The sequence below is a fragment of the Pelophylax lessonae genome (genome assembly GCF_965119305.1).
Source record: "Pelophylax lessonae genome assembly, chromosome: 2".
Taxonomy (NCBI): domain Eukaryota; kingdom Metazoa; phylum Chordata; class Amphibia; order Anura; family Ranidae; genus Pelophylax; species Pelophylax lessonae.
In genome coordinates this window covers 716,032,854-716,104,942 of record NC_138769.1, presented here as the reverse complement: position 1 = coordinate 716,104,942, position 72,089 = coordinate 716,032,854, and the positions used below count along the sequence as shown (strand labels likewise).

At 44.0% G+C, this 72,089-nt stretch overlaps 1 protein-coding gene across 2 annotated transcripts; it reads left to right on the top strand.

Annotated features, from left to right (window-relative positions):
- Positions 1 to 27,080: 27,080 nt before the first annotated feature.
- Positions 27,081 to 63,982, top strand: ALG8 (ALG8 alpha-1,3-glucosyltransferase; the record flags this gene model as incomplete). Of its 2 annotated transcripts, XM_082245290.1 has the most annotated exons (13): positions 27,081 to 27,234; positions 29,762 to 29,840; positions 34,331 to 34,524; positions 36,694 to 36,803; positions 37,320 to 37,387; positions 41,723 to 41,849; positions 47,343 to 47,446; positions 51,609 to 51,729; positions 55,072 to 55,211; positions 57,153 to 57,292; positions 59,115 to 59,212; positions 60,441 to 60,513; positions 63,613 to 63,982. In XM_082245290.1, exons 1-13 carry the CDS (start codon positions 27,116 to 27,118, stop codon positions 63,842 to 63,844), a joined length of 1,605 nt encoding a protein of 534 aa, XP_082101416.1. In that variant the 5' UTR covers positions 27,081 to 27,115. The 2 variants fall into 2 exon arrangements, with proteins under 2 accessions (XP_082101416.1, XP_082101417.1); XM_082245291.1 differs by lacking the exon at positions 63,613 to 63,982 and having other exon boundaries at positions 60,441 to 60,517.
- Positions 63,983 to 72,089: the final 8,107 nt, after the last annotated feature.

Below are 72,089 nucleotides of genomic sequence, written 5' to 3'. Positions count from 1 at the left end.
ATTGGTGGCGATAGCAGTGAATGAATATGTACACTATATTGTCAAAAGTATTGGGACGCCTGCCTTTACACACACATTAACTTTAATGACATCCCAGTCTTAGTCCGTAGGGTTCAATATTGAGTACGCCCACCCTTTGCAGATATAACAGCTTCAACTCTTCTGGGAAGGCTGTCCACAAGGTTTAGGAGTGTGTCTATGGGAATGTTTCACCATTCTTCCAGAAGCGCATTTGTGAGGTCAGGCACTGATGTTAGAGAGAAGAGTTGAGGTCAGGACTCTGTGCAGGCCAGTCAAGTTCCTTCACTCCAAATTCGCTCATCCATGTCTTTATAGACCTTGCTTTGTGTGCTGGTCCAAATCATTTAGTGGAGGCAGGAATATGGTATGGGGTTGTTTCTCAGGGGTTGGGCTTGGCCCCTTAGTTTCAGTGAAGGGAACTCTTAAGGTGTCAGCATACCAAGACATTTTGGACAATTTCATCCTCCCAAATTTGGGGGAACAGTTTGGGGACGGCCCCTTCCTGTTCCAACATGACTGCGAACCAGTGCACAAAGCAAGCATGAAAATATCCGCAAACCTGCATGAAAATGCACCCCAATGCACCCTTAATATGTGTGTAATGATGCATAACAACAATGTAAATGTTGACTTTGCAAACAGAATGTTTACTTAGTTTAGTAGTCATTGTGAGCATACATGCCAACCGTCCTGGACTTGCTGGGGCAGTCCCACATCTTGGCCCTCTATCCTACCAATGATCTGACCCAGGTCATGTCCCAGGATCGCAGCATCAACCTTATTTGCACATGCACAGTTACTCAAAATGGCATAAACTGTGGGGGTAGTTCCCAAATATGTAGAGGTTTGGTCTTGGCAGGACCAGCCAGTAAAGTGGTCATGGTGGGAGATTGTTGCAAATTTAGAGGTGTGGTCTTGGCAGGACCAGTCAGTAAAGTGGTCATGGTGAGAGATCATTGAATATGTAGAGGTGTGGTCTTGGCAGAACTAGCCAGTAAAGTGGTCACGGTGGGAGATTGTTGCATATTTAGAGGTGTGGTCTTGGTGGAACCAGCCAGTAAAGTGGTCATGGTGAGAGATCATTGCATATTTAGAGGTGTGGTCTTGGCTGGACCAACCAATAAAGTGGACACGGTGGGCAATCCCTGAATATGTAGAGGTGTGGTCTTGGCAGGAACCAGCCAGTAAAGTGGTCACGGTGGGAGATTGTTGCATATTTAGAGGTGTGGTCTTGGCGGAACCAGCCAGTAAAGTGGTCATGGTGGGAGATCATTGCATATTTAGAGGTGTGGTCTTGGCTGGACCAACCAATAAAGTGGACACGGTGGGCAATCCCTGAATATGTAGAGGTGTGGTCTTGGCAGGAACCAGCCAGTAAAGTGGTCACGGTGGGAGATTGTTGCATATTTAGAGGTGTGGTCTTGGCGGAACCAGCCAGTAAAGTGGTCATGGTGGGAGATCATTGCATATTTAGAGGTGTGGTCTTGGCTGGACCAACCAATAAAGTGGACACGGTGGGCAATCCCTGAATATGTAGAGGTGTGGTCTTGGCAGAACCAGCCAGTAACATGGTCATGGTGGGAGATTGTTGCATATTTAGAGGTGTGGTCTTGGCGGAACCAGCCAGTAAAGTGGTCATGGTGAGAGATCATTGCATATTTAGAGGTGTGGTCTTGGCTTGACTAACCAATAAAGTGGATGCGGTGGGCAATCCCTGAATATGTAGAGGTGTGGTCTTGGCAGAACCAGCCAGTAAAGTGGCCACAGTGGGAGATTCCTGAATATTTAGAGGTGTGGTCACGGCTGGACCCACCAATAAAGTGGACACAGTGGGCAATTTCCGCATATTTAGAGGCAGGGTCTAGGTGGAACTGACCCACGAAGTGGGCATGATTCGGCTGTACCCACCTGCGGGGCTAACAGTGTCACGGAATCCAGGGCCATAATGCTGGTAATTATACTGTACAGTACCAGCCATGTGCGAAAACAAAAAAAGTATGTTTTCTTGCACATGATTGGATTGCTGAAAGAGAAAAGCTAAATGGATCTAAGTGATGATTCCCTACCCCAATATACTTTGAAGTGTAGATATGCGTTGCTGTGAAATGCACAGCAAATCACTAACATGGGTTACGCTGCACTACTGAAAATGCTGCATGCATTATGTCCTATAACACCATGGTGACACATGAGGTCATAACTGTCCTATAACACCATGGTGACACATTAGGTCATACCCGTCCTATAACACCATGGTGACACATGAGGTCATACCCGTCCTATAACACCATGGTGACACATGAGGTCATAACTGTCCTATAACACCATGGTGACACATGAGGTCATACCCGTCCTATAACACCATGGTGACACATGAGGTCATACCCGTCCTATAACACCATGGTGACACATGAGGTCATACCTGTCCTATAATAACATGGTGACACATGAGGTCATACCTGTTCTATAATACCATGGTGACACATGAGGCCATACCCGTCCTATAACACTATGGTGACACATGAGGTCATACCTGTCCTATAATAACTTGGTGACACATTAAGTCATACCCGTTCTATAATACCATGGTGACAAATGAGGTCATAACTGTCCTATAATACCATGGTGACACATGAGGTCATATCTGTCCTATAACACCGTGGTGACACATGAAGCCATACCCATCCTATACCACCGTGGTGACATATGAGGTCATAACTGTCCTATAATACCATGGTGACACATGAGGTCATACCTGTTCTATCCCACCATGGTGACACATGAGGTCATACCTGTCCTATAATACCATGGTGACATATGAGGTCATACCTGTCCTATAATACCATGGTGACACATGAAGCCATACCCATCCTATACCACCGTGGTGACATATGAGGTCATAACTGTCCTATAATACCATGGTGACACATGAGGTCATACCTGTTCTATATCACCATGGTGACAGATGAGGTCATACCTGTCCTATAACACCATGGTGACAGATGAGGTCATACCTGTTCTATATCACCATGGTGACACATGAGGTCATACCTGTCCTATAACACCATGGTGACAGATGAGGTCATACCTGTTCTATATCACCATGGTGACAGATGAGGTCATACCTGTTCTATAACACCATGGTGACACATGAGGTCATACCTGTCCTATAATATCATGGTAACATATGAGGTCATAACTGTCCTATAATACCATGGTGACACGTGAGGTCATACCTGTTCTATAATACCATGGTGACACATGAGGTCATAACCAGGGCCGGGACAAGGGGTGGGCAGGGGGAGCGGCTGCCCTGGCTGCAATGGTTTATTGCAGGGATGGGGGCACCTTGATCCTAAAACTAAGGGAAGGGGGGGCATCTTAGCCCTTGGCACTGGATGACCTTGTCCCAGCACTGGTCATAACTGTTCTATAACACCATGGTGACACATGAGGTCATACCTGTCTTATAATACCATGGTGACACATGAGGTCATACCTGTCCTATAATACCATGGTGACACATGAGGTCATACCCGTCCTATAACACCATGGTGACACATGAGGTCATACCTGTCCTATAACACCATGGTGACACATGAGGTCATACCTGTCCTATAACACCATGGTGACACATGAGGTCAGACCTGTCCTATAACACCATGGTGACACATCAGGTCATACCTGTCCTATAACACCATGGTGACACATGAGGTCATACCTGTCCTATAATACCATGGTGACACATGAGGTCATACCTGTCCTATAACACCATGGTGACACATGAGGTCATACCTGTCCTATAATACCATGGTGACCAGAGATGTATAGTAACGAAGTAGAACTACTTAAGTACTGTACTTAAGTACCGAAATGCGGTATCTGTACTTTCCTAGAGTATAATTTTTTTCTCCTACTTCTACTTTTACTTCACTACATTTTTTTGATGATTTCGATACTTCTACTCAAGTATTTTTTTTTTGTGCTGCATAGTTACTCGTTACTTTTAAAAAAATTACCACTGCCAGAACAGTAGATGGCAGGTTACATAAAGCTGAAAAAAATGTGTATAATATCATTTGTAAATCAGCGCATACGAAAATAAAGGCTATAAATAAAAGCTGCTATACCAAATCTTTCCAATAAAAAGAAAATATGAAACAAACAAATAAATTGTGCTACAGCGCTTAAAGTGCATCAAGAAACTACTAACAAACACAACTTGGCTGTGCGAATAAAGTGCCTGTGCAATCGATATATCATCGTTGCCCCCAGTGCCCTGCCCACACTCCACACAGTATCAAAAATAAAGTGACATGAATGTGCTAAAGCCTAAATGCAGTGAAAATAATTATTCCCACAATTTAACAGTAAATTCAATTCATATAAAATATGACAATAAATCACAATAAAATAAGTTATGAAATAAGTTAGGTCAGGTGCGTGCAACAAGTTGAAGTGTGTAAACCTATCTATAACGAAAAGTCCATAAATGAATTCCAGTGTGCAAATCTAAAGTGTCACTTCACTTGTCAGATGCTTCCACCTCCTTCAGTGCTCGAGTGACCGACCAACACACTTAATGGTGGTGGCACTGGTGGATAGCGTCTGGGGGGCACTGGCGCTGACTGCACTGGTTAAAAAAGCCATATATATTTAATTATTTCAATTCTCAATCTCATAGGTCCTCTCCTCATTAGATATTAATAACTTAAGATTAGGTGATGAACTTCTTGGCGGCCCTGGCAGGATGACGGGGACACCCGCCACTTCTGGAGCCGAGCCGATGTGATTCCCCAACATGTGACAAAGTGACAGCTAGGAGATCTAGTGGCTAGTAGTGCTCAACAATACCGCTTTTATATATAAAAATGAAATAAAATATACTGACTCACAATTTAGTAGTAGGTAGCATGTAGCAGTAGGCAGCACAACTCAATTCAATCAATCCCACAGCCTCGCTCGCGCCGCGGCCCGCGGAATCACTGTCATGATCATCAAGTTAAGAGACCGCACTGGAGGAGCCATGCTGCCGTCTTCCCGCTCGAGGTCTCCGCCTCTAAACGTGTTGTGTGTCACTCAGACTCCACCCCTTAGCACCCTTACTGAGAGGAGTTGTGACACGGGCGGCGGGACTCGGAGCATTTTCTTTGTTATCTCATCTTCTTCTCTATGAGGTGAGTGAGGTGGACCGTGGAGAGGGCCTAATCCTTGCCATGGCAAATGTGCCATTTGAGAATCAAATAATCAATATAAAATATTAATATATTATATACACACGGGTCATGGGTGGCTTTTTTGAACCAAGAAGAGTGAGACTGACGACTATGATGATTATCCATGGACCATAAGTGTTGTGTTGTGGTGCCTGTGCTTCCTGCGGCCTGCCTCTGCCTGTGCGGCTGTGCCTGCACTGTAGTGGCCACTGGCAGTGGCACTTGACTTGAGCAAAGCAAATGAGCACTACTAGTGTGAAGGACAGGTGGTGGAAGCATGTTCTGACAAGTTCTTATAATGAAAATAATATAGACAGCTTTTTGAAGCAGTGCAGTGCCAGTGCTACTAAGGTGAGAGGCAGAGAGAGAGGCTATCCAGTCCACCACTTTACTTGAGCAGATCACAGAAGAAAGGTGGAAGCATCTGACAGCAAGTGACAAGTACTTCTTAGATTGCACACTGGAATTCAGTTATGGACTTTTCCTTATAAAGTTTAGTTTACACACTTAAACTTGCACCTAACTTATTCACAATCACAACTTATTTTATTGTGGTATTGTCATATATATTTTATATGAATTAAATTTACATTGTGGGAATAATTTGCACTGCATTTAGCACAGACATGTCACTTTATTTTTGATACTGTTGGCGATGATTTTGAATACAAGAAGAATATATATAATTGCAGGCACTTTATTAGCATTTTTAGCACAGCCACTTTGTTAGTAGTTTTTGATGCATTTTTCACTTTAAGGGTTGTAGGTTTGATGAAGCTGGCCTGGCACATCATCATCAATTGAGCAAATCAAATCAAACCGCGATTGAGAAGACTGCGCATGCTCCTGTTCTGCCTTTTGATCAGCTGAAAAGATGGACAAACCAAAAACACCACCTTCCACCCCTGGCCCTTCAACTTCAAGTGATCTGCCTGGCTGTGAGAGTGAGGAAGCTCAGGAAGGAGACCACCCCTGGCTTTAAAAGGTGGATGCTTTAAAAGGGGAAGGGAGGGACATACTTTATCTATTTTTTGTTTACAAAAAGTTACAGCCTAAGGAATTGTGATTGTCCTTTAGGTTAATCATTTGAATAAATCATTTGAAATAATAAAAAACTTTTGACTTCTTTCTTTAATAACTACATAACACAGTACTTGTACTTCTACTTTCAGTACTTGAGTAGAATTTTTTTTTCAAAACTACTGGTACTTTTTACTTTTAGTACTTTAGCAAATTTTTTGAAAAAACTACTTGCAATACTTAAGTAAATAAAATGTTGAATACTTTAGTACTTCCACTTAAGTAACTTTTTCTGCGAGCACTTCCACTTCTACTCAAGTCACTTTTTGATCGAGCACTTGTACTTTTACTCAAGTAGAAATTTTGAATACTTTATACAAGTCTGATGGTGACACATGAGGTCATACCTGTCCTATAATACCATGGTGACACATGAGAGCATACCTGTCCTATAACACCATGGTGACACATGAGAGCATACCTGTCCTATAACACCATGGTGACACATGAGGTCATACCCGTCCTATAACACCATGGTGACACATGAGGTCATACCTGTCCTATAATACCATGGTGACACATGAGAGCATACCTGTCCTATAACACTATGGTGACACATGAGGTCATACCTGTCCTATAACACCATGGTAAAACATGAGGTCATACCTGTCCTATAACACCATGGTGACACATGAGGTCATACCTGTTCTATAACACCATGGTGACACATGAGGTCATACCTGTCCTATAATATCATGGTAATCCTTATCCTGGAATCTAAGCTTTGTAATCTGAGCCTATGAAATGTTGTCTACATTTAAAGTATATCTAAACCCAGAAATAAAAACGTAATATATTGCAGTTCACCAGTCCTTAGATCTGGTGACTGCATTAGTGTTCAATTTTCAGACTTGTATCCTTTATTTTTACCTGGTGATCCTGCCAGTAACATACGTCCTGTCCTAAAATGACAACGCTCACCATCTCTACTGTATCTATGGGTGAGCAACGTTGTCATCCTAGGACAGGACTAGAAAACGTCTCCCCCTCTACACAAACTAGGTGGTGGGGGACCCCTTTTCTTTGTTCATAGCTTACCTGGGTGGACTACTAGAGGTATTCTACTAGAACCAGGTAGGAGAGAGGTATGCGAGGAAGCTTTGGGGAGGGTTGGGTTGCACTTTGTACATTCTTCACTCCTGAACCCTGCCCGTAGCACACTCCTGAACCCTCCCATAGCACGCTCCTGAACCCTCCCATAGCACACTCCTGAACCCTGCCTGTAGCACACTCCTGAACCCTACCCGTAGCACACTCCTGAACCCTCCCATAGCACACTCCTGAACCCTCCCATAGCACACTCCTGAACCCTGCCTGTAGCACACTCCTGAACCCTACCCGTAGCACACTCCTGAACTCTATACGTAGCACACTCCTGAACCCTGCCTGTAGCACACTCCTGAACCCTACCCGTAGCACACTCCTGAACTCTATACATAGCACACTCCTGAACCCTGCCTGTAGCACACTCCTGAACCCTGCCCGTAGCACACTTCTGAACCCTGCCCGTAGCACACTTCTGAACTCTGCCCGTAGCACACTCCTGAACCCTACCCGTAGCACACTCCTGAACTCTATACGTAGCACACTCCTGAACCCTGCCTGTAGCACACTCCTGAACCCTGCCCGTAGCACACTTCTGAACCCTGCCCGTACTCTGCCCGTAGCACACTCCTGAACCCTACCCGTAGCACACTCCTGAACTCTATACGTAGCACACTTCTAAACTCTGCCCGTAGCACACTCTTGAACCCTCCCATAGCACACTCCTGAACCCTGCCTGTAGCACACTCCTGAACCCTACCCGTAGCACACTCCTGAACTCTATACATAGCACACTCCTGAACCCTACCCGTAGTACACTCCTGAACTCTATACGTAGCAGACTTCTGAACCCTACCCGTAGCACACTCCTGAACTCTATACGTAGCACACTTCTGAACTCTGCCCGTAGCACACTTTTGAACCCTCCCATAGCACACTCCTGAACCCTGCCTGTAGCACACTCCTGAACGCTACCCGTAGCACACTCCTGAACTCTATACATAGCACACTCCTGAACCCTACCCGTAGCACACTCCTGAACTCTATATGTAGCAGACTTCTGAACCCTGCCCGTAGCACACTCCTGAATTCTGCCTGTAGCACACTCTTGAACCCTCCCATAGCACACTCCTGAACCCTGCCTGTAGCACACTCCTGAACCCACCTGTAGCACACTCCTGAACCCTGCCTGTAGCACACTCCTGAACCCTACCTGTAGCACACTCCTGAACTCTGCCCGTAGCACACTCCTGAACCCTCCCATAGCACACTCCTGAACCCTGCCTGTAACATACTCTTGAACCCTCCCATAGCACACTCCTGAACCCTGCTTGTAGCACACTCCTGACCCTACCCGTAGCACACTCCTGAACCCTGCCCATAGCACACTCCTGAACCCTGCACGTAGCACACTCCTGAACCCTGCCCGTAGCACACACAGTGTTATATTTGCTTAAGTGTTTTGAGCAGATATAACAAAACACTTTTAATGGTATACTTAGAAGACCGATAGGGAACAAATAAGAGGAGTACATTTTTGGGGTGTACATAACCTTTAAGCATTCTGCATACAGCAACAAAAAAAACTGTAGGGTGTCATAGACACGCCCCTTCTTCCCACCAGTAGAAGTGAAAGATTTCTCACTTCATCTATACTAGAAAAGCTTGCCTAGCTTTAACAGAACGGGACCAGTCATAGAAAACTGACGACAAAGTTGATGCTGAAACCACTCTACCTAACAGAACCCGATTCTTTAGGAAAGTGGACATGCCCTTTAATCGATGCATACAGTTGTATTGGATTTTATGACATCCTATATTTTACTCACCTGGCTGTGATTGCACCCAGACAGACACACAGGTCACCATCCAAGGGGATTTTCCGAGAGGATAATGCAGCCTTTTCTAGAAATAGACAGAACTGGCTGCGTGCGTTGATGGTAGCGAGCAGATGAGAAAAAAAAAAGACGGGAGCGTCGCTCATGAATTATCCACTCTGTGTAATCCGGTCCCAGGCAAAGGATGAGACACTGCGTCTGCTCCCTCTGCAGGATCTACACCAGGATCCTTCTCTGCCCAAAGTTCAATATCGCCTCTGCTGTCTGGCACGCTCCCCGGTGTGCTCACCACGCCCACTGCTATAGCGTTTCACCACACACGCCAAGGCAAGGGCATCATCCACTCACCATCTCTCCAGTCAGGAAAAGCAAAGGGTAACTCCAATTTCGTGGGAAAAAAAATTGCAATAATGAAAAAAAATAATAATATAGCATATATAATTGCGACACAAGTCATATTGTAATTGAATGTTATTACAAATGGCCTTTCCTTTTCAGTGTGCAGTGCTGTCATTTTCTGTAAAATGCAATATGGCCACCTGGAGGTATTCTGTACACATACGCCGCCCCCCCCCCCCCAATCAGTGATTGGCTCACTGATTTTCCCAAAATTATGCACTAAGACACAAATCAGATTTTTGGCATCCTCTGCAACAGAAATTTTATTTTCAGTGAGATACTCCCAAAGGGAAATCACCAGTGGCGGCTGGTGCTCCATCAGTCGGGGGGGTGCAGATGGACCTGCCCCCCATATCACTCCAGCCTGCATCACCATATCTGCACCAAAGGGAAATCACCAGTGGTGGCTGGTGCTCCATCAGTCGGGGGGGGGGGGGGGGGGGCGCAGATGGACCTGTTCCCCCCCATATCACTCCAGCCTGCACCACCACATCTGCACCAAAGGGAAATCACCAGTGGTGGCTGGTGCTCCATCAGTCGGGGGGGGGCGCAGATGGACCTGCCCTCCCCCCATATCACTCCAGCCTGCACCACGACATCTGCACCAAAGGGAAATCACCAGTGGCGGCTGGTGCTCCATCAGTCGGGGGGGGGGCGCAGATGGACCTGCCCCCCCATATCACTCCAGCCTGCACCACCACATCTGCACCAAAGAGAAATCACCAGTGGCGGCTGGTGCTCCATCAGTCGGGGGGGGGGCGCAGATGGACCTGCCCCCCCCCCCATATCACTCCAGCCTGCACCACCACATCTGCACCAAAGGGAAATCACCAGTGGCGGCTGGTGCTCCATCAGATGGGGGGGGGGGGGCGCAGATGGACCTGCCCCCTCATATCACTCCAGCCTGCACCGCCACATCTGCACCAAAGGGAAATCACCAGTGGCAGCTGGTGCTCCATCAGTCGGGGGGGCCACAGATGGACCTGCCCCCTCCCCATATCACTCCAGCCTGCACCACCACATCTGCACCAAAAGGAAATCCCCAGTGGCGGCTGGTGCTCCATCAGATGGGGGGGCGCAGATGGACCTGCCCCCCCCCCCCATATCACTCCAGCCTGCACCACCACATCTGCACCAAAAGGAAATCACCAGTGGCGGCTGGTGCTCCATCAGTCGGGGGGGCACAGATGGACCTGCCCCCCCCCCCTATATCACTCCAGCCTGCACCACCACATCTCTCATCCGTCAGTCAGTTTACCTTGTTCCTCTGGAATGACAGGCGGCGGCGGCTTCCCCCTTAGGCTCCTTCGTGTCCCTTCTTGGCGGTCGTCTCCTCCCCCCCTTCTTATAGCATGCCTTCTCCTTTCGGCCAATCAGGAAACAGGTCTCAGGACCGCTTCCTGGTTGGCCGGGAAGAGAATCAGTGTGGCAATAGCGAATATTCATTCGCTATTGTCACACAACTGGGTGGGCTCGGGGTGCAGTGCTCTGCACCCCAAGCCCACCCTTTTTGAAGCCTATTAGAGCTTCTGACTCTAATCACATGCTTAAAACAAAAAAAAAACCTCATTGGAATCCATGCGTCCGGCGCCCTGCATGTAGATTGGGGGCCGGATGCATGGATGGGTGGGGCGGCGCCCCTGCACCCCTGATGGACGGGCCGCCACTTGAAATCACATCTAAAGGGATGCAGACTTTCCTTATTAGAGCCCTGCAAGTGCAGCAGCTGATTGATAATAACAAAACCACTCCCATTAGATTTAGTCACTAGGACACCGACAAACACACAATGATTTCTTCAGAATAACAAAAGATAGGAATCTGCAACAATGTTTGTTACAATCCCTGCAATGTACAGAGATCACCCAGAGGGGAATGTTTTTTTCTCAACAAAGGTGGAGTTACTCTTTAAGTGCCGGTTCACACATATGCGATGTCAGACATTGCATGCAATTTGCAGCGCACTGCTCTGCAAATCACATGCGATGTCTGTGCGATGTGAATTCAGCCATACAAATTGTATGGCTGAATTGGCATCGCATTGGGGCCAAAGTCGCACAGGACCTTTTTTTGGTCCTCACTAGAATCGGATCGCATTGGGTATTCACACCTATGCGATCCGATTCATGTCCGAACTGACAGTTCGCACTGCGATATGCGAACTGATCTGGGGGTGTCGTTAACTTTGTATTGACACCCTCAGTGATTCGCATATGGCGGTGTGAACTGCCTGCAAGTCGGGTGCAATGAACCCGCAGTGGATTTGCAGTGTTCCCGCATTGCGCCAATGTGAACCGACATTTAACCGCTTGCCGACCGCCACAAGTACATATACTGCGGCGGTCAGCCCCTCACAGGCAGAGTGACGTATCGGTACGTCACTAGCCTGTGAGGCTCTGGGGAGCGCACGCACCACCGGCGGCGCGCTTCCGCGCGGTCACGGACCCCCGCGCGTGTGACCGGCAGACCCGATGTCCGCCGGTCACTCTGCGATCGTCGGGGGAGAGGGAGAAAGGCAGGCGGCTGATGTAAACAAGACGCCTGTCATTCTCCCCTGTGTAGAAACACTGATCATACGGTTCTACTATGTAGGACCGTTGATCAGTGTTCCTACAGCTCAAGCCACAGCCAATCACAGTTAGAATCACGCCCCTAGGGACACACACAGCCCATCCCTCTCAAATAAAGTTAACCCCTTCACTGCCAGTGTAATTTTACAGTAACAGTGCATACAGTGGGTACGGAAAGTATTCAGACCCCCTTAAATTTGTCACTCTTTTTATATTGCAGCCATTTGCTAAAATCATTTAAGTTCATTCTTCTTCCTCATGAATGTACACATAGCACCCCATACTGACAGAAAAACACAGAATTGTTGACATTGTTGCAGATTTATTAAAAAAGAAAAACTGAAATATCACATGGTCCTAAGTATTCAGACCCTTTGCTCAGTATTTAGTAGAAGCCCCCTTTTGATCTAATACAGCCAGGAGTCTTTTTGGGAAAGATGCAACAAGTCTTTCACACCTGGATTTGGGGATCCTCTGCCATTCCTCCTTGCAGATCCTCTCCAGTTCTGTCAGGTTGGATGGTAAACGTTGGTGGACAGCCATTTTTAGGTCTCTCCAGAGATGCTCAATTGGGTTTAAGTCAGGGCTCTGGCTGGGCCATTCAAGAACAGTCACGGAGTTGTTGTGAAGCCACTCCTTCGTTATTTTAGCTGTGTGCTTAGGGTCATTGTCTTGTTGGAAGGTAAACCTTCGGCCCAGTCTGAGGTCCAGAGCACTCTGGAGAAGGTTTTTGTCCAGGATATCCCTGTACTTGGCCGCATTCATCTTTCCCTCGATTGCAACCAGTCGTCCTGTCCCTGCAGCTGAAAAACACCCCCACAGCATGATGCTGCCACCACCATGCTTCACTGTTGGGACTGTATTGGACAGGTGATGAGCAGTGCCTGGTTTTCTCCACACATACCGCTTAGAATTAAGGCCAAAAAGTTCTATTTTGGTCTCATCAGACCAGAGAATCTTATTTCTCACCATCTTGGAGTCCTTCAGGTGTTTTTTTAGCAAACTCCATGCGGGCTTTCATGTGTCTTACACTGAGGAGAGGCTTCCGTCGGGCCACTCTGCCATAAAGCCCCGACTGGTGGAGGGCTGCAGTGATGGTTGACTTTCTACAACTTTCTCCCATCTCCTGACTGCATCTCTGGAGCTCAGCCACAGTGATCTTTGGGTTCTTCTTTACCTCTCTCACCAAGGCTCTTCTCCCCCGATAGCTCAGTTTGGCCGGACGGCCAGCTCTAGGAAGGGTTCTGGTCATCCCAAACGTCTTCCATTTGAGGATTATGGAGGCCATTGTGCTCTTAGGAACCTTAAGTGCAGCAGAAATCTTTTTGTAACCTTGGCCAGATCTGTGCCTTGCCACAATTCTGTCTCTGAGCTCTTCAGGCAGTTCCTTTGACCTCATGATTCTCATTTGCTCTGACATGCATTGTGATCAGGAAGGTCTTATATAGACAGGTGTGTGGCTTTCCTAATCAAGTCCAATCAGAATAATCAAACACAGCTGGACTCAAATGAAGGTGTAGAACCATCTCAAGGATGATCAGAAGAAATGGAAAGCAACTGAGTTAAATATATGAGTGTCACAGCAAAGGGTCTGAATACTTAGGACCATGTGATATTTCAGTTTTTCTTTTTTAATAAATCTGCAACAATGTCAACAATTCTGTGTTTTTCTGTCAGTATGGGGTGCTATGTGTACATTCATGAGGAAGAAGAATGAACTTAAATGATTTTATCAAATGGCTGCAATATAACAAAGAGTGAAAAATTTAAGGGGGTCTGAATACTTTCCGTACCCACTGTATGTATAGCACTGATTACTGTAGAAATGTCACTGGTAACCCCAAAAGTGTCAGAAATGTCAGTCAAGGGTCCAATCTGTCCGCCGCAATGTCGCAGTCCCGCAAAAAAAAAAACACAGATAGCCGCCATTACGCGTTAAAAAAAAAACAACAAAAATGACAAAAATCTTTCCCTTTGTTAGTGAACGCGATAACTTTTGCGCAAACCAAATACGCTTTTTGCAATTTTTTTTACCAACACATATATAGCATAAAACAAATTGGCCGAAAATGTTAAAAAATTTAGATTTTTACTTTTTTTTTTGTGGGGAATTTCATATAAAAAAATGTGAAAAATATTGTTATTTTTGCAAAATTAACGCTCTTTTTTTGTTTATAGCGCATGATCAAAAAATCGCACAGGTGATCAAATACCACCAAAAGAAAGCTCTGTTTGTGGGAAAAAAAGGACGTCAAATTTGTTTAGGTACAGCGTCGCACGTCCGCGCAATTGTCCGTTAAAGTCACGCAGTGCCGAATCGCAAAATACCCCCTGGTCTTTTAGCAGCCAAATCCTCAGGGGCTTAAGTGGTTAAAGCGTAACTCCACTTTCGTTGTGAAATCATTCCCCTCTGGGTGATCTCTGTACATTAGAAGGATTGTAACAAACTTTGTTGCAGATTCCTCCCTTTTGGTATTCTGAAGAAATCGTTGTTTGTTCCTCTGTGCTGAGTGGGTCTAATGGGAGTGGTTTCATAATTATCTATCAGCTGTGGCAGCTGCAGGGCTCTAATGAGGAAAGATGCTGGGCCGGCATCCCTTTAGATGTGTTCCTATTGGGAGTATCTCATCAACAATAACATTTTTGTTGCAGGGGATGCCAGAAATCTGACTTGTATCTTAAGCAAACTTCTGGGAAAATTGGTGAGCCAATCACACAAGCAGGAAATGATGTTTCTGGGGGTGTGGTCAGTATACATTCTGTCTACAGAACACCACTAGGTAGCCATATTGTATTTTCAGAAAATGACAACAGCTGCAGATTGAAAAGGAAAGGTAATTTTTACTAACATTCAATTACAATATGATTTGTGTCACAATTGTATACGCTATATTGTTTTTTCTTTATTCGCTATTTTTTTACCCCTGCGAAGTTGGAGTTACCCTTTAACCACTTTCTGACCGGAGGATTTGGCTGCTCAATGACCAGGCCATATTTTGCGATTCGGCACTGCGTGACTTTAATGGACAATTGCACGGTCGTGTGACGCTGTACTCAAATAAAATTGACGTCCTTTTTTTCCCCCACAAATAGAGCTTTCTTTTGGTGGTATTTGATCACCTCTGCGTTTTTTTTTATTTTCTATAAACAAAAAAAGAGCGACAATTTTGAAAAAAAAAAAAAAAAACAATATTTTTCACATTCTTTTATATGAAATTCTCAAAAAAAAAAAGTAAAAATCTAAATTTTTTAACATTTTAGGTGAATTTGTTGAAGTGTCATCTGCTTATATATTTTTTTGTTAACAAACTTTTTTTATATCTGCTTATATTTTTGCCTTTTCAACGTGCTAATGAGATTTCCAAATAAAACCTTTTCCTTTTTCTTCCCTAACATTGTAAAGCACTGCGCAAACTGTTGGCGCTATATAAATCCTGTATAATAATAATTTAGACCCCCGCTTGGTCTCTGTGCTTCTCTATGCAGTGCGGGCAGATCGTGGCTGGTAGGAGGGGCTGGTAAATATATCGCCGCCCCCCTTTCCAGTGCTCCTCTCAAGAGCCCTCAGCCCTGATCTAATAAGCAGTGGGTTGGCTATTGGGAGGAGTTATGCAAATATCAAATCTCATTGATGAAAACAATACCCCATAATGACAATGTGAACAAAGTTTGTTTGAAATCTTTGCAAATTTAATAAAAATAAAAAAACTAATAAATCCCATGTACATATGTACATATTTATTCACAGCGTTTGCCATGACACTCAAAATTAAGCGCAGGTTCATCCTGATTCCACTGATCATCTTTGATCATCATGTTTCTACAACTTGATTGGAGTCCCCCTGTGCTAATCTCAGTTGACTGGACATGATTTGGAAAGGCACACACCTGTCTATATAAGGTCCCACAGTCAAGCCGTGAAGTCCAAGGAATTGTCTGTAGACCTTCGAGACAGGATTGTATGGAGGCACAGATCTGGGGAAGGGTACAGAACAATTTTGCAGCATTTAAGGTCCCAATGAGCACAGTGGCCTCCATCAGAGCTCCAGCATTTCTCTATGGAGAGATGAGAACCTTCCAGAAGAACAACCATCTCTGCAGTACTCCACCAATCAGGCCTGTATGGCAGAGTGGCCAGATGGAAGCCGCTCCTCAGTAAAAGACACATGGCAGCCTGCCTGGAGTTTGCCAAAAGGCACCTGAAGGACTCTTATGGCTCGTTTCCACTGAGCTTTCTGGTACGGTTCGGTACGCTATTTATGCCGTTTCCATTGTGAATGGTACTTTAATTCCGAACCGTACCGTACCACTTTTTTGGGACCCTTTCATTGGGGTACCAAGCACATTAGTACCGTACCAACAGGGTGGAGCTACACTCTGCAGAACTTTGATTGGTTGACAAAGAATCGTCTATCACAGCTTTCCTGCTACACCACGCCTATCATGAAAGGGTACTATTGGCAGTGGAAACGCAAGGTGTACCTTTCCGAACCGTACCGTACTGAACCGAACCGTACCGTACAACTCAGTGGAAACTAGGCATTAGACCATGAGAAACAAAATTCTCTGGTCTGATGAAACAAAGATTGAACTTTTTGGCGGGAATGGCAAGCGTCATATTTGGAGGAAACCAGGCACTGCTCATCGCCTGGCCAATACCATCCCTACAGTGAAGCATGGCATTGGCAGTTGTGGGGATGTTTTTCAGTGGCGGGAACTGGGAGACTAGTCAGGATTGAGGGAAAGATGAAAGCAGCAATGTACAGAGACATCCTTGATGAAAACCTTCTCCAGAGTGCTCTGGACCTCAGAATGGGGCGAAAGTTAATCTTACAACAGGACAACGACCCTAAGCACACAGCCAAGATAACAAAGGAGTAGATACGAGACAACTCTGTGACTTTCCTTGAGTGTCCCAGTCAGAGCCCAGAATTGGCTGTGCACCGACGCTCCCCATCCAACCTGATGGAGCTTGAGAGGTCCTGCAAAGAGGAATGGGAGAAACTGCCCAAAAATAGGTGTGCCAAGCTACTAGCATCATACTCAACAAGACTTGAGGCTGTAATTGGTGCCAAAGGAGCTTCAACAAAGTATTGAGCAAAGGGTGTGATACTTATGTACATGGGATTTATTTGTTTTTTATTTTTAATAAATTTGCAAAGATTTCAAACAAACTTCTTTCCCGTTGTCATTATGGGGGATTGTTTGTAGAATTTTGAGGAAAATAATGAATTTAATCCATTTTGGAATAAGGCTGTAAAGTGCTGTGAATACTCTCCGGATTGACTGTATGTTCTCAAGGACCGGGGTGGCCTGGGGGTCCCAGATTTCCCAAAATTTTACATTGCAGCCCAACTTACACAACTATGTCAATTACACTACAATCATTCTAGACCATATTGGGTGTCTATAGAGGCCCAAGCCTGTTCCTCACTACTGACAGATTTGGTGCTCTGGATCCCTTCAAAATATAGAAAGACTATTTTATGCCCTACGCTTTCCCATTCTGTTAGCCTACGGGAATCGATTTGCAGACGATTGCCCCCCTATGCTCTCCTCACTCCACTGTGGCGCCTCTTTTTAACAATCCCCAATTTCCACCAGGTATGACGCTAGGGTGACCACATTTCCAAACTGCCATTCAGGGACAATAGGGATGGGCCGAACACCCCCCATATTCTGTTTGCTGCAGAACTCCTGAACAGGAGAAATGTTCAATCCAAATGGCGATCCCCATTAAAATCTATGGGAGCCGAACATGAAAAACCAAAAGTGCCCATTCTGAAGGCTTATAGGCAAGAAATTGGCCATAAAAGGGGTATGGGGGTCTGGGTACTGTCCTGGGGGACATGTATTAATAATACAAAAAAAAGAAAGCCATTGCAGTGATTTTAATTATAACAACAAATATAATTGAAAAATTATTTTAGTGCCGGTTCACGCTGGTGCGATGTGGGAACCCTGCGAATCCACTGCACATCGCATCCAACTCACAGGCAGTTCACACTGCGATATGCGAACCGCTGGGAGTGTCAATACAAAGTTAATGACACCCCAGATAAGTTTTCACATCGCAGTGCGAACTGTCAAATTGGACAGGAATCTGATCGCATAGGTGTTATTTTTTTTTTTTTTTGGTAAAAAAAAAATAGCCTATTTTGATTGGTTTTGCGCAAAATTGATCGCGCCTACAAACTAGGGGAAAGATTGATGTCATTTTTATTTATTTATTTATTTATTTTTACTAGTAATTGTTTTTACTAGTAATGGCGGCGATCTGCGATTTTTAGCGAGACTGCGACATTGCGGCAGACCGATCAGACCCTTAACTGACATTTTTGACACTTTTGGGGGGACCAGTGACATTACTACAGTAATCAGTGCTAAAAATATGCACTGTTACTGTAATAATGACAATGACAGGGAAGGGGTTAACCTAGGAGTGATCAAAGGGTTAATTGTGAGCCTAGGGAGTGTTTTCTAACTGTATGGGGGAGGGACTTGTGAAATGACCATAGAGACATGTGTAGACTCAAATATGACCAGCGCTATGGAGTATCTATGTATAACTGTCAGGTGTAAGCTGCCACGAACCTACCTCTGGAAATCCAGGGGTCAAGATAAATAGATAAAAGTTGTTGTTGGTATGCAGGGTAACAGTTCAACAAAAAAGCAGTAAACTCACAATTGGATACACGCTATTCAGCAGGGAAATGCCGGGACACTTCTGTGCTCCACGGTCGGAACTCCCCTAACCGGAAGTGATGTTGACGCTATAAGCTCCGCCCTACGCGTTTCATCATCAAGACTTCATCTGGAGACGTCATCTCTACCGAATAAAGCTTGCAAAACACACTGAGCACCATTACAGTGATCCTTTTTTGCACTGACACCTAGCACTCATAAAAGCATTATTTGCACTTTGTATCAATTAATTTATGCACTGTTGGAATACACTAGGAATATGTGTATTGGTTTTATGTATATTTTTATTGAGTTTATGAATTATTGCGTATGGTAAACTACCAAGCGTAGCCAAAACTCTCCCACACATTGCAAAGGACGTGAGTGCATCCTTGTTTCCAGAGCAGGTAGCGCCATATACCAACAACACCTTTTATCCATAGAGACCTGTGATCCTATATAGAAGGATCACAGGAGCTCTGTGATCATTCCAGAGAGAAGAACGGTCAGATGTGTTTACAACAGCCGACCGTTCTTCTCTCTCAGAAGAGAGCGATCGCGGGTGTCAGGCAGTATCCCCGCTGCCTAGTGCGCTCGCCCCCCAGCACCACTCCCACGAACCAACGTTCCCCTACGTCGATTTGTGCAGCCGAGCCAGCCTGCCGCAGTAAAACTGCGGCGGGCGGTCGGCAAGTGGTTAATCTCTGCTTTCTAGGAGAAAAAATGGCAGTGCTTACATCTGCCAGAGCCAGAAGTGACGTCATGATGGTCACTTCTAGCCAGGATCATAGAGATGGCCAGGGACCATTCAGTCCTCAGCCAGCTCTGTGGTAACCTGGCGTCATCGCGGGATTGGATCTCCGGCTCCCCGATCACAGGATGGGAAGAGCCTGGAGAGGCACTAATGGGCGGCGGGGGGGGGGGGTAACATTCCCTTCCGCTGCCTGTAAAAGCAATCCAGCAGCTAATAAGCCGCTAGGATGGCTTTTACATTGTAGGAAATCGCGGGCTGAAAAAAAAATGTATGTGAATGTTGCCTTTAGCTGCATCATGTTATCTCCACTCAAAGTCCACAACGTCATATAATGTCATGCAGATGGGAAGTAGTTAAAGTGCCACTGACCACCAATGATTATGGGATAGTTTTTTTTAATGGTAGAAAAATGAAAGGTACAGTAAATGTAAGCTATATCACATTTTCACTCTTTTTTTCCCCTTTACGTAGTAAAAAATAATAAAACCCCAGTGGTTATGAAATATCACCAAAAAAATATATAGTACATCTCAAGGATCAGAACATTCAGGGGTATGAGAAATGATTACGTCCACACACACACCTACACAGGTGGAACTGGATGGACTATTGTCTTTATTCAACTTCACCAACTATGTAACTATGTAATTACAGTGCCTTGCGAAAGTATTCGGCCCCCTTGAACTTTGCGGCCGTTTGACACATTTCAGGCTTCAAACATAAAGATATAAAACTGTAATTTTTTTTGAAGAATCAACAAGTGGGACACAATCATGATGTGGAATGAAATTGATTGGATATTTCAAACTTTGTTAACAAATAAAAAACTGAAAAATTGGGCGTGCAAAATTATTCAGCCCCTTTACTTTCAGTGCAGCAAACTCTCTCCAGAAGTTCAGTGAGGATCTCTGAATGATCCAATGTTGACCTAAATGACTAATGATGATAAATAGAATCCACCTGTGTGTAATCAAGTCTCCGTATAAATGCACCTGCACTGTGATAGTCTCAGAGGTTCGTTTAAAGTGCAGAGAGCATCATGAAGAACAAGGAACACACCAGGCAGGTCCGAGATACTGTTGTGGAGAAGTTTAAAGCCGGATTTGGATACAAAAAGATTTCCCAAGCTTTTAAACATCCCAAGGAGCACTGTGCAAGCGATAATATTGAAATGGAAGGAGTATCAGACCACTGCAAATCTACGAAGACCTGGCCGTCCCTGTAGTGTATTAACACAGACAGGCTGTACAGGTTGCTTCCGTTGCTTACCATACTACAGTCCCTCTAAACTTTCAGCTCATACAAGGAGAAGACTGATCAGAGATGGTTTGGGCCTTCAGCAGGGACAGGGAAGATGGTTAAAATTGATGGGAAGATGGATGGAGCCAAATACAGGACCATTCTGGAAGAAAACCTGATGGAGTCTGCAAAAGACCTGAGACTGGGACGGAGATTTGTCTTCCAACAAGACAATGATCCAAAACATAAAGCAAAATCTACAATGGAATGGTTCACAAATAAACATATCCAGGTGTTAGAATGGCCAAGTCAAAGTCCAGACCTGAATCCAATCGAGAATCTGTGGAAAGAACTGAAAACTGCTGTTCACAAACGCTCTCCATCCAACCTCACTGAGCTTGAGCTGTTTTGCAAGGAGGAATGGGCAAAAATTTCAGTCTCTCGATGTGATAGAGACATACCCCAAGTGACTTACAGCTGTAATCGCAACAAAAGGTGGCGCTACAAAGTATTAACTTAAGGGGGCTGAATAATTTTGCACGCCCAATTTTTCAGTTTTTTATTTGTTAAAAAAGTTTGAAATATCCAATAAATTTCGTTCCACTTGTTGTTGATTCTTCACAAAAAATTACAGTTTTTTATCTTTATGTTTGAAGCCTGAAATGTGGCAAAAGGTCGAAAAGTTCAAGGGGGCCGAATACTTTCACAAGGCACTGTATATATTGGGTACAGTGTTGCATTAAGGAATAAATGTCAGTCAAAGTATCACAGAGCTGAAAACTGAAAATTGTCTGGCAATGAATGGATATTGCAGGCTGGTAATTTTGTAAGTACCCACATGGGTCAAAAAATTCACAGACAGAATCCAAAGTGACAATGAGCCTTTTGTGCAGACAGAAAATGGCAGAGTGGGGTAAACAAGTTGATGTTGAAGATTATCATTGGGCATTTAGTTCTGAGGATTAACTGAATTAAAGAAAAACATTTAGGTTCTTACATATCATTTCGGACCTCTACGTTGCTCTCTATGTCGATAAAAAAAAAAAAAAAAAATTTTTTTTTTTTTTTTTTTTATAGGAAGCCACTGAGAGTCACACCTGCCAAAGTCGATTTCATAGGAAGAGGAAAAAAGAAATTGCCGTCTGTGCTGCAGATACAAGAAAAAAAACATCTAAACTTTTACGTGTTAAAGTCATTATTCATCTTTTCATATCTCCAGTTTTCATTAAAGTAATCCCTGGTGATCCTGCCATGAAGGAGCTTGTTCAGGCACTTCCTGTTATAGGGTGACAATGTTCTGCTCCTGTCTTTCAACTGAGTTTCTGTGTTGTCACCCAGTCACAAGCAGATGTTTCAACATACTTTACTCTGGTCCAGTGTTGTTACCATCTGGAACCCCCACCCTGAGAAATGCAGTCATTGTAGGAGTGCATGGGGACAGTAAGTGGCTTCAGAAAGGCTGCAGGAGTCAGCAGCACTGAGATGCAACAAAGGATGACATACAGTATCTCACAAAAGTAAGTACACCCCTCACATTTTTGTAGATATTTTATTCTATCTTTTCATGTGACAACACTGAAGAAATGACACTTTGCTACAATGTAAAGTAGTGAGTGTACAGCTTGTATAACAGTGTAAATTTGCTATCCCCTCAAAATAACTCAACACACAGCCATTAATGTCTAAACCGCTGGAAACAAAAGTGAGTATACCCCTAAGTGAAAATGTCCAAATTGGGACAGATCAGCTATTTTCCTTCACCGGTGTCATGTGACTCGTTAGTGTTACAAGGTCTCAGGTGTGAATGGGGAGCTGGTGTGTTAAATTTGGTGTTATCGCTCTCACTCTCTCATACTGGTCACTGGAAGTTCAACATGGCACCTCATGGCAAAGAACTCTCTGAGGATCTGAAAAAAAGAATTTTTGCTCTACATAAAGATGGCCTAGGCTATTAGAAGAGTGCCAAGACCCTGAAACGGAGCTGCAGCATGGTGGCCAAGACCATACAGCGTTTTACACTGTTATACAAGCTGTACACTCACTACTTTACAAAACTGTTACCACATGGTGCGTGGAGTTGTCTGTGGATGTCTAAACTGAGGGAGCAATGCCTATGCACATCAGATTGGTATGCAAGGACTGCAGAGAGAGTGCAGATCTCCATTGAGGTATCACTAATGCCTCAGCTAGCCACTCACATGGGATTCTTGTGGTGCCTATTGTCTCTATACTGAAGGATAGGGTATCAACCGTGCCCAAAGAAAATACTTGCCACATTGCAGAGTCTGTTGGGATGTGTTTCAGAGGACTCTTCCCTTCATCAGACACTTCTTCAATATATATATTGTGTGGCTGGCATCGGTGACTTGGATCAAAACCACAATAAGATGACGCAGCACACATTGAAACTCTTGATGCGGTATCTTTGTAGCATTCTTCACATGCTCTTAATAGCAACATATGTTAATAAAAATAAATAAATCTGTCTTCAACCAGTGTTATATTAAATGTAGTTGAACTCTAACCAATACAAAAACTTAGATGTATAAATATTTTTATTTATAGGATGGAGAAGTATAAAATAAACTATAATAAGATCAATTCAGATGAACCCCAGTCTATTAATCATTAAAAAGGTCTAGTTATAAAAAATAATTTTATTAATGTCAGAGGCATTTGTGCAAGCTGAACAAAATGTCAGTTATTTTTGTAGGAGATCAATGCCTGTGTCACCAGCGACATCTAGTGGCCAAAATGTGGTATAGTTTTTTTCATTGTGGTGTTTTCTGAAAACTATACTGCCTATTGGCCACTAGATGGAGCTGATGATATATAGACAATACTCTCTTAGAAAATGTATGATGACATTTCATTCAGCTTGCTTTTGACATAGCTGCAAGGAATGGATTATAAATAGACCCCTATGAATATGTACTGCACAAATGTATGTATTGTATAAGAGAGTCACATGAAAGATATATAATATTAGAGGTGAAAATATATTTTTATTAATATGGGAAAATTGTAACAATAAGATATATAATATTAAATAAGAAATTATTTCATAGGTTTAGGGTTTGTATCCTTAAAACTAAGGTAATATTGTCATCTGTGGGACAAAAAAAAAGCTAAAATCAGCACACAAAAAGATTTATTATATACTCCAATATTAATATCCAAGAGAGATTACATCAGTAGTGAAAAATCAAAAGGAACACATAACAAAAAACTAGAATATGCACAAAAATATTTACATTTATAAAAACTACAAAAACAATAAAAAAAGAAAATAAAGACCAAAATATTATTTTTTAAAACAACCTGAAAAATCATAAACTTACATTTAAAAAAAAGTTTTTGACTTTTTTTTTTTTTTAAACAAATTGTACTTTTAATAAATGTAAAGATTGTTCTATTTTAATTTTTGCTGTGTATTTCTCTGAGATACCTTTATTGGGGTGTATAATAATCTAAATTGTCTATAGTAATTAAAAAATGTATACTTAATATACTATACTATATGGAAATAGTAGATAGTATTGTGTTAAAACACCAATCTATACTAAAAATATAGAGATAAAATAGCAAATCCAATGGTCACCTAAATATGTGACTGGAAAAGTGTTAAAAAGGAGTTTTTGCCATGGGGTTAGGTATTTTTCAGCTAAAGTTAATATCTCGGAAAAAAGGGTAATGGATGGGATTGTGGTATATCCATAGGGTGGGGACCAAGGAAGACCCAGTGGAATTCCCATATTGAAAAGCGGACTTTAAAGGGCTGGTATAGTAATTGGTGAGCAAACAAATAAATAAAAAAGTATAAATTTATTGAAAATTGTTATTAAAAACAGAAAGCAACATGATTATATCACATATAGTAGCTAGCAAAAAGTTTGAACATGAAGACATAAGATTAGTCCATAGACAACTCAACCATGTTGAAACATTGAAGGTTGTTTCTTTGTGGTGGTTCGACGCGTTTCGCCGGAACAAAGTAATCGGCTTCTTCAGGAACCAGTTATTAGCGGCTAAAGAAGCCTCTAACATTAAACATGTACAAAAAGGAGAAGAAAAAACAAACAGTCATAAGTAACCTTCATATTGTACCATTAGGCATGGATAGTACATAGCATATAAATATCCTATTGAATAGGGTTCAAAACAATTATACATTAATAGTCAACTTTCTCACCTAGTTCACAGTTGGAGTTAACATGGATAGGATTCGAGATATCCCTAATTATCCAGTGAGGCCAGGATGTAGGTAACCCTCTCCAATAGATCCTCAAATAGGGGTCCAAAGTACCCTTTCATGAGAAATTATTTTATCAAACCCCTGCCTTCACCATTTTATCGTTGTTGAGTACCCCATGGTGACAACATAGAGGTTACTCGTTGGCATACGTTATCAGATGTATCCATCCCTTTGGGAAAAATGGAAGAGGTTCGGTCCACCTCCCCTCATGAAAGGGTACTTTGGACCCCTATTTGAGGATTTATTGGAGAGGGTTACCTACATCCTGGCCTCACTGGATAATTAGGGATATCTCGAATCCTATCCATGTTAACTCCAACTGTGAACTAGGTGAGCAAGTTGACTATTAATGTATAATTGTTTTGAACCCTATTCAATAGGATATTTATATGCTATGTACTATCCATGCCTAATGGTACAATATGAAGGTTACTTATGACTGTTTTGTTTTTTCTTCTCCTTTTTGTACATGTTTAACGTTAGAGGCTTCTTTAGCCGCTAATAACTGGTTCCTGAAGAAGCCGATTACTTTGTTCCGGCGAAGCGCATCGAACCACCACAAAGAAACAACCTTCAATGTTTCAACATGGTTGAGTTGTCTATGGACTAATCTTATGTTTTCATGTTCAAACTATTTGCTAGCTACTATATGTGATATAATCATGTTGCTTTCTGTTTTTAATAACAATTTTCAATAAATTTATACTTTTTTATTTATTTTTTTGCTCACCAATTACTATACCAGCCCTTTAAAGTCCGCTTTTCAATATGGGAATTCCACTGGGTCTTCCTTGGTCCCCACCCTATGGATATACCACAATCCCATCCATTACCCTTTTTTCCGATTTCTAATAACCAGGATGTGGGCTTGGCTTAGTAGTTCCTTGATCTGACTGTATAACAATTTTCTCCTAATAAAGTTAATATCTGTCATTATCATCTGTGGCAAAAAAAAAACTCTCAATTGAACCCCAAAAAAAATATTATTTATATTTTTAATAAAATATAAATATTTTTGTATAAAATCTATTCTTTCTTTCTTTGTTTTTTTTTTTTTTTTATCTTTGAGTGCTAAGGTCTCTCCGGGATATCTTTATTGTGGCATATAATATAATATAATATAATATAATATATAATATAATATAATAATATATAATATATTATAATAATATAATAATATTATTAATTTATTAATAATAATTATATTAATAATAATATAGCATATAATATACTTTTTCTTCTTGTGTATAATAATAAATATATTTATGTCAATTCTGCGCTATATGAAATGATCTTTTGTTTTTTGTTTTTTTTTTATCTTTGAGTGCTAAGGTCTCTCCGGGATATCTTTATTGTGGCATATAATATAATATAATATATAATATATTATATAATAATATTATATAATATTTAATAATATATAATATAATATAATAGTATAATATAATATAATATAATAGTATAATATATAATAATATAATATTATTATTATATTAATAATAATTATATTAATAATAGTATAGCATATAATATATTTTTTCTTGTGTATAATAATAAATATATTTATGTTGATTCTGCGCTATATGAAATGAGCAGATAGTATTATAATAAAACACTATTATAGACCAAAAATAAGGAGACCACACATTATATCTGATTTAATTTAAATAGGTGAAAAAAAAAGTTAAAAAATAATTTCTGCCATGAGGACAGGGTTTGCAATGCTAAAACTAAGATAATATTGTTCTAAAAATGATGACTGATTGATAGCAGACAGAATAAAGTACAATAAATAAATCTATAGACAGGATGGATTGACCAATCATCTTCTATGGGGATTATGAGGTCATTGGTGACAGGTTCTCCTTGATGCCCAACCACTGACAGCCGAGTCACACTCAGTCCAATTAGCAGAGGCAGAACTATAACCCCGCCCACTGAAGAAAGCAGCTGTAGGCCACGCCCGCACGTAGCGTCACTGACTGTCACCGCTGGGTAGTTCCGGGTGCAGCAAGATGGCGGCCTCCGGAGGGGGAAACATGGATGGGGTATCCCGGCAATCCGGGGATGGAGGCTGGTTTGTCACCCTGGCTGTAGGGGTGTCACTGATGAAATGTCTGCTCATACCCACATAGTAAGAACCGAGGATAAAAGTTTCAATGGAATGAGTGAGCACCTTATGGGGAAGAGGGGGTTAGTGTGGGGCTTCAATTTCCCGAATGTATTGCTAAGTATTGGACTATTGTGGGACTACAAGTCCCAGCATGCATTGCTAAGCATTGGACTATTGTGGGACTACAAGTCCCAGCATGCATTGCCAAGCATTGGACTATTGTGGGACTACAAGTCCCAGCATGCATTGCCAAGTATTGGACTATTGTGGGACTACAAGTCCCAGCATGCATTGCCAAGTATTGGACTATTGTGGGACTACAAGTCCCAGCATGTATGGCTAAGTATTGGACTATTGTGGGACTACAAGTCCCAGCATGCATTGCTAAGTATTTGGACTATTGTGGGACTACAAGTCCCAGCATGCATTGCCAAGTACAGTATTGGACTATTGTGGGACTACAAGTCCCAGCATGTATTGCTAAGTATTGGACTATTGTGGGGCTACAAGTCCCAGCATGCATTGCTAAGTATTGGACTATTGTGGGACTACAAGTCCCAGCATGAATTGCTAATGGGGCACTATGAGTGCCAGCATGCATGGCTAAGTGGGATTACAAGTCCCAGCATGCATTGCAAAATAGGAGCTAATGTGGGACTACAAGAGCAAGCATGCACAGTCCTATCATGCACAGGGTTAGTGTGGGGCTACATGTCCCAGCATGCACAGGGTTGGCGTGGGACTACAAGTCTAAGCATGCATTGCTAAGTAGGAGGTTATTGTATCACTACAAGTCTCAGCATGCATTCCTAAGTGGGGACTAGTGTGGGACTACAATTCCCAGCATGCTCGGCCAGGTAGGGGGTTTGTGGGGCTACAAGGCGCAAAATGCATAGTGCTAGCATTCAAGGAGTCAGTGTGGGAGTACAAATTCCAGCATGCGTTGCCAGGTAGGGGGTTTGTGGGACTACAAGTCCAAGCATGTGTTGCCAAGTATGGGGTCAGTGTGGGACTACAAGTTCCAGCATGCATAGTCCTAGCATGCAAGGGGTCAGTGTGGGACTACAAGTTCCAGCATACATAGTCCTAGCATGCAAGGGGTCAGTGTGGGACTACAAGTTCCAGCATGCATAGTCCTAGCATGCAAGGGGTCAATGTGGGACTACAAGTTCCAGCGTGCATACTCCTAGCATGCAAGGGGTCAGTGTGGGACTACAAGTTCCAGTGTGCATAGTCCTAGCATGCAAGGGGTCAGTGTGGGACTACAAGTTCCAGTGTGCATACTCCTAGCATGCAAGGGGTCAGTGTGGGACTACAAGTTCCAGCATACATAGTCCTAGCATGCAAGGGGTCAGTGTGGGACTACAAGTTCCAGCGTGCATAGTCCTAATATGCAAGGGGTCAGTGTGGGACTACAAGTTCCAGCATACATAGTCCTAGCATGCAAGGGGTCAGTGTGGGACTACAAGTTCCAGCGTGCATAGTCCTAATATGCAAGGGGTCAGTGTGGGACTACAAGTTCCAGCATACATAGTCCTAGCATGCAAGGGGTCAGTGTGGGACTACAAGTTCCAGCGTGCATAGTCCTAATATGCAAGGGGTCAGTGTGGGACTACAAGTTCCAGCGTGCATAGTCCTAATATGCAAGGGGTCAGTGTGGGACTACAAGTTCCAGTGTGCATAGTCCTAGCATGCAAGGGGTCAGTGTGAGACTACAAGTTCCAGCGTGCATAGTCCTAGCATGCAAGGGGTCAGTGTGGGACTACAAGTTCCAGCATACATAGTCCTAGCATGCAAGGGGTCAGTGTGGGACTACAAGTTCCAGCATACATAGTCATAGCATGCAAGGGGTCAGTGTGGGACTACAAGTTCCAGCATACATAGTCCTAGCATGCAAGGGGTCAGTGTGGGACTACAAGTTCCAGCGTGCATAGTCCTAGCATGCAAGGGGTCAGTGTGGGACTACAAGTTCCAGCGTGCATAGTCCTAGCATGCAAGGGGTCAGTGTGGGACTACAAGTTCCAGTGTGCATCGTCCTAGCATGCAAGGGGTCAGTGTGGGACTACAAGTTCCAGTGTGCATAGTCCTAGCATACATTGCGTTAGTGTGGGGCAACATGACTACAAGTCCCAGCATGCATTTCTAAAGGGGGTTTCGTGTGGGACTACAAATCCCAGCATGCATTCCTAAGTGGGGACCAGTGTGGCACTACAAGTTCCAGCATGCATAGTCCTAGCATGCAAGGGGTCAGTGTGGGGCAACATGACTACAAGTCCCAGCATGCATTTCTAAAGGGGGTTTAGTGTGGGACTACTAATCGCAGCATGCATGGCCAGGTAGGGGGGGACCAGTGTGGCACTACAAGTCCCAGCATGCATTCCTAATCAGGAGTTTATTATGGGAGTGCAAGTCCCAGCATGCATTGCAGGGATGAGGGATTATTGCTTGCACTGTGCATCCTGGCAGTGTGTGTGAGTCCGTGTATTGGGTGGGGTGATGAGCGCAGATCTTCGGCTGACGTTCTCTCTCTCTTATTGTTCTCCTGCAGTCATTCCACAGACTTTGAGGTTCATCGGAACTGGCTGGCCATCACTCACAGTCTGCCCGTCTCCCGCTGGTACTATGAGGTAGGTGGCTATGGATGTAGGGGGGAAATCTTCTACCACTGGGTAACCATTCTATGAACCGGCTTTGTAATCCGGGTGCTTCAGTCAAAGCAAGAAATAGATTTGCTGGCATCCCAAAGTGGCCGCTCCATCCCCCAGGAGGAGAGGAAAAGGGAACTTACCTGTGTGGAGTGTACATGTACACCGCACCCCAACCCCTCATACACACGCTGTGCTGACATACAGTATCTCACAAAAGTGAGTACACCCCTCACATATCTGTAAATATTTTATTATATCTTCATGTGACAACACTGAAGAAATGACACTTTGCTACAATGTAAAGTAGTGAGTGTACAGCTTGTATAACAGTGTAAATTTGCTGTCCCCTCAAAATAACTCAACACACAGCCATTAATGTCTAAACTGCTGGCAACAAAAGTGAGTACACCCCTAAGTGAAAATGTCCAAATTGGGCCCAAGTAGCCATTTTCCCTCCCTGGTGTCATGTGACTCAGTGTTACAAGGTCTCAGGTGTGAATGGGGGGCAGGTGTGGTAAATTTGGTGTTATCGCTCTCACTCACTCATACTGGTCACTGGAAGTTCAACATGGCACCTCATGGCAAAGGACTCTCTGGGGATCTGGAAAAAAGAAATGTTGCTCTACATAAAGATGGCCTAGGCTATTAGAAGATTGCCAAGACCCTGAAACTGAGCTGCAGCACAATGGCCAAGACCATACAGCGGTTTACCAGGGCAGGTTCCACTCATAACAGGCCTCGCCATGGTCGACCAAAGAAGTTGAGTGCACGTGCTCAGCGTCATATCCAGAGGTTGTCTTTGGGAAATAGATGTATGAGTGCTGCCAGCATTGCTGCAGTGGGTGAAGGGGTGGGGGTCAGCCTGTCAGTGTTCAGACCATACGCTGCACACTGCATCAAAGTGGTCTGCATGGCTGTCGTCCCAGAAGGAAGCCTCTTCCAAAGATGATGCACAAGAAAGCCTGCAAACAGTTTGCTGAAGACAAGCAGACTAAGGCCATGGATTACTGGAACCATGTCCTGTGGTCTGATGAGACCAAGATAAACCTATTTGGTTCAGATGGTGTCAGGCGTGTGTGGTGGCAACCAGGTGAGGAGTACAAAGACAAGTGTGTCTTGCCTACAAGCCTTCAAGCATGGTGGTGGGAGTGTCATGGTCTGGGGCTGCATGAGTGCTGCCGGCACTGGGGAGCTACAGTTTATTGAGGGAACTACGAATGCTAACATGTACTGTGACATACTGAAGCAGAGCATGATCCCCTCCCTTCAGAGACTGGGCCGCAGGGCAGTATTCCAACAGAACGACCCCAAACACAAATCCAAGATGACCACTGCTATGCTAAATAAGCTAAGGGTAAAGGTGATGGACTGGCCAAGCATGTCTCCAGACCTAAACCCTATTGAGCATCTGTGGGGCATCCTCAAATGGAAGGTGGAGGAATGCAAGGCCTCTAACATCCACCAGCTCTGTGATGTCATCATGGAGGAGTGGAAGAGGACTCCAGTGACAACCTGTGAAGCTCTGGTGAACTCCATGCCCAAGAGGGTTAAGGCAGTGCTGGAAAACATTGGTGGCCACACAAAATATTGACACTTTGGGCCCAATTTGGACATTTCCCCTTAGGGGTGTACTCACTTTTGTTGCCAGCGGTTTAGATATTAATGGCTGTGTGTTGAGTTATTTTGAGGGGACAGCAAATATACACTGTTATACAAGCTGTACACTCACTACTTTACATTGTAACAAAGTGTCATTTCTTCAGCGTTGTCACATGAAAAGAGAAAATAAAATATTTACAAAAATGTGAGGGGTGTACTTACTTTTGCGAGATGCTGTATATGAAACATACGTGTACAGATCCTCCCCCCAACAACACACACCAGACTATATGGAGCCTTCATACAGCCTTATAATCCTCCCTGAAAGAAGCTGCCAGCATTTAAAGGGGCGCACATCATGTCTTAGTGCATGCGGGGAATTCAGGGGATCCGTGTAATGAAATCTTCTATCGAATTGAATACAATGGAGTCTCAATGGTAACACCGAGTAAAGAAGAGGCAGTAATGAAATGTGTGACTCTGTACCCAAATAAAATTGATGTTTTGTTTTTTTTGTTTTTTTTTTCACACAAATAGAGCTTTCTTTTGGTGGTATTTGATCACCTCTGTTTTTTTTTTTTTTTTTTTTTTTTTTTTTTTTTTTTTTTCCTTTCTGCGTTATGAACAAAAAAATAGCAACAATTTAAAAAAAAAAACAATATTTTTTTTTACTTTGTTATAAAACATTCCCAATAAAAAAATTTAAAAAATCAAATGTTTTCATCAGTTTAGGTCAATATGTATTCTGCTACATATTTTTGGTAAAAAAAAATCCTAATAAGCGTATATTGGTTGGCATGCGCAAAAGTTATCGCATCTACAAACTATGGGACACATTTATGGACTTTTTTTTTATTTTATTTTTTTGTTTTTCCTAGTAATGGCGGCGATCAGCGTTTCTTTTTTTTTTTTTTTTTTTTTTTTTTTATTCCGGGACTGCAACATTGCAGGGGACAAGTCTGACACCGAGTGACACTTTTTGGGGACTAGTGACACCAATACAGTGATCAGTGCTAAAAATATGCACTGTCACTGTATAAATGTCACTGGCAGGGAAGGGGTTAACACTAGAGGTGATCAAGGGGTTAAGTAAGTGCCTAGGGCAGTGATGGCGAACCTTGGCACCCCAGATGTTTTGGGACTATATTTCCCATGATCCTCAGACCGCAGAGTGCATGAGCATCATGGGAAATGTAGTACCAAAACATCTGGGGTGGCAAGGTTTGCCATCACTGGCCTAGGGAGTGCCTTCTAACTGTGGGGGGAATAGATTTAGTAGAGGAGAAGAGAGATCTGTGTTTCAGCTTACCTCTCTCTCTTCCTCTGTGACAGAACCGCAGTCTGCTTTGTTGTTTATAGGCAGACCTCCGTTCTGTCATTCCGCCGAAAGATCACTGCCCACTCCGCCACCTCATCCAATCAGAGAATGCTTTGCATTCACTGGAAAATGGAAAAGCATTCTATGAATGGCACCCATGCCAAGCAGCCCATGCACCATTCAGAGAACACTGCCTTTTTTCTATGAATGCAAAGCATTCTCTGATTGGATGAGGTGGAGATCATGACAATCTATGCCCACCCCCTCCTCCTCATCCCATCAGAGAATGCTTTGCAGTCATTGAGAAAAAAAATAGGCGTTTTCTGAATGTCACCCATGCCGAGCAGCACAAGCACAATTCAGAGATCACTCTGCACTTTCCCAATGAATGCAAAGCAGGAGGATATCATGACATCACTGCCCACCCCTCCTCCTCATCCAATCAGAGAATGCTTTGGTTTTACAGGAAGTGGGCGTGTCCATGACAGCCTGGGTTTTACAGGTAGTGGGCGTGTCCATGACAGCCTGGGTTTTACAGGAAGTGGGCGTGTCCATGACAGCCTGGGTTTTACAGGTAGTGGGCGTGTCCATGACAGCCTGGGTTTTACAGGAGGTGGGCGTGTCCATGACAGCCTGGGTTTTACAGGAGGTGGGCGTGTCCATGACAGCCTGGGTTTTACAGGAGGTGGGAGTGTCCATGACAGCCTGGGTTTTACAGGAAGTGGGCGTGTCCATGACAGCCTGGGTTTTACAGGAGGTGGGCGTGTCCATGACAGCCTGGGTTTTACAGGAGGTGGGCGTGTCCATGACAGCCTGGGTTTTACAGGAGGTGGGCGTGTCCATGACAGCCTGGGTTTTACAGGAGGTGGGCGTGTCCATGACAGCCTGGGTTTTACAGGAGGTGGGCGTGTCCATGACAGCCTGGGTTTTACAGGAGGTGGGCGTGTCCATGACAGCCTGGGTTTTACAGGAGGTGGTCGTGTTCTATGCCAGCCTGGGTTTTACAGGAGGTGGGCGTGTCCATGACAACCTGGGTTTTACAGGAGGTGGGCGTTTTCTATGCCAGCCTGGGTTTTACAGGAGGTGGGTGTGTCCATGACAGCCTGGGTTTTAAAGGAAGTGGGTGTGTCCATGACAGCCTGGGTTTTACAGGAAGTGGGTGTGTCCATGACAGCCTGGGTTTTACAGGAGGTGTGTGTGTTCTATGCCAGCCTGGGTTTTACAGGAAGTGGGTGTGTTCAATGCCAGCCTGGGTTTTACAGGAAGTGGGCGTGTTCTACGCCAGCCTGGGTTTTACAGGAAGTGGGCGTGTTCTAGGCCAGCCTGGGTTTTACAGGAAGTGGGTGTGTCCCTGACTGGCTTGGTTTTACAGGAAGTGGGTGGAATGACAGTAGCTGTCATTTAACCTGGAAGAGGACTGGCAGTGCAGTGCCTGCAGGGGAGTATTGTAGCAAAAGCTGCATTTTTAGGGACAGCTGGGCAATTAAAAAAAATAAGAAACACAAACTGAAAATCTGGAGATGACTAATATATTGTTATAACCATTTCACAGGCAACCTCTGAATGGACGTTGGACTACCCTCCGTTTTTCGGCTGGTTTGAGTACGCCCTGTCACATCTCGCACGGCTCTTTGATCCAGAAATGCTGAAAGTTGAAAACCTCAACTATGCCAGCCAGGAAACCATCCTGTTCCAGAGACTCTCCGTAATCCTTACTGATCTCCTCTTCATATATGCCGCCAAACAGTAAGTGCGTCCTACACCTCCTCCATCTGCACTGACATAATAATTAGAAAACTGTTTTTAAGGAAGAATTCCAGATATACGTAGTTCCGTTGGTCCAGTGCAAGGCGTTCTCTGAATGGCGCCCGTGCTGTGCGGCCAACCTCGGAATGCAGCAGGGCAGCATCTCAAAATAAGACCTGGAAGCAAGTGTAGATCACAGGAGTAACCGTGTCTACTTCAATAATTTCCAGCTTCCAGGGGCATTGTCCAGGAATGGAATATATGTATACTCTACTGCAAATTACCTGGAAGACTGGCAACTGGTCCTCTGGTCCAAGTGCCTTTTGGAATGTAGCAATAATCCTCTACTATAATGAAGTAAATGACTCAGTAACAGCAGTTGCATCAGTACTTTAATGGCTGCAGGGCAAGGTAAAGCAGTAACGGCTAACGCGTTTCGGCCGAAACCTTACGCATAGCTATGAGTAGGATTTTAGCTGAAACGCGTTGATGTTACTGAGTAGCCAGCTTCATTTTCTTAACCAGTTCTTGTCCGGAAGGATTTGCTCCCTTAACCGCTTGTCGACCGCCGCAAGTAAATATACTGTGGCGGTCAGCCCCTCACAGGCAAAGTGACGTAAATAAACGTCACTAGCCTGTGAGGCTCTGGGGAGCGAGCGCGCGCTCCCGTGGGGTCACGGACCCCCCCCCCCCCCGCGCGCGGGACTGGCGGACCCGATGTCCACCGGTCACTCTGCGATCGTCGGGGGAGAGGGAGAAAGGCAGGCAGCTTGTGTAAACAAGCCGTCTGTCATTCTCCCTGTGTAGAAACACTGATCATACGGTTCTACTATGTAGGACCGTTGATCATTGTTCCTACAGCTCAAGCCACAGCCAATCACAGTTAGAATCACGCCCCTAGGGACACACATAACCCCTCCCTCTCAAATAAAGTTAACGCCTTCACTGCCAGTGTAATTTTACAGTAACAGTGCATATATATAGCACTGATTACTGTAGAAATGTCACTGGTAACCCCAAAAGTGTCAAAAATGTCAGTCAAGGGTCCGATCTGTCCGCCCAAATGTCGCAGTACCACAAAAAAAAATCGCAGATCGCCGCCATTACGCGTTAAAAAAAAAAAAACAACACAAATGACAAAAATCTTTCCCTTTGTTAGTAAACACAATAACTTTTGCGCAAACCAATCAAAATACGCTTTTTGCGTTTTTTTTTTTTTTTTACCAAACATATGTAGCATAAAACAAATTGGCCGAAAATGTTAAAAAATTTTGATTTTTACTTTTTTTTTTGGGGAATTTCATATAAAAAATGTGAAAAATATTGTTATTTTTGCAAAATTGACGCTCTTTTTTTGTTTATAGCGCGTGATCAAAAAATCGCACAGGGGATCAAATACCACCAAGAGAAAGCTCTGTTTGTGGGAAAAAAAGGACGTCAAATTCCTTTAGGTACAGCGTTGCACGACCGCGCAATTGTCCGTTAAAGTCACGCAGTGCCTTTAACGTGTTGAGATGTTATATTGGTTTCACTGGTAAAAATAAATAATTGAAATGGGTATACTGTATATTTGATTTTTGTTAAGTTGCCTAATAATTATGCACAGTAATAGTCACCTGCACACACAGATATCCCCCTAAAATAGCTAAAACTAAAAACAAACTAAAAACTACTTCCAAAAATAGTCAGCTTTGATATTAATGAGTTTTTTGGGTTCATTGAGAACATGGTTGTTGTTCAATAATAAAATTAATCCTCAAAAATACTCATTTGCCTAATAATTCTGCACTCCCTGTATATATACATACACAGAATAAAATGGCGATGGTTGCAATATTTTATGTCACACCGTATTTGCGCAGGAGAGAAATTTGCAAGTCTATGGCCGGCCTTGGGCAGCCACTATATTTATGGATTTGTAAGCTACAATGTATTACATTTTGTTTTTGGGTTTTATGGCAGTTTAGGGTAATCCTTGCAAACCTTTTGATATTATTACCAGAGCTGCATTGTTTCATGGAATTTGGATTAGTAAATGACTTCAATTGGTACCTTGAGATGTACTAATGTCCACCCAAGTTTGAAATAGTAATTTTGGGTGGAAACCGCCTTTTTAACTGCTGTGTGTACAGTGGATGTTCCATCCTGTCATTTGTTGTTTGGATCCAGGTGCTGCCGGAGCCTAGATGGGAAGACGGATCGCAGGGATGTCCTGGAGAGACCGACTTTTATCCTCTCCGTCCTCTTGCTGTGGAATTTTGGATTACTCGTTGTGGATCGTATCCTTTTCATTCAACTGTTATATTTGTTTTAGCCGTGGATCTCATCACCCCACTATAGGAGGGGACAGACACAAAAAAATAAACCCAGTTTCTTTCCAAATAACTTTTTTTTTTTTTTTTTTTTTTCAGTGCATTTGAGGTTTTTTTTATTTATATATATATATATATATATATATATATATATATATATATATATATATATAACCATGCTTATGTAAAGCTGGCTATAGACTCATCGAAATTCAGACCGTTCAGCAGGAACCAGATGCATTTTGATATAAACATAGAAAAGTTTCATTTATATGATTTTTGTGTTTAAATTTTTTTTTTTTTTTTTTTTTTTTTACTTTTATGTGAAAAAAATTACATCTCGGTTAAATGTGTGTCAAACAATGTGTATAATGTGCTGATTTTTTGCTAAAGATCTTGCTTTGCAGGGATAGGCAATAGAGAGATTGTTCCCTCTGTTCAAAACCCGTGTAATTCAGTTCAGTTTCCTGAGTGTAATATCAGACATCCACTTCCAGTACAATGGTTTCCTCTCGGGTATCATGCTTCTGTCAGTTGCACGCTTATTTCAGGTAAATGCCACTGAGGTATGTGTACACTGACAGGTAGAATGCGGCTCTTCCTGTGCCAGCCGGCAGCTGCATTCAGTGTACATCTCATAACCTGTGGGAGTAGCAATATAGGAGGGGGCCACTTCCATCGCTAACTGGCTTTCAAAGGCACTTTAAAAAAAAAATGTTTTTTTTTTTTATATTATTTAAAAAAATAATTTTTACACTGTCCCTTTTTTTTTTTTTTTTGATCATATTTCTTGCTGTCTCAAGAAATATAAACATCCCTTGTGATAGCAGTAAAGCATTACAGGTCCTCTTTATGGAGAGATCTGAGGTCTATAAGACCCCAGATCTCTCCTCTACCCTTGAAAGCATGAGATAGGGGAAAAAAAAAGACGTTGATCTCACACTTTCCACAAAAAAAAAAAAAGGTCTTGTTTACATTCTCCCTAACCAGAAGTGATGAAATGCTTGTCGCTTCCGGTCTCCTAGACCATAGAAGTGATCGAAGACATTCCGGCAATGGGCCGCAACCACCGGATCAGATTTCAGGCTCACTGGTGATTGTGTGTATGTATGTATGTATGTATGTATGTGTGTGTGTGTGTTTATGTATGTGTTTATATATATATATATATATATATATATATTTATTATTACTATACAGGCTTTATATAGCGCCAACAATTTGCGCAGCGCTTTACAATGTGAGGGAAGACAATACAGTTACAATACAATTCAAAACAGGAGGAACTAGAGGGCCCTGCTCGTTAGAGCTTATATATACAGTGCCTTGCAAAAGTATTCGGCCCCCTTGAACTTTACGACATTTCAGGCTTCCAATATAAAGATATAAAACTGTAATTTTTTTGTGAAGAATCAACAAGTGGGACACAATCATGAAGTGGAACGACATTTATTGGATAAATGTAAGTCGCTTGGGGTATGTCTCTATCAGTTTTGCACATCGAGAGACTGAAATTTTTGCCCATTCCTCCTTGCAAAACAGCTCGAGCTCAGTGAGGTTGGATGGAGAGCCTTTGTGAACAGCAGTTTTCAGTTCTTTCCACAGATTCTCGATTGGATTCAGGTCTGGACTTTGACTTGGCCATTCTAACACCTGGATATGTTTATTTGTGAACCATTCCATTGTAGATTTTGCTTTATGTTTTGGATCATTGTCTTGTTGGAAGACAAATCTCCGTCCCAGTCTCAGGTCTATTGCAGACTTCATCAGGTTTTCTTCCAGAATGGTCCTGTATTTGGCTCCATCCATCTTCCCATCAATTTTAACGATCTTCCCTGTCCCTGCTGAAGAAAAGCAGGCCCAAACCATGATGCTGCCACCACCATGTTTGACAGTGGGGATGGTGTGTTCAGGGTGATGAGCTGTGTTGCTTTTACGCCAAACATAACTTTTTGCATTGTTGCCAAAAAGTTATATTTTGGTTTCATCTGACCAGAGCACCTTCTTCCACATGTTTGGTGTGTCTCCCAGATGGCTTGTGGCAAACTTTAAACAACACTTTTCATGGATATCTTTAAGAAATGGCTTTCTTCTTGCCACTCTTCCATAAAGGCCAGATTTTTGCAGTATACGACTGATTGTTGTCCTATGGACAGAGTCTCCCACCTCAGCTGTAGATCTCTGCAGTTCATCCAGAGTGATCATGGGCCTCTTGGCTGCATCTCTGATCAGTCTTCTCCTTGTATGAGCTGAAAGTTTAGAGTGACGGCCAGGTCTTCGTAGATTTGCAGTGGTCTAATACTCCTTCCATTTCAATATTATCGTTGCACAGTGCTCCTTGGGATGTTTAAAGTCTGGGAAATATTTTTGTATCCAAATCCGTCTTTAAACTTCTCCACAACAGTATCTCGGACCTGCCTGGTGTGTTCCTTGTTCTTCATGATGCTCTCTGCGCTTTAAATGGACCTCTGAGACTATCACAGTGCAGGTGCATTTATACGGAGACTTGATTACACACAGGTGGATTCTATTTATCATCATTAGTCATTTATGTCAACATTGGATCATTCAGAGATCCTCACTGAACTTCTGGAGAGAGTTTGCTGCACTGAAAGTAAAGGGGCTGAATAATTTTGCACGCCCAATTTTTCAGTTTTTTATTTGTTAAAAAAGTTTGAAATATCCAAAAAATTTCGTTCCACTTCATGATTGTGTCCCACTTGTTGTTGATTCTTCACAAAAAATTACAGTTTTATATCTTTATGTTTTGAAGCCTGAAATGTGGCAAAAGTTCTCAAAGTTCAAGGGGGCCGAATACTTTCGCAAGGCAGTGTGTGTGTGTGTGTGTGTGTGTGTGTGTGTGTGTGTGTGTGTGTGTGTGTGTGTGTGTGTATGTATATATATATATATATCTCAAAAAAATTAAAGGAACACTTTTTATTCAGAGTATAGCATCAAGTCAAGTTAAACTCCTGGGATATTGATCTGGTCAGTTAAGTAGCATAGGGGGTTGTTAATCAGTGTCAGCTGCTTTGGTGTTAATAAGATTAACTAGATGGGCAACAATGAGATGACTTCCAAAACAGAAATGGTTTTAAAGGTGGAGGCTACTGTCTTTTTTTTTTTTCCCTACTCAACCTTTCTGGCATTTTTTTTTACTGGTTTTGCATTTGGCTAGGGTCAGTGTCACTACTGGTAGCATGAGGTGATACCTGGACCCTATAGAGGTTGCACAGGCAGTCCAACTCTTCCAGGACAGCACATCAATACGTGCCATTGCCAGAAGGTTTGCTTTGTCTCCCAGCACAGTCTCCAGAGCATGGAGGAGATTCCAGGAGACAGACAGTTACTCTAGGAGAGCTGGACAGGGCCGTAGAAGGTCCTTAAAGCAGCGTTCCGCCCCCCTAAAATGAATATACAGTCCAGGCCCAAAAAAAACCTCCTATGGAAAATAAGTGAATAAACCAGTGGTCACTAAATTGCAAAAACCTCTCACAGTGCCACCAGTCCTCAGCATGGGATGTAGATGTAAAGAGTTTTAAACAGAATATGGACAGCGCACAGTAAGGGTATGTGTAAGAGATAACCCATGAGCAGCCGACCAAAGGTAAGGAGAACTAGTTTATTAACAGTTAAAAGGTAAAATAACGAAGCGCAAGTGGTTGCCACATGGTCCTGGGTAACAGTGAGGACGTTGAGAAAGGTTCCATAATGACACTCAAGACGGGCCAATTGCCACTCTCTCAATCAGGATGTTGGGACCCTTGGATGGATTAGAGATCCTCTATGGAGCAAGGAGTGGATTCAGGCAGGACGCTGCCGGCGCGTGTACCGGCCGTTGTATACAAGTGCCATAAGCAGCGCAACTTCCGGGATTGACGTCACACAGTAATTGGGTAACCAAGCCCAGTGCAGGAAGAAGCGTGCTTGTTCCCGTGACTACATGTTTCGTTTGCATGCGCTTTGTCAAGTCATAATTTGTTAATTGTTGCCATTTTCAGAGCAGAGAGAGCAGAGAGGAGCACTGCATTGTTCAGGAGCGATTAGGTGTGGAGAAAGAGAGTCCTACAACATTTTAGTGCAAATGTGATGCAATTTGACCCATGCAAAATATATGGCTCAAATTAGATTAGAGGAGAAGCGTTTTAACCTCAGGCAACGTGGGGGGTTCTTTACTGTTAGGGCTACAAGATTGTGGAATTCTCTACCACAAGAGGTGGTTTCTGCGGGTAGTATGGTGGCTTTCAAAAGACTCTTAGACGTACATCTCAAGGATCAGAACATTAAGGGCTATGTGAGATGATTACAGCCACACACAGCTACACAGGTTGAACTGGATGGACTATTGTCTTTATTCAACCTCACCTACTATATACTATACACTATATACTAAATCGCATCGCACAGACATCACATGTGAGGTGCACAGGAATGCGGTGCGTTTTTGGTGCAAATCACATGCGGTGTTCAGCATGCACCAGTGCGATCCCAGGCTGTGTTCCATCAACGACACCTCCAAACAGAGCCCAAGCTAATAAGAAAGCCATGGAATCAAAAACGTCAAAACCGCCAGGTAGCAGCGCTTTTTGGCGTTTGACGTTAGAGCGTTTTTACAGTTAAAAAAACGCCACTCAAACCCCCTTAGTTTTTTTTTTTTTTTTACAGCCAGAAAATGCCCCTGCTGAAAACAGGAAAACAGTCTGTGTGCATGGAGACATAGGAGAACATGCTGGGGCGTTTACTGGCTGCAGAAAAAAAAACCTCTGATGCCAAAACAGCTGTAAAAACGTCCCGTGTGCATGAGGGCTAAAGCTGGAGTTGGGACTGTAAAATAAATCTTCTCCATGAGACCTGTCGAGTGAACTGACCCTTTAATCTTCCCACAGAAGAGGCATCTGGAGAGCGCCTTCCTCTTTGCTGTGCTGCTGAACTTCAAGCACATCTATCTGTACATCGCCCCAGCCTATGGCATCTATCTGTTAAGATCATACTGCTTCACTTCCGATAATGCAGGTCAGTGTCTGAAATTCAACACTTTTCTAATAAAAAACAGGTGTTGCATTTTTTTTTTAAGCATTTTCTGTTGTGGAAATACTTTTAACTGCAGGTCAGCCAATTCAAGGTGAAGGGTCACTTAAAGAGGAAGTAAACCCTCCTCTGACACTTTTACCTATAGGTAAGCCTATGATAAGTCTTACCTATAGGTACTGTAAATATCTCCTAAACATGTACCGTTTAGGAGATATTTACCTTAAATGCATCCAGTGACGTCACTGGCGCATGCGCTCTGAAGGAACGGCCGCTGGTGCCGTTTCTTCAGAGCCCCGTGCCGTGACCGTCGGCTCCCGCGCGCGTGCGCGGGAGTGACGTCACCGCGGCTCCGGCCAATCAGATGGCCAGATGCTGCGATCCCGTAAGACGGGCGACTAGACATGTCGGCCGTCATACAGGTGAGTGAGCGGCACGGCGGGGGCTCGTTCTAAGGTAAGTATTTCATAATGAGCTAATATGCGATGCATACTAGCTCATTATGTCTTTCTCTTGCAGGTTTCAAAAAAAAATAAAAATGTTTTGGGGGTTTACAACCTCTTTAACCACTTAAGCCCCGGAAGATTTTACCCCCTTCCTGACCAGGGGTTTTTTTGCGATTTTTTACTGCGTGACTTTAACGGACAATTGCGCGGTCGTGCGACGCTGTACCTAAACGAATTTCACGTCCTTTTTTTCCCACAAACAGAGCTTTCTTTTGGTGGTATTTGATCACCTGTGCGATTTTTTGATCATGCGCTATAAACAAAAAAAAGAGTGTAAATTTTGCAAAAATAACAATATTTTTCACTTTTTTTTTTATATGAAATTCCCCAAAAAAAATGTAAAAATCAAAATTTTTTAACATTTTTGGCCAAATTGTTTTATGCTACATATGTTTGGTAAAAAAAAAAATCGCAAAAAGCGTATTTTGATTGGTTTGCGCAAAAGTTATCGCGTTTACTAACAAAGGGAAAGATTTTTGTCATTTTTGGTGTTTTTTTTTAACGAGTAATGGCGGCGATCTGGGATTTTTTTTTTTTTTTTTGCGGTACTGCGACATTGCGGCGGACAGATCGGACCCTTGACTGACATTTTTGACATTTTTGGGGGTACCAGTGACATTACTGCAGTAATCAGTGCTATACATATGCACTGTTACTGTAATAATGACACTGGCAGGGAAGGGGTTAACTGTATTGGAGAGGGAGGGGTTAAGTGTGTCCTAGGGGTGTGTTTATAACTGTAGTGGGACATGGCTACTAGTGTAAAAACAGAGATCAACGGTTCTACATAGAACCGTCTGATCTCCATTTTTACACAGGGGAGAATGACAGGCGGCTTGTTTACATAAGCCGCTCTGCCTTTCTCCCGCTCTACCGACGATCGTAGTGTGACCGGCGGACATCGGGTCTGCCGGTCACACGCCCGCACTCCTCCCTGAACGAGCCTCAGCGGGTGCGCGCCTCAGCGGGCGCGCGCTCGCCCGCTATTGGCTCAAAACCCAGTGACAGGCGAGCGACGTAGATCTACGTCACTCTGCCTGGCCGGGGCTGACTGCCGCAGTAAATATACTGTGCGCAGTCAGCAACCGGTTAACTTAACTCGGCCACTGGAAGCAAAGTGTAATAGCTGGCTTTTCTTTGCACCCATGTATAAATGTGGGTGCAGCTCAGACTTCTAGATGATGCAAATCGATTGCCAACTGCTGGGAGTGCCGGCCAGGAGCGGAGTTCGTCTCGGCTCCAGACCTCAGTATGTAGTGAAGGAGAGGTCCCTCAAGCTGCACATTGCTATTTTTCAATTTTTATTTTTAATTTCTTCATTTTTAATTTTTTTTTTTCTTTTCTAATGGTTTTTATTAGAATTTTTTTAACAACATAAAAGTGTATGTATAGAGGAGAGAGATAGAGGCATAATGGACTTTGATGGTACCATAAACACTGGACGTAAATGGAGAATACCAATTTTGTATATAAAAATATGAATTTATTAAAGCGGAGTTCCACCCTAATTTTATACTTACCTCCATCTTCTCGTTCCGGGTCACCTGAAAAACAAATGGATAATCGCAATTTTTTTTTTTTTTTTACTTACCTCGTATAGAAGAAAATATACTCACCTTACTTCCTTCTTCCTCCCCTCGGCGGCCATGGCGATTCGTCACTTCCTGGCTTTGCAATGATTCCTGGGAGCTGAACGTCATCGCTCCCAGGAATCAATGCGCCTGCACTGGCCCGACGTCAGTTCCGGTGCAGGCGCCGTCATACCTTGCTAAACAGCTTCTGAGCATGCCCAGAAGCTGTGGAGGGATGACGCGCACGCCCCGGAAGTGACGGTGGGGCCGGTGCAGTGCATCGTGTGACCGAAGAGGACGGAAGAGGACGCAGAAGAGGATTGTGCTGGCTTCAAGCTGCCCACACCTGAGATGGTAAGTGCGACACGGGACAGATCAGAGGCTATCCATTGTGGAATGTACTAGCCCTGACTGTCCCGGGGGTATGTTTTATTAAAAAACGTATTCCCAGGGTGGAACTCCGCTTTAAATCACCATAAAATCATTTGTGAAAAATGCAAAAACGTACACAAATCATATAAATAAATGTACATCACGTCTGAAGAAGCTCTATAGTACGAATACCATGGATGAGATCGCAAAAAACAGTATAGTAACTGCAATGCGCATCATCCTAGTAGATTCTGCCCCGCGTGTTTCGTGGAATATAACCGCTTCCTCAGGGGCTTTTAAAAATCTTTTTTTGAGAGCTTGATTCAGCATCTAATATTAAGAGAAAAACAAAAATTTATATTCAAATAAAACGACATACAGAACAGCAAAGGTATAATTCACACGCATACATGATCCCTCACCAACGCCTTACTCAGGGCGGAGCAAGATACAAAGTGGGCACAGGCAGGCGAATATCAGAAAAACGCCTCCCCCGGGCGGATGTGGGAGCCCTAACCCATGAAAAAATTGAGAGAAAAGCAGGACTGAGATATATATATATATATATATATATATATATATATAATGAATGTGCAATTATATAGATGGTAATCCCTTCAGTTTCTGTACACAGATGTTGTTAAAACATACCGTATGAGACTAGCAATAGGGGATTCCAAACCTCAAGGGTTGAAACTGAGGGTTTCCCCGAATTTAGAGTAAAACTACTCCACACCTGAGGAGATATCTTCGTAAGAATATAAGAGGGCTATACTCCAAAGTCAGGTCTGAAGAAATGGACATAATAAGGTAGAGAAAATCCTAAGGACTGATGCACACTGGATGTTATAAAAACGCCAGTAGCTTTGTAGTGAGTTTTTTGGCAGTAGCGTTTTTTTTACCTTTTTTTTTTTTGCTAAAAATCACCTCCCTGCTATTTTAGTAACTCTGAGTTTCCCACAATGCTTGCCAGAATTGCATTGCATGGGTGTGAACACCCATGTGATGTGATTCTGTCAAGCTCACTGCATTTTGCAATCTGTTTCGGGGTGTTGTTCATGGAACATTAGGCCCCCCGTTGACATCGGGCAGATTTGACACGTCAAATCGCATGCCGAATCAGAGCCTATGGCTGGCAACGTGATTCCCAAAAGTACCATATTTTTCGCCGTATAAGACGCACCGGCATATAAGATGCACCCAATTTTAAAGGAGGAAAATCTAGAAAAAAAAGATTCTGAACCAAATACTGCAGTAAAATATTTTATATCAACAGGTGAGGGTATAGGCATGGCACAGGTGAGGGTATAGGCATGGCACAGGTGATGGTATAGGCATGGCACAGGTGATGGTATAGGCATGGCACAGGTGATGGTATAGGCATGGCACAGGTGATGGTATAGGCATGGCACAGGTGATGGTATAGGCATGGCACAGGTGATGGTATAGGCATGGCACAGGTGATGGTACAGGCATGGCACAGGTGAGGGTATAGGCATGGCACAGGTGAGGGTATAGGCATGGCACAGGTGAGGGTATAGGCATGGCACAGGTGATGTTTTAGGCATGGCACAGGTGGTGGTTCAGGCATGGCACAGGTGATGTTTAGGCATGGCACAGGTGGTTTAGGCATGGCACAGGTGGTACAGGCATGGCACAGGTGGTGGTACAGGCATGGCACGGGTTGGCTTCAATCACTTACCTGCTCTCCTTTGCTGCCTGCGAGACGTCCATGGCGCTGCTCCTCTCGTCCTCTTCTTCTGACGGCGGCGGGATTCTGGGAACCGTCCACGGCACTGCTCCTCTCGTCCTCTTCTGTCTTCTTTGGCGGCAGCTCTCTCGGCCCGGCGGGAAGGAGATTGGGCGGTGACGGTGCATGACTGACGCACGCACCGGCACCGCCCCCATTGCAACGTCAGGACTCAGCAGGCAAAATGTGTATTTGCCGTATAAGACGCACCAACTTTTCCCCCCCAGTTTTGGGGAAGAAAAAGTGCGTCTTATACGGCGAAAAATACGGTAGTTTCTGCACTATTTTTGGCGACTCCAGGGCAGTTTCAATAGACATCTGTGCATAAACCTGTACAGATGTCTGTCAAATCGCCCCCGAAGTCGCACTGATAGTTTGAAATTGTGTGCAGTCAGCTTTATGATTTCAAACCCGCCCTCAGTGTGAACCGGTGCCGTTGCTGGCAATAGGCTCCGATTTGACATGCGATTCAACATGACAAATTGCATGCCAAATCAGCACAATGTCAACAGGGCTTCATGTTCCATGAATGATACCTCGAAACAGATTGCAAAATGCAGTGCACTAGCCAGAAAACAGCCGCTGTAAAAACGTCCCGTCTGCATGAGGCCTAACAGTAACATTTAGCATGTTCTCTACATAGCTTGTGCAGTGATGAAAGCAGTGGGAGGGGCCCAGGCTGTCTGCAGAAATCTACAGAAGGGGCGGGTACAAGACCAGTCACCCTGCAAAAGGAGAGGGAGCAGCAGTGAGCGGTCTTTATTACAGAAAGCTCCAAAGTCTCACACTGGATTACTGCACAGATCTGGAATAAATACACAAAGCACACCAAGATTCAAGGAAGAAAACAGGACTCCTGTATTTGGACAATATTTGCTTATCTGAGTTCAGCTGTCAGGAAAATAGAAGGTGGTGTACAGGGATAAGAACTATTTTTACAGTCTTTTAGGTGTTTCATACACAGTCGTTTTTACATTGTTTGTTCGAGGTAAAAGAGGAAGGTGGTGGAAGACGCCTTTCCCTTTTACCCCAAACATGGTTGACTGATGTGACTGCTAAAATGTAACTGATACAAATTTAAAAAAAAAAATCATTATTGTCCTAAAAAAAAGAAAACCCCAAAATGTCCAACTTTAGGACAAAACTACCTAGCTTAGAGGGAAACTGAAAGAACATGGTCTATGCATAAAAAAAATAAGGATTGGCAGACAGAGGTAGATTGCTGATGAAAATTGGATTCTGCTTTCCTTTCTGACACCGATTGTGTTTTGTTCTGTAGATGGATCTTTAAAATGGAGAAGTTTCAGCATTCTGCGACTCCTCTCTTTGGCTGTTATTGTGCTGTTCGTGTTCACAGTTTCATTTGGACCTTTTGTCTACATGGTATGAATTGTTTTATTAGCATGTAAAATTGTGGCCAGGCTATGGACATTCCAGTGTTTACAGTACTGAATGAATGCGCTTTGAAACAAGCCTGCATTGACCTCTGTAGCTGCAGGCACTGCGGAGTAATTCATCCTCAAATGTCACAGCAGGAGCACTGAAGTCCTCTAATCAGGATGAGTTTCCCCAGAGAACCTGAAGCTACAGAGGTCAGTGAGGGCTTGTTTTGAAGAACCAACAGATTGTAACCATTCCTTACTCAACTCAAAACGAAAAGAGAAAGATTTGTCAGATTTGGGAGTGCACACGTAGAGCAGACCCCTACGGGACTCCATAGGTTCCTGGTGACATGGGGAAACCTCTGTAGCTGCAGGCACTGTGGAGTAATTCATCCTCAAATGTCACAGCAGGAGCACTGATGTCCTTTAATCAGGATGAGTTGCCCCAGAGAACCTGAAGCTACAGAGGTCAGTGAGGGCTTGTTTTGAAGAACCGACAGATTGTAACCATTCCTCACTCAACCCAAAACGAAAAGAGAAAGATTTGTCAGATTTGGGAGTGGGAGCGCACACGTAGAGCAGACCCCTACGGGACTCCATAGGTTCCGGTGACACAGGGAAACATATGGAATGGGCCACTGCGGCTGGAGGGCACTTACGAAAGTAAATGCAGGGAAGGTAATTTTTTTCCTAGAAAAAAGCAAATACATTTCAGTTTTATTATCTGTTTAATGAAACAAGAATATACTTTTATATGTAAATATTTGTATTAAATTTCTTCACATACATAACAAATATACAATAAAAATAAAAAGACATTACAGTATAACAATGCGGAAAGATATTGGTTTACACAAAACTTTAGAAAGTTTATATTTGGTGTTTTCAGCTTATTTTTGACCCCTCTTTTCCTTTCCCCTTTTTCTCTCTCCTCCCTCAAAAAAAAAAAAAAAAAAAGGGGGGGGGGGGGGTAGTTTTCTATCTACTAAATAATTTTGTTTAAGGGTATATATACACATATACCAAATACCTGTGTCACCTAACAATTCCTCTGTGAGAAGGAAAAAGGGAAAAAAAAAAAACCCAAACCCGCTTGTTCCTATTTAAGGGTATATGCATTGTACACACATATACCCACTAATTGTGTACCGAAAAATATCCTTTAGTTTAGAATATACTTTTAATGTTATTTATTAACCACTTAAGCCCTGGAAGATTTTACCCCCATTCCGACCAGGGGGTTTTTTGTGATTTTTTTTTTTTTTTTTTTTTTTTTTACTGCGTGACTTTAACGGACAATTGCGCGGTCGTGCGACGCTGTACCTAAACGAATTTTTTCCCACAAACAGAGCTTTCTTTTGGTGGTATTTGATCACCTGTGCGATTTTTTGATCATGCGCTATAAACAAAAAAAGAGCGTAAATTTTGCAAAAATAACAATATTTTTCACATTTTTTTTATATGAAATCCCCCCCAAAAAAAATTAAAAAATCTTTTTAACATTTTTGGCCAATTTGTTTTATGCTACGTATGTTTGGTAAAAAAAATCGCAAAAAGCGTATTTTGATTGGTTGTGCAAAAGTTATTGCGTTTACTAACAAAGGGGAAGATTTTTGTCATTTTTGGTGTTTTTTTTTTTGTTTTTTTTTTAACGAGTAATGGCGGCGATCTGCGATTTTTTTTTTTTTTTTTTTTTTTTTTTTTTTTTTTTTTTTTTTTTTTTTGCGGGACTTCGACATTGCGGTGGACAGATCGGACCCTTGACTGACATTTTTGACACTTTTTTGGGGTTACCAGTGACATTACTGCAGTAATCAGTGCTATACATATGCACTGTTACTGTAAAAATGACACTGGCAGGGAAGGGGTTAACTGTATTGGAGAGGGAGGGGTTAAGTGTGTCCTAGGGGTGTGTTTCTAACTGTGATGGGACAGGTCTACTATTGTAAAAACAGAGATCAACGGTCCTACAGGGGAGAATGACAGGCGGCTTGTTTACATAAGCCGCCCGCCTTTCTCCCGCTCTACCGACGATCGTAGTGTGAACGAGCTGCGGCGGGCGCACGCTCGCCCGCTATTGGCTCACAAACCGGTCACAGGCTAGTGACGTATATATACGTCACTTTGCCTGGCCGGGGCTGACCGCCGCAGTATATCTACTTGCGGCGGTCGGCAAGCGGTTAAATATATAATAAAAATACATATATGAGAATAATTGTGCCAATAAATGCGTCCAATCTTGTGATTTACACAGCCATCCTACGCTGTGCAGCCAGCCTGCTAATTGGATAGATGTGTTCATTCTCCTTCACTGCTAATTAATGTAACAAAGGGTTAATTTTCATGTTACATTCATTTATTGGCAGGTTCATATATTTACCCTTTCAGATTTGTGGATGAAGTACAATAATTAAGACCACACACAAGTAGTAAAGTAATAAAAAAATTTACTTCGCTTCGATTAACCACTTGCCGACTGCTCACAGTATATTTACTGCGGCAGTCAGCCCCTCACAGGCAGAGCGACGTAGGTCTACGTCGCTAGCCTGTGAGGGTCTAGGGAGCGAGCGCGGGCCCCCGCCTGGTCAAAGACCCCCCCGCGCATGTGACCGGCGGACCCGATGTCCGCCGGTCACTCTGCGATCGTCGCTGCAGAGGAAGAAAGTCAGGCGGCTAATGTAAACAAGCCGCCTGTCATTCTCCCCTGTGTAGAAACGGTGATCACACGGTTCTACTATGAAGGACCGTTGATCACTGTTTCTACAGCTCAAGCCACAGCCAATCACAGTTAGAAGCGCGCCCCTAGGGACACACAAAACCCCTCCCTCTCAAATAAAGTTAACCCCTTCACTACCAGTGTCATTTTACAGTAACAGTGCATATGTATAGCGCTGATTACTGCAGTAGTGTTACTGGTAACCCCAAAAGTGTAAAAAATGTCAGTCAAGGGTCCGATCTGTCCGACGCAATGTCGCAGTACCGCAAAAAAAATCGCAGATCGCCGCCATTACGCGTTAAAAAAAAAAACAACAAAAATGACAAAAATCTTTCCCTTTGTTAGTAAACGCGATAACTTTTGCGCAAACCAATCAAAATACGCTTTTTGTGATTTTTTTTTTTTTACCAAACATATGTAGCATAAAACAAATTGACCGAAAATGTTAAAAAATTTTGATTTTTAAATTTTTTTTTGGGGAATTTCATATTAAAAAATGTGAAAAATGTTGCTATTTTTGCAAAATTTACGCTCTTTTTTTGTTTATAGCGCGTGATCAAAAAATCGCACAGGTGATCAAATACCACCAAAAGAAATCTCTGTTTGTGGGAAAAAAAGGACGTCAAATCTGTTTAGGTACAGCGTCGCACGACCACGCAATTGTCCGTTAAAGTCACGCAGTGCCGAATCGCAAAATAGGCCCTTGTCAGGAAGGGGGTAAAATCTTCCGGGGCTTAAGTGGTTAAAGATGGACTACAGATGATAATACAAATAAATTCAAATTCAGTTTCAATCCAAGGAACCCTTCAACTTCTGAAGTCATCAGAAAGTTCTGGAATCGACAATCTCTATATCTCCAGGCACATATTCACTGGTATGTCCTGGATGAGGTTCTGACTCATCTCAAGCTTGGATTGTATTTTAAATGTGAAAAAAAGGAGCCAATAAGCTGGTTTTATCCAGTTCTAACAAAAGAATGGCTATAACGGTCCTGAGATAGTGTGACCATCGGTGAGGTCAGAAAGATCAATGTATGCAGGAATGGCAGAGCCATTCAGTATACTGAAATGTTTATAAGAAATTATCACTTAAAACTATCATAGTTAATAACAATACCAAGTTCTTTGTCAGTCATCATTATCAATATAGACCCGTACTACAATTGAGCAGGCTAGAGGTGGGCAGGTGACACAGGAAGCTACAAATCCTAACCAGGAAATAGTGGTGTCCCTGGACTGGACTGTGCAGTGTGGTGTGGGTGTGGGAATCACATGACTGGCTAAACGGAATCCTTTAAAAGGTAAAATAATTCACAAGCACAAAACTTAAAATGTTTTTATTCTGGAACACAGTCGCATGCCAACAAGATTTTGTTTTTTACACAATAAGATAATGAATATTAGTATACTGAATGATGAAAGTAACATTCCTGTACACATTTTTTAAGGGTCAACTTCCTCAAGTCATTTCTCGCCTTTTTCCCTTCAAGAGAGGTCTCTGTCATGCTTACTGGGCTCCAAACTTCTGGGCATTATACAATGCAGCAGATAAAGTGCTTTCTAATATTGGTAAGGTTTTACACGTTTCTAAAATTTCAACACTAAACCCATACAGATTATACATTGATAAGTGCACACTCATCTGTAGTCACTAAATACCGGAATAAGCAGGAAGTGATGTCACCAAATACTGGCCCGTTCTTGCTCACAAAAAAATGAAGTGCGTTAGAAGAATCTAGTGCTGCCCTCTTTTACACACAGCTTGCTCCCCAATATCCATTTCATCAAAAGGATGTGAACTTCATTACATGCATAGCTCACTCCCCAATATCTGTTCCAGATCTGCACTCCAGTACACTCCACTCACCCCCCAGTATCCATGTCACCAGTGAGATCTGCACTCCAGTACACTCCACTCACCCCCCAGTATCCATGTCACCAGTGAGATCTGCACTCCAGTACACTCCACTCACCCCCCAGTATCCATGTCACCAGTGAGATCTGCACTCCAGTACACTCCACTCACCCCCCAGTATCCATGTCACCAGTGAGATCTGCACTCCAGTACACTCCACTCACTCCCCAGTATCCATGTCACCAGTGAGATCTGCACTCCAGTACCCTCCACTCACTCCCCAGTATCTATGTCACCAGTAAGATCTGCACTCCAGTACACTCCACTCACTCCCCAGTATCCATGTCACCAGTGAGATCTGCACTGCACTCACCCCCCCCCCCCCCAGTATCCATGTCACCAGTGAGATCTGCACTGCACTCACCCCCCAGTATCCATGTCACCAGTGAGATCTGCACTGCACTCACCCCCCAGTATCCATGTCACCAGTGAGATCTGCACTCCAGTACCCTCCACTCACTCCCCAGTATCCATGTCACCAGAGAGATCTGCACTGCACTCACCCCCCAGTATCCATGTCACCAGTGAGATCTGCACTCCAGTACACTCCACTTACTCCCCAGTATCCATGTCACCAGTGAGATCTGCACTCCAGTACACTCCACTTACTCCCCAGTATCCATGTCACCAGTAAGATCTGCACTCCAGTACACTCCACTCACCCCCCAGTATCCATGTCACCAGTGAGATCTGCACTCCAGTACACTCCACTCACTCCCCAGTATCCATGTCACCAGTGAGATCTGCACTCCAATACACTCCACTCACCCCCCAGTATCCAGTCACCAGTGAGATCTGCACCCCAGTACACGCCACTCACTCCCCAGTATCCATGTCACCAGTGAGATCTGCACTCCAGTACACTCCACTCACTCCCCAGTATCCATGTCACCAGTGAGATCTACACTCCACTCACCCCCCAGTATCCATGTCACCAGTAAGATCTGCACTCCAGTACACTCCACTCACCCCCCAGTATCATTGTCACCAGTGAGATCTGCACTCCAGAACACTCCACTCACTCCCCAGTATCCAGTCACCAGTGAGATCTGCACTCCAGTACACTCCACTCACTCCCCAGTATCCAGTCACCAGTGAGATCTGCACTCCAGTACACTCCACTCACTCCCCAGTATCCATGTCACCAGTGAGATCTGCACTCCAGTACCCTCCACTCACTCTCCAGTATTCATGTCACCAGTGAGATCTGCACTCCAGTACCCTCCACTCACTCCCCAGTATCCATGTCACCAGTAAGATCTTCACTCCAGTACACTCCACTCACTCCCCAGTATCCATGTCACCAGTGAGATCTGCACTGCACTCACCCCCCAGTATCCATGTCACCAGTGAGATCTGCACTGCACTCACCCCCCCAGTATCCATGTCACCAGTGAGATTTGCACTCCAGTACCCTCCACTCACTCCCCAGTATCCATGTCACCAGAGAGATCTGCACTGCACTCACCCCCCAGTATCCATGTCACCAGTGAGATCTGCACTCCAGTACACTCCACTTACTCCCCAGTATCCATGTCACCAGTGAGATCTGCACTCCAGTACACTCCACTCACTCCCCAGTATCCATGTCACCAGTGAGATCTGCACTCCAGTACACTCCACTTACTCCCCAGTATCCATGTCACCAGTAAGATCTGCACTCCAGTACACTCCACTCACCCCCCAGTAACCATGTCACCAGTGAGATCTGCACTCCAGTACCCTCCACTTACTCCCCAGTATCCATGTCACCAGTGAGATCTGCACTCCAATACACTCCACTCACCCCCCAGTATCCAGTCACCAGTGAGATCTGCACCCCAGTACACTCCACTCACTCCCCAGTATCCATGTCACCAGTGAGATCTGCACTCCAGTACACTCCACTCACCCCCCAGTATCTATGTCACCAGTGAGATCTGCACTCCAGTACACTCCACTCACCCCCCAGTATCATTGTCACCAGTGAGATCTGCACCCCAGTACACTCCACTCACCCCCCAGTATCCATGTCACCAGTGAGATCTGCACTCCAGTACACTCCACTCACCCCCCCAGTATCCATGTCACCAGTGAAATCTGCACCCTAGTACACATACAGAAATTCACTACCCAGTATCCATGTTGCTAGTGATATCTGCACTGCAGCACACACATCTCACTCTCTAGTATTCAGTACACATAGCTCATTCCCCAGTGTCCATATCACCAGTGAGATCTGCACTCCAGTACGTTCAGCTCACTTCCAGTATCCATGTCACCAGTGAGATCTGCATCACAGTTCACACACATTACCTATCGGTATCCATGTCATAAGGAAGATCTGCTTTCCAGCACACACACATAGCTCACTCCTCAGTATCCATGTTGCTAATGAGATCTGCAATTCATTAAACACACCTCACTCCTCAGTATCTATATCACCAGTGAGATCTGCATTCTAGTTAGCACAGCTTACCTCTAGGATCCATGTCACCTGTGTGATCCGCACTCCAGCACACACATCTTTCTTCTTCATATCCATGTCACTAATGGGTTATGTATTACTGTACACACAGCTCACTATTCAGTATTCATGACATCAGTGAGATTGTCACTTTAGTACACATAGCTCACTCCCCAGTATCCTTCTAACCTGTGAGATCTGCACCCCAGTACACACATAGCTCACTCCCCAGTATCCATACCCCCAGTGAGATCTTCCCTCCAATATACACAGCTCACCTCCCAGTATCTATGTCACCAGTGAGATCTGCACTCCAATACACACAGCTCACCTCCCAGTATACATGTCACCAGTGAGATCTGCACTCCAGTACACACCGCTCAAAGATTTTAAAATATTGAAAACTATTTTTGAAATGACATTTATTATTATTTATATTATACCAGATTTTAGTATGTGGGGTTAGGGATATTGTCATCCCAATGTCCAACCAAAACTGGAAAATCCATTATGGGAGTTTTGACCCTTAAGAAAACATTTTGTGATGCAGGTGTCAAGATGCATCTGGTGGACCCAACTGCCATTCGAACCGGATCCATGACGGGTGGGTTGGTTCAGGAGTTTGAACACAGCATCCTTCCATCTGTCACTCCACTGGCCACTTTGATCTGCACCCTTCTCTCCATCCTGGTAAGGAACAGAAAGACTGCTACTGAGCTGCTCTATTGTCCTCAATCCATTAGCTCAGTCCTCGTTCTAGGAGCTTTATATACAGTATAATTCAAGATAACTGAGCGAAGGGCTTTAGTGCCTCCTGAGTCACTTACCCAGATTCGGGATCCAGATTAGGAGTATGGGAGAATTAGTGCCCCATCCTTGGTGTCAGTGGAAGGAATGGTGCCCCATTGTTGGTGTCCGTGGAAGGAATGGTTTCCCATTGGTGTCAGTGGAAGGAATGGTGCCCCATTGTTGGTGTCAGTGGAAGGAATAGTGCCCCATTGTTGGTGTCAGTGGAAGGAATGGTGCCCCATTGTTGGTGTCAGTGGAAGGAATAGTGCCCCATTGTTGGTGTCAGTGGAAGGAATGGTGCCCCATTGTTGGTGTCAGTGGAAGGAATAGTGCCCCATTGTTGGTGTCAGTGGAAGGAATGGTGCCCCATTGTTTGTGTCAGTGGAAGGAATGGTGCCCCATTGTTGGTGTCAGTGGAAGGAATGGTGCCCCATTGTTGGTGTCAGTGGAAGGAATAGTGCCCCATTGTTGGTGTCAGTGGAAGGAATGGTGCCCCATTGTTTGTGTCAGTGGAAGGAATGGTGCCCCATTGTTGGTGTCAGTGGAAGGAATGGTGCCCCATTGTTGGTGTCAGTGGAAGGAATGGTGCCCCATTGTTGGTGTCAGTGGAAGGAATGGTGCCACATTGTTGGTGTCAGTGGAAGGAATGGTGCCCCATTGTTGGTGTCCGTGGAAGGAATGTTGCCCCATCGTTGGTGTCAGTGAGAGGAATAGTGCCCCATTGTTGGTGTCAGTAGAAGGAATGGTGCTTCATTGTTGGTTTCAGTGTGGGGGGGGGGGGGGGGGGGGGGATAGTGCCCCAAGTGCTTAGTAAAGGAAAAGGGCTGCAGTTTGGAGACCACCCATTTAGGCTATAGTGGAGTTTTCTTTATGAGATTGTTTATGTTCGTTAAAGAAGAACTTTGATCGATTTTTAAAATCATAAATGTCAGCAGCTTTAAATACTGCAGCTGCTGACTTTTACAAATCAGACACTTACCAGTGCATGGAGTCCAGCACTCTCTTCGCGTGAGCCAAATCTGCCCAGGGGATACCTGGCGCCACCATTTCTGATTGGGGGGAGGCTGTCACTTCCAGCTGTTTTGCATCCGGATCTCTACTGCACATGCATGCGATTACGCTGTGCTGTCAGATGCATAATGTGTCCCAGGGTTGCAGGCAGGGGGCGCCAGGCTTACTAAATTCTTGCTTAGGCAAGAATGGTGGGAGTGGATACCTGTTAGAAAAATGTACCACTTTCAGAAAGAGACCCAACCTAATCTGATAGGGGTAGGTAGATGAGTGGTACTTTTAGGTGAAAATCTGCTTTAAAGTGTATGTGAACCTATACAATGAACTTCTATTTGTTCCCTTTGGGTCTGTTAAATAGCATAGAAAGTAGGAACTCCCTGTGGGTGTATATCACCCCCAACTGCTACAATAACTGCACTGCATGTTTTATTTTATTTTGTTGAGAAATCACTTTGGAAAACACCCCCTAGCATTTCTGGGCCATCTTGAGTAAGGGAAGATGCTTCATGTATCATTTACTTCCTGGAATCCACTTGCCCTTTGCTCAGGCATGAAGGGTGTGCTTAGCTGAGAAAACCCCTCCTCCTCTCTTGAGGACTTCTGGAATACATTGTATCATTTTCGCCAAAAACCAGTAAGTAACTGAGAATTGTAAAAAAAAAAAAAAAAAATAGATAGATAGAAAATATATCATATTTGCTTGTTTTATCTATTTACTAATGCTAGCAGCATAAGGATTAAAAATAGTCAAAGTTGATTGAGAGAGTGAAGTTTTGCTTTAATGTTATTGCAATCCATAAATTTTACTACATGCATCCTGTTGTTTGCCAGCCATCAGTTTTCCACCTGTGGATGAGACCCCGCGGACCTGCCGGTTTCCTCCGCTGTCTGGTCCTGTGCGCCCTCGGGTCATTTATGTTTGGCTGGCACGTACATGAGAAAGCCGTCCTCCTGGCCATCCTTCCATTAAGGTGAGGTTTCTCTGAATTTACAACTGTGCTGCTGGCCTTTTATGTATCTTGAAGTTCAAGGTTGGATGGGCTGGGTAGAGGTTTCTTCTAAAGGTGCATTTCATGTACAGTACACTCACTGACCACTTTATTAGGTCCCCCTTGCTGGTACCGGGTTGGACACCCTTTTGCCTTCAGAACTGCCTTCATTCTTCGTGGCAGAGATTCAACAAGGTGTTGGAAACATTCCTCCAGAGATTTTGGTCCATAGTGACATGATAGCATCACGCAGTTGCTGCAGATTTGTCGGCTGCACATCCATGATGCCAATCTCCTGCTCCACCACATCCCAAAGGTCCTCTATTGGATGAGATGTGGTGAGTGTGGAGGCCATTGGAGTACAGTGACCTCATTGTCATGGTGAAGAAACCAGCGGTGAGATGATTGGAGCTTTGTGACATGGTGCATTATCCTGCTGGAAGGAGCCATCAGAAGATGGGGACACTGTAGTCATAAAGGGATGGACATGGTCAGCAACAATACTCAGGTAGGCCGTGGCATATAAACGATGCTCAATTGGTACCAAGGGGCCCAAAGTGTGCCAAGAAAATATCCCCCACACCATTACACCCCCAGCCTTAACCACCCCACACCATTACACCCCCACCACCAGCCTGAGCCGTTGATACAAGGCAGGATGGGTCCATGCTTTCATGTTTACGCCAAATTCTGACCCTACCATCTGAATGTTGCAGCTAAAATTGAGACTCAGCAGACCAGGCAACGTTTTTCCAATCTTCTGTTGTCCAATTTTGGTGAGCCTGTACGAATTGTAGCCTCAGTTTCCTGTTTCTAGCTGACAGGAGTGGCTCCCGGTGTGGTCTTCTGCTGCTGTAGCCCATCTGCTTCCAAGTTGTGTGTTCAGAGGCTGTTCTCCCATCACAGCCAGAAAACTGACCACACCAGAATGGATGTGCCCTCATACCTAGCATGGTCAGTTTGAAATAGGAAAGCAGAGGGACTGGCAGGATCGGCAGGAATTTCACACAAAAGAAGCAATGCAAAGAGAACAGGATACTTTTTAACACAAGTACATGGTACAGCTAACATATATCAGGAATATGAAATATTAGAGTAACATATTCTTTAAAGAGGAAGTAAAGCTTGTACATATAGGTAAGCTTATGATATGACTTACCTATAGGTACTGTAAATATCTCCTAAACATGTACCGTTTAGGAGATATTTACTTTGCATCACTGGCGCATGCGTTCTGAAGGAATGGCCGCCTGTGCTGTTCCTTCAGAGCCCTGTGCAATAAATAGCCGCTCCCGCACGCATGCGGGAGTGACATCATTGCAGTTTTGGCCAATCAGATGGCTGGAGGACGCAAACTCAGAAGGGTGAACATGTCGCCCATGTCAGCGGTGAGCGGGCGTCGCTGCAGGGGTTCGTTCTAAGGTAAGTATTTCATAATGCGCTAGTATTCGATGCATACTAGCTCATTATGCCTTTTTGTCTTTCAGGTTTTTTTTTTTTTTTATTTGGAGGTTTACAACCTCTGAGGTAGGCTCTCGTATCATAAAATTTTGGTAGTTGTAAAGGAGACTGTTCAATCAGATGGTAACATGTATGACCAGCCTATGTCCTTGCCTCTCAGCAGGAATTCCCAATTTGGAGAAGCCAATGGAGAGTGTGACATCAGTTGTCATTGGAATGGCTGCAGCGTTGGGACTGGTGGAAATGTATCTCCATTGGACTGACTGAGATATATAAAAGGCCTGCCATTAAATCACAGTGCCGGCAACCCTTTACTATGTAATGTCTGTGTCTTTTCTTTCAGCATACTAGCAGTCAGCAGTGCAAAGGATGCTGGGATATATTTGATTCTGGCAACAACGGGACACTTCTCCCTCTTCCCTCTGCTCTTCACAACACAAGGTAAAAGACTCCTATATCTATCATGGAAAGGACTGTGCTATAACATGAGGTTCAAATCATGGAGGACCATCAAATTTAGAATCTAAATACATATAGGTGTATGGATTATGTGCTTAAAGCGATACTCAGGGACATTGGTCCAGCTTGGCTCGATGTAAGTGTCCATAACGGATATCCTGTTAATCACTGGGGATGCTGAAAATCAGTGTTAGTCCACAATACATGCCTTAAGAGCTGTGATCTTCTGGACTCTACACCAGCAGCTTCCCCCCCTGCACACTGAGCATGGGGTCGCACGTCTGACACCGCTGCTATTCGGAGAACAACTTTATTTTTTTTTTTTTCAGTAAATACAAGGTTTTTTTCTGATTGGACAAGGTGGAGAGGAGGGGGTGGATGATGTCACAATCTCAACCTCATCCAGTCAACACCTCGTCAGAGAACCTTTTTACTGGTTGCTTAAAACTTTTAGCTCTTGAAGTAGCAGTGGAGTAACGTGGTAAATATAGGGGAAGTCCTACATGCAGCCCTTAACATGTTCAGGGGGGTCACATGATTGGGAAGTTACATGGACAGGCATTAAGGCAGAATTGTGATGGTTAGAATGCTGAATGACATTGCGCTCACTTGCTCATGCGGTAAATGCAATTGCCATTCAGAGGATTTTGACATTCTTGTTGGGATTTGGGGATTATTGTTCCATATACCATAAGAAATCTTCACTTTCTGACTTGGGGTCACTTTAAGATTACATTCTTAATACTGTAGTAGTTGTTGGCGGTGGACACTCCTAAGGGTATGTAGACTTGTTGCCCTGACCAAGTTGACCTTCGTTTCAGCAGGCACCTGGAGACCACTCTGACAAACATGTCACACAGCGTATGGGTTCTCAGAAGGATCTGTGTTTATTCATCTGCGTAGCAGCTTATATGTAAAACTTACACAATGTAAAAGTATATTCAGAACCAATCATCTTTTCAGCACACGTATGCATAAAACTCTATCGTGATGGAAATTTACAAAACCTTCTATATAAGCTAAATACTAATTTCCTTCAGTAGTGATATGTTGTATGGATTTTATTTGATCCCTTAGTAGTGATCTTCTGTAAAGGTTGTATTTTATCCTGTTGTGATATTCTCTCTAGAATTTACTTGATCCTGTTGTAATAATATACTGTAAGGATTTTTTTTGCGATAAGTAAGAACTTTTCGCCAATGTTTTTTAGAGCTGCCTATCAAGATCTTTCTAATGGCAATTTTCACCGTGTTCAGCGTCAGTTCGTTGAAGGCACTTTTCAGGTAAGCCACAATCTTTTATTCACTGATATTTAGTTAGGTAGACATCAAATATACCGAGGCACAGAGCGGGTGACTTCTGCAGAAGATGTCCACCCATCACCACTTCGTATTTACCAACTAGAGATGAGGGTCATGTATTGGGGGGATAAGAGCGATGAGGGTCATGTATTGGGGGATATGGGAGATGAGGGTCATGTATTGGGGGATATGAGAGAAGAGGCTCATGTATTGGGGGATATGAGAGAAGAGGCTCATGTATTGGGGGATATGAGAGATGAGGGTCATGAATTGTGGGATATGAGAGAAGAGGCTCATGTATTGGGGGGATATGAGAAATAAGGGTCGTGTATCGGGGGGGGGGGGGGTTATGGAAGATTAAGGTCATGTATTGTAGGATATAAGAGATGAGGGTCATGTATTGGGGGATATAAGAGATGAGGGTCATGTATTGGGGGGGGATATGAGAAATAAGGGTCATGTATCGGGGGGGGGGGGGTTATGGAAGATTAAGGTCATGTATTGGGGGATATAAGAGATGAGGGTCATGTATTGGGGGATAGAAGAGATGAGGGTCATGTATTGGGGGGGGATATGAGAAATAAGGGTCATGTATGGGGGGGGGGGGGGGCTATGGAAGATTAAGGTCAGGTATTGTGGGATATAAAAGATGAGGGTCATGTATTGTGGGGGGATATGGGAGATGAGGGACGTGTATTGTGGGGATATAGTTACCTAGTTGTCCATTTGACTCCGCCAATGAAAAAAAAACAGGGATTTGAGGGTCTTTTATTGGGGGATATGGGAGATGAGGGACATGTATCAGGGGGTTATGGAAGATGAGGGTCATGTATTGGGAGATGAGGGTCATGTATTGGGGGATATGGGAGATGAGGGTCATGTATTGGGAGATGAGGGTCATGTATTGGGGGATATGGGAGATGAGGGTCATGTATTGGGAGATGAGGGTCATGTATTGGGGGATATGGGAGATGAGGGTCATGTATTGGGGGATAAGAGAGATGAGGGTCATGTATCGGGGGATAAGAGAGATGAGGGTCATGTATTGGGAGATGAGGGTCATGTATTGGGAGATGAGGGTCATGTATCGGGGGGTATGGGAGATGAGGGTCATGTATCGGGGGATAAGAGAGATGAGGGTCATGTATTGTGGGATATAAGAGATGAGGGTCATGTATTGGGGGGATATGAGAAATAAGGGTCATGTATCGGGGTGGAAGATGGAAGATTAAGGTCAGGTATTGTGGGATATAAGAGATGAGGGTCATGTATTGTGGGGGGTATGGGAGATGAGGGACGTGTATTGTGGGGATATAGTTACCTAGTTGTCCATTTGACTCCGCCAATGAAAAAAAACAGGGATTTGAGGGTCTTTTATTGGGGGATATGGGAAATGAGGGTCATGTATCAGGGGGTTATGGAACATGAGGATCATGTATTGGGGGATATGAGAGATGAGGGTCATGTATTGGGGGATAAGAGCGATGAGGGTCATGTATTTGGGGGGGGGGGGGGGAATAAGAGAGATGAGGATCATTTATTGGGGGATAAGAGCGATCAACAAGTTCCTGAGAGATAGAAGAAGCCATCAGATAATTTAACACTCCGGCATCTAACAAAGATATGGTATAATCAGATTTAAGTGGACTGACCCTTTAAAACAAATCTATCATGTCTGAACTTCCTCTAAAAATGCTACTTGCCTGACTGTAATTGCCAATCATTAATACTTTGAGGATATAAACATCAGGAGGTATTTAGATCAGGAGTTCCGACTTCACTTGCTGCATACTTGTTCCAGGTCAGTGACCTGGCAAATATTGCATTCTAGGACAGCCAGGCAGCTGGCATTTTATTTAGCAAGTTTGGCAACGGCTGCCTGAAAATTATTTTTTCTTACAGGTTTCCGTTTAACACTGAACTCCAGTCAAACAGCTGAATACAGAGAGGAACTTTGTATATATATCCGAGCTGTTTTACTTGCTGAAGGATGTGTATTTATGTCCATCCAGTCCTGAGATTTGCACAGATCTGCCACATAGCATAGTCCTGTCTTGCAGGGCATTCCTGATTTTTCTCTGCTGCAGTTCAGTAACACTTACAGGTCTTGCCTCTCCCCCTTCTGACTAGACAATGAAAGGAGAAGCAGCACACTTGCCCCTTGTTAGCACACAAGTATTGCAGCACAACTGGTTGGTTGCTTCTGCTGCTCCTTCTGCTCCCAGTCTGATCTTTTCTGCAAAAGTCTGGTACCTGGTCATATTCTAGTACTTATCATTACTTGAAAAATTCCATTTAATGATGTTATTATTATTATTATTATATAGGATTATTATATAGGATTTATATAGCGCAGACCGTTTACGTAGCACAGATACAATACACTTTAATACAGGAGGAATCAGAGGGCCCTGCTCATTAGAGCTTACAATCTAAGAAGGAGGGACAAGAGGTAATAACTGTGGGGGATGGGCTGATGGAGAAAATAAAAGTACAGTTGTTAGGTGTTTGCCAGATAGGCTTAGCTGAAGAGATGAGTTTTCAGGGATCGTCTGAAAGTGGACAAAGTAGGAGATAGTTGGACAGATTGAGGTAGAGCATTCCAGAGGATGGAAAAGGCTCGGGAGAAGTCCTGGAGGCGAGCGTGGGAAGAGGTGACGAGGGAGCTAGAGAGGAGGAGGTCTTGGGAGGAACGAAGAGAACGAGTTGGTTGGTATTTTGAGACCAGGTTGGTGATGTAGCTGGGGGCCAAGTTATGGATGGCTTTGTAAGTTATGGTTAGTACCTTAAATTTAATTTGTAGGTTGAGTTGCAGCCAATGGAAGGATTGGCAAAGAGGTAGCAGACACTGAGCGGTTTGTAAGGTGGAGGAGTCTGGCAGCAGCGTTCATGATGGACTGAACGGGGGGGATAGTCTTTTTTTAAATGTAAGCCAGTGAGAAGGGAGTAATCGAGACAAGAGAGGACCAGGGGAGTGGATTAGAAGCTTGGTGGTGTCGTTGGTTAGGACTGCATTAGGTCTGGAGTTCAGCTTTGCTGGGTAGCTTTTATTGCAATCACCTTTTCTTGGTATTGTTGCAGGAAAGATGGCCGTCTCCTGGGGTGTATGGAGACACTGTACCTCTTGGGTTTGGTCCCGCTGGAGCTGCTATGTGAAATCATTTACCCGTTAACCCCCTGGCAGCAGAGTCTACCCTTTGTTCCTCTGATGCTGACCTCCATATACTGCGCACTGGGTGTTGGATACTCCTGGATCAGACTCTATGCTTCCGTCTTCACAGATCCTGCAGCTACTCACAAGAAACGTCAATGAAGACTTCTACTAATCGGGCAAAGTGACCGGTTCACTATAATACCCCCCCCCCCCCCCTCCCAGCAACACAAACCCACCTTTCCTTCACTCCTCTGCTCTGTTCAGCTGTCAGGACAAAGAAAGGAAGCCCTGTGAAAGATCCAAAGGTGGTCTTCTGGGCCTTGTGAAAGCTCCAAGGAGTCAAAGGTGGTCTTCTGGGCCTTGTGAAAGCTCCAAAGAGCCAAAGGTGGTCTTCTGGGCCTTGTGAAAGCTCCAAAGATCCAAAGGTGGTCTTCTGGGCCTTGTGAAAGCTCCAAAGAGCCAAAGGTGGTCTTCTGGGCCTTGTGAAAGCTCCAAAGAACCAAAGGTGGTCTTCTGGGCCTTTTGAAAGCTCCAAAGAACCAAAGGTGGTCTTCTGGGCCTTTTGAAAGCTGCAAAGAACCAAAGGTGGTCTTCTGGGCCTTTTGAAAGCTCCAAAGAACCAAAGGTGGTCTTCTGGGCCTTTTGAAAGTTCCAAAGAACCAAAGGTGGTCTTTTGGGCCTTTTGAAAGCTCCAAAGATCCAAAGGTGGTCTTCTGGGCCTTGTGAAAGCTCCAAAGATGGTCTTCTGGGCCTTGTGAAAGCTCCAAAGAGCCAAAGGTGGTCTTCTGGGCCTTGTGAAAGCTCCAAAGAACCAAAGGTGGTCTTCTGGGCCTTTTGAAAGCTCCAAAGAACCAAAGGTGGTCTTCTGGGCCTTTTGAAAGCTCCAAAGGAGGTCTTCTGGGCTTTATGAAAGCTCCAAAGAGTCAAAGGTGGTCTTCTGGGCCCTTTGAAAGCTCCAAAAAACCAAAGGTGGTCTTCTGGGCCTTTTGAAAGCTCCAAAGAACCAAAGGTGGTCTTCTGGGCCTTTTGAAAGCTCCAAAGAACCAAAGGTGTTCTTCTGGGCCTTTTGAAAGCTCCAAAGAACCAAAGGTGGTCTTCTGGGCCTTTTGAAAGCTCCAAAGAACCAAAGGTGGTCTTCTGGGCCTTTTGAAAGCTCCAAAGAACCAAAGGTGGTCTTCTGGGCCTTTTGAAAGCTCCAAAGAACCAAAGGTGGTCTTCTGGGCCTTTTGAAAGCTCCAAAGGAGGTCTTCTGGGCTTTATGAAAGCTCCAAAGAGTCAAAGGTGGTCTTCTGGGCCCTTTGAAAGCTCCAAAGAACCAAAGGTGGTCTTCTGGGCCTTGTGAAAGCTCCAAAGGTGGTCTTCTGGGCCTCGTGAAAGCTCCAAAGAGCCAAAGGTGGTCTTCTGGGCCTCGTGAAAGCTCCAAAGAGCCAAAGGTGGTCTTCTGGGCATTGTGACAGCACTGGGCCTTTCACAATGCACCAACACTGCTCCTCCGTACTCCAAGGTACAGTACTGGGTATAGTCTTACCTCCTCCTGGTGGCTGAACAGAGAATGGGGAGCGAGGGAAAGGTGAGGGGAGGGGAAGCATTTCAGCAAACCTTTTTGTTTTGTATAGCTAAGCACAGGTCTGCTTTAAAGATAAGAATGACGTTGTAGAGAAACCTATTTTTATATGATGCAGAAAAAAGACTTTTTTTGTTAATAAAACGTCAATTGCTGTCATTTTTGTCTCAGATGGTTTTTAGTGTTCATTTTGTCTGGTTGTCTCATAATCAAAGTCATGCTTTGTGCAAAGCAATAATGACCATTTGCCAGGAGCCTTGCCTCTAGTGTATCTAAACCCTTAGTTGTGGTGGCCGCATTCGTTTTCCTTTGTCAGGTTTTTTTTTTTCTTCACATTTTTACCTGGCGATCGCACCAGTAAGACAATTCCCCTCCCTGGGTGGTAACTTATTCACTGTATTATATCTCTGAGGGTGCTACTCTGTCATTGACTAGATGACAGAACATCCCCTTCCTCTTTGATATATCATAGACGGGAGGTGTTCTGTAGTCTCCTGGGAGAGCAGGGATAGTGTAACTGATGGGGCACAGCACAGGTAGGTATTAGCAGGCTCAAGTATTTATTGCACTTACTGAACAGATTTAATAAAACGCTGAATGGTGGAATTACAGACCAAAATGGAGCAAATAGAAGAAGTTCATTGGTAGGGCTTACATACAGTGCCTTTTAAGTATTCATACCCCTTGAGATTTTCCACGTTTTGTCATGTTACAACCAAAAAACGGAAATGTATTTTTATTGGGATTTATTGTGATAGACCGACACAAAGTGGCACATAAAAGGAAAATGATAAATGGTTTTCAAAATGTTTTACAAATAAATATGTAAATGCAAAAAAGAGAAGGTTGGGACTTTATATGAGAGACATGGCGGTGACAAGGCTTGCACAGTTGAAAGATCATATTTAATGGTATTGCACAAAATACAAACATGATAAACATAATAAGACATAATGTATGGTATCAAATAGCTGAATTGGCAAAAAAGAAGTTGGTTCCTAAAACAGCTTCGAAACAAGCCAGCATAGCAAAATAAACAATCTAAATGAGTAATGGGTTTAACCATAACATCCATTGACTGACGCGTTTCGTGGACTGAGTATGCCACTTCTTCAGAGTCGATGTATGATCCATATCTACAATAAAAAATGCGTATAAGAACATTGCATGAGCTGGTGGTTAATGGAAGCTGATAAAGGAAGGAAAAGGGAGGATTGGCCCCACAGTTCCAGAAACTTACATGGTGATCCTGGCGCAAACTGGCAATGGAGGTAAAGGCATGAGCCCTGGTGACTCCCATGGGAGCTGAGGACGTATAGGGTCAGCGGCGTAGGCAAGAAACGCCACACACAAAGACAAATGAGTAGAAGGAGTTGTCTGGATATTGGTAGTAATATATCTATATCAAATAAGTAGTGGTAGATATTACAAATTATATGTAAATATATACTATATCATTAAAATGGCAATAAATATGTAAATATATGTACCATTGTATGACTTATATGTTATGGAGGGAAAAGAGAGGTTGGATATAAGAAATGATAATAAATAATAGGTACTAAGTATCTATATCAAATAGACTAAAATATGTGTGTGGTCATGAAGAAGTGTAAAATGGCTTGCATAATATGAATGAATGTGATTGGATTTATGTGTGAAAATATCTGTGGAATGATAAAGAAAAAAATGCAAGTGAAGTGAGGGAAAAGAGCACTGAGACCGAAATGTGAGAAGTATGTGAATAGGTGGAGTAAGACCACGAAATGCCAGTGGAAGTAAGGTTACCAAGTGAAACCAATAGAGGAAAAAAGGAGGGAGTGGGATGTTGTACTCCCATTGGGGACTGTGCCCAAGAAAAAGAGAGAGGGAATGAGATGGAAAGGGACTGAGTGGTAACCCAAGAGTGTGATAAACGTGGGAGGAAGGTGAAAAAGAAAAGTACCAGCTAGGATATCGTAGAAGGTGTGCAGGGTGTCCGCCAAGTGCCGTCGGTCCTATAGCGTCCAGCGTCGCGTATAGTGCATCTGGGGGGAGCCGCGGGAACGGCTGGAGAGGCCAACCCGTCCAGCCGGCTCCCTTTTGAGCACTGAAGATAGAAATCCGCTGTCGGCGTGTAGGTATCGCATGACACCACACGACGGCGCGGGACGTGAAAAATGTGGCGTGCATTTGTATTCACCCCCCCTGTACCCTGATACCCCTAACTAAAATCTAGTGGAAGCAATTGCCTATTATTAAATAGAGTCCACTTGTGTGTAATTTAATCTCTGTATAAATAAAGCTGTTCTGTGAAGCCTTGAAAGGTTTTGGAGAAGGTTATCTACCTCTGGACCGTAAGATGACCAGGCCTTTTTTTGCGATACGGCACTGCGTTACTTTAACGGACAATTGCGCGGTCGTGCGACGCTGTACCCAAATACAATTGATGTCCCTTTTTCTCCACAAATAGAGCTTTCTTTTGATGGTTTTTGATCACCTCTGCGATTTTTTATTTTTATCAAATCGCCTTTCAGGACAGCACCTGGAGAGAGCGCAGCTCCACCCAAAATCAGGAAACACTGCAGACTTTAAATCCCTCCTCTTCCACCATGCCTTCAGTTGTTGTGTTTCCTCCTCCATGGTGGAAGCACTGCAAGGAACCTCTTGTGGGTAGCTACGCTCTCTCCAGGTGGGGGGGGGGGGGTTAACCTTAGTAGGTTGTGATGATGCTGCCCGTCCAATCCTCCCCGGGGGGGGGGGGGGGGTACCGAGGATGTCGCTTGCCTTCCTATAGTTCAGGGGAGCTGGGCCTTGCTGGTGGTCCCGTCTGTGCGCCCGGGGTCCGCTTGTGAGTAGTTGGGCCGGTTTTCTAATTTGAATTTCCTGCCATGTCAGTCCCGGGTCCCCGCTTGTAAGGGGGCAGGCGCGGTGGGCGGGACCTCCGGCGTGGTTCTGGCTGCTGAAAACGAGGGTCAGCGGCGGGTCAAGGGCTGGTGCTTCCACTTCCGGTCCTGGGGTAGTGAGGACGCCAGTGGCGGTATTTTTTAATCTGATCGGTTCACTGCTCTCTCGCTGCGTTATCCATAGGGATGGAAGAGAAGTCGACAGCAACGGCGAATGTAGGCGCCTCCAGCACCAGCCAGCCCCAGGTAAGAGGGGGCAGGGGACCCTCTTACTTTACTATTGGGCTTACTATGTTGGTTGTTTTCTTTGCCTCTATTTGAGCCTGCCACTGTTTAGGTTGGTTTATAAATGCTTCAGCCCTACAGTGTTATGTTGTGGAGTCTGTTGTTTTTTTCTGCGGTGGGTGCACCTTTTTTTCCTTTTAGGTATTAGGTTGTTTCACCTGGGTGTTAAGAGGTGTCTGTTTATTTAGGTAGATGATAGGAATTTTTGTTTGGTTTTCAGGGGAAAGCCACGGTTAAGTCCAGGTCCCCTTCAGTGAAAAGGAAGTGTCCTTCCTGCAAGTCTCCTTTAACCGCTTGCCGACCGCCGCAAGTACATATACTGCGGCGGTCAGCCCCTCACAGGGAAAGTGACGTATATATACTTCACTAGCCTGTGAGGCTCTGGGGAGCGAGCATGCGCCGCCGGCGGCCCGCTCCCTCGCGGTCACGGACCCCCCCCCCCCCCCCCCTCCCTCCGCGCGTGTGACCGGCGGACCCGATGTCCGCCGCTCACTCTGCGATCGTCGAGGGAGAAAGGCAGGCAGCTTGTGTAAACAAGCCGCCTGTCATTCTCCCCTGTGTAGAAACACTGATCATACGGTTCTACTATGTAGGACCGTTGATCATTGTTCCTACAGCTCAAGCCACAGCCAATCACAGTTAGAATCACGCCCCTAGGGACACACACAGCCCCTCCCTCTCAAATAAAGTTAACCCCTTCACTGCCAGTGTATTTTTACAGTAACAGTGCATATGTATAGCACTGATTACTGTAGAAATGTCACTGGTAACCCCAAAAGTGTCAAAAATGTCAGTCAAGGGTCCGATCTGTCCGCCCCAATGTCGCAGTACCGCAAAAAAAAATCGCAGATCGCCGCCATTTACGCGTTTAAAAAAAAAAAACAACAAAAATGACAAAAATCTTTCCCTTTGTTAGTAAACGCAATAACTTTTGCGCAAACCAATCAAAATACGCTTTTTGCGATTTTTTTTTTTTTTTTTTTTCCCAAACATATGTAGCATAAAACAAATTGGCTGAAAATGTTAAAAAATTTAGATTTTTACTTTTTTTTTGGGGGTGGAATTTCATATAAAAAAATGTGAAAAATATTGTTATTTTTGCAAAATTGACGCTCTTTTTTGTTTTATAGCGCGTGATCAAAAAATCGCACAGGTGATCAAATACCACCAAAAGAAAGCTCTGTTTGTGGGAAAAAAAGGACGTCAAATTCGTTTAGGTACATAGTTACATAGTTAGTGAGGTTGAAAAAAGACATCAGTCCATCCAGTTCAACCTATGATGTGTGTGTGTGTTTGCTTTTACCCGTACATTGTATACCCCTGTATGTTGTGGTCTTTAAGGTGTCCATCTAATAGTTTTTTGAAACTATCAATGCTCCCTGCTGATACGACTGCTTGTGGAAGAGAATTCCACATCCTTACCACTCTTACAGTGAAGAACCCCTTACGCACTTTAAGGTTAAACCGCAAGTTTTAGTGAGTGGCCACGTGTCTTATTGTATCTCCTTTCTCTGAATAGTTTGTTCCTTATGCTCGGGTCACCAGTACAGTATTTGTACATTGATATCATATCCCCCCTCAATCGTCTCTTCTCCAGAGAGAATAAGTTCAGTGCTTGTAGTCTTTCCTCATAGCTGATGTCCTCCATTCCCCTAATTATTTTTGTTGCCCTTCTCTGGACTCTCTCCAGTTCCAGCACATCCTTCCTGAGGACCGGTGCCCAGAACTGGACAGCATACTCCAGATGTGGCCGGACCAGAGTCTTGTAGAGTGGAAGAATAATCTCTTTATTTCTGGAGTGAATTCCCTTTTTTATACATCCCAGTATTCTGTTGGCTTTGCTTGCGGCGGCTTGGCATTGCATGCCACTGCCAAGCCTGTTGTCTACCAGTACCCCCAGGTCCCTTTCCATCCTAGACTCACCCAGAGGTTCCCCCCCTAGTGAGTAGCTTGCTTTCTGGTTTCTGGCCCCCAAGTGCATTACTTTACATTTTTCAACATTAAATCTCATCTGCCATGTAGTTGCCCAGCCCGTTATTTTGTTCAGGTCCGCTTGCAAGGTTTCCACATCCTGCATAGAAGATATTGGCATGCCTAATTTAGTATCATCTGCAAATACTGAGATTGTACTCGATATCCCCTCCTCTAGATCATTTATGAATAAATTAAACAGGATTGGTCCCAGGACAGAACCCTGGGGGACCCCACTTTCCACACCCGCCCAATCCGAGTACTCCCCATTAATCACCACCCTCTGGACTCTCCCCTGGAGCCAGTTCTCTATCCAGGTACTCACCTTATGATCCATACCTACCTTCCTTAGTTTGTACAGTAAGCGTTTGTGGGGAACGGTGTCAAAGGCCTTTGCAAAGTCCAGATACACCACATCCACAGGCTTTCCTTTATCTAGGTGGCAGCTCACTTCATCGTAGAAGGTTAATAGATTGGTTTGGCACGAACGATTTTTCATGAATCCATGCTGATTACTACTAATAATACCGTTTTCATTACTAAAGTCTTGTATGTGGTCCCTTAACATCCCCTCCAAAATTTTGCAGACTACAGATGTTAGGCTGACCGGCCTATAGTTACCCGGGATATATCTCGGCCCCTTTTTAAATATTGGTACCACGTTGGCTTTTTTCCAATCAGCTGGCACCATACCCGTCTGTAAACTATCCTTAAAGATCAAGAATAATGGTCTGGCAATCACCTGGCTGAGCTCATTAAGAACCCTCGGGTGCAGCGTCGTACGGCCGCGCAATTGTCCGTTAAAGTCACGCAGTGCCGAATCGCAAAATACCCCCTGGTCTTTTAGCAGCCAAATCCTCCGGGGCTTAAGTGGTTAAAGGATACATGGCCTAAGCCATTATGCAAGACCTATATTGCAGCTTAGTAATAGAAGAATCTGCACAGCAGTGCAAGGATTTATTTTCTTCTGTGAAAGAGCTGACCGATACACTGATTTCAGTCAAATCCTTGTTAATTAAAGCCCAACCTGCACAGACAGACTCCCAGCAGAGTGCTTTGTCAAGCTCCTATGCATCCACCTCAAAGTCTGCAGGGTGTAGTGACTCAGAAGGTGAAGGAGCAAGCACACTTCCCTCCCTCAAGGATTCAGAGGAAAAGGAAGACTTGGAAAGGCCTTCCCAAGTACAAATTGTCCTTTTAGAAGGCAATATATACTACCTGGGTATCCAGGAGGAAAAAGTGCAACTGTCAGTTCATGACAAAATGTATGAGGGACTGGATAAGACTAAATAGAGTCTTTCCTGTACACAAAACCCTTACAGAGATGGTGAAAAAGGAATGGAAAGATCCTGAAAAGGCTCCTTTTTTTGCTAATAGTCTTAGAAGGTTTCCTTTTGAAGATGAAGAGTCTCAGGCAGGGGCGGACTGACCATTAGGGCACTCGGGCACTGCCCGAGGGCCCGGGGCTAGTAGGGGGCCCCATGAAAGGCTCCTGGCACCTACCTTCCAAAGCATCTGTGATGATCCCGGAGCCCAGTGCCAGAACAAGTTCCAGCACTGAGCTCCGGTAACTGGCCTGACAGAGACACACTAGCGTGGGCACTCAGGACACATTCCCTGCATCTCTTTCAGGGTGCCTGGGCTCCCTCACGCAGCGATCGTCCCTCTGCAGCAGCTGACACTTACATCTGTCCCCCAA